The sequence below is a fragment of the Aegilops tauschii genome, chromosome 3, assembly GCF_002575655.3.
Source record: "Aegilops tauschii subsp. strangulata cultivar AL8/78 chromosome 3, Aet v6.0, whole genome shotgun sequence".
NCBI lineage: Eukaryota > Viridiplantae > Streptophyta > Magnoliopsida > Poales > Poaceae > Aegilops > Aegilops tauschii.
This window is the reverse complement of record NC_053037.3, coordinates 329,548,329-329,619,957: the sequence shown is the minus strand read 5'-3', so window position 1 is coordinate 329,619,957 and position 71,629 is coordinate 329,548,329. Positions and strand designations below refer to the sequence as shown.

Here is a 71,629-nt window from a genome sequence, read left to right as displayed (position 1 = left end):
CCCAAGTCTGGACCTAAGCCTGAGACTGAGTGCTTCTACTGCAAAGGGACTAGTCACTGGAAGCGGAACTGCCCCAAGTATTTGGCGGAAAAGAAAGATGGCAAGGTGAACAAAGGTATATGTGATATACATGTTATTGATGTGTACCTTACTAATGCTCGCAGTAGCACCTGGGTATTTGATACTGGTTCTGTTGCTAATATTTGCAACTTGAAATAGGGACTACGGATTAAGCGAAGATTGGCTAAGGATGAGGTGACGATGCGCGTGGGAAATGGTTCCAAAGTCGATGTGATCGCAGTCGGCACGCTACCTCTACATCTACCTTCGGGATTAGTTTTAGACCTGGATAATTGTTATTTGGTGCCAACGTTAAGCATGAACATTATATATGGATCTTGTTTGATGCGAGACGGTTATTTATTTAAGTCAGAGAATAATGGGTGTTCTATTTATATGAGTAATATCTTTTATGGTCATGCACCCTTGAAGAGTGGTCTATTTATATTGAATCTCGATAGTAGTGATACACATATTCATAATATTGAAGCCAAAAGATGCAGAGTTGATAATGATAGTGCAACTTATTTGTGGCACTGCTGTTTAGGTCATATTGGTGTAAAGTGCATGAAGAAACTCCATTCTGATGGACTTTTGGAATCACTTGATTATGAATCACTTGATACCTGCAAACCATGCCTCATGGGCAAGATGACTAAAACTCCGTTCTCCGGAACAATGGAGCGAGCAATAGATTTGTTGGAAATCATACATACTGATGTATGTGGTCCGATGAATGTTGAGGCTCGCGGTGGGTATCGTTATTTTCTCACCTTCACAGATGATTTGAGCAGATATGGGTATATCTACTTGATGAAACATAAGTCTGAAACATTTGAAAAGTTCAAAGAATTTTAGAGTGAAGTGGAAAATCATCGTAACAAGAAAATAAAGTTTCTACGATCTGATCGTGGAGGAGAATATTTGAGTTACGAGTTTGGTCTTCATTTGAAACAATGCGGAATAGTTTTGCAACTCACGCCACCCGGAACACCACAGCGTAATGGTGTATCCGAACGTCGTAATCGTACTTTACTAGATATGGTGCGATCTATGATGTCTATTACTAATTTACCGCTATCGTTTTGGGGTTATGCTTTAGAGACGGCTGCATTCATGTTAAATAGGGCGCCATCTAAATCCGTTGAGACGGCGCCTTATGAACTGTGGTTTGGCAAGAAACAAAAGTTGTCGTTGACGGTGTCCTAGACTAGGGGGTACTCACCACATCGTCTCCCAACTAGGTGGATCGGTCCGAGGACCCCCATGGCGGTTCACTCATGGGCCACTTCGGGCAGCCCATGCCGCATACAAGGAGTGTTCCACAAGACTTGGTGATCAAGACAAGGACTCCTCTCCACCCACGTATTCGGCTAGGACTATATAAGCCAAGGCCAGGCTAGTCGATAGATTGTTATGACATTACTCATGATACCCTTAGGTCTTAGACCACAACATATGATCTCGAGGTAGATCAACTCTTGTAACCCTATATTCATCAAGATCAATCAAGCAGGAAGTAGGGTATTACCTCGATAGAGAGGGCCCGAACCTGGGTAAACATCGTGTTCCCTGTCTCCTGTTACCATCGATCCATGACACATAGCTTGGGACCCCCTACCTGAGATCTGCCGGTTTTGACACCGACAAGGTGCTTTCATTGAGAGTTCCGCTGTGTGGTCGGCAAAAGGATCAATGGCTCGCCTGCAGATCAACTGCGACGTCGGCATCTTCGTCGCCGCCTCGACTGGTCACCTTGGCTTGACCGAAGGCTGTGCCCTACCTCCAATCATCATGTTCGGATGAGGGCCTTCATCAACATCAACTCCGATCTCTATCAAGATAATGGAGGAATCATCCATGGAGCTCGGGGGCTCAACGTCAACATTGCCCTCGGGCGTCCGTGTTGTTCTTCTGGACAGCAAACTTGTATCCGCTGCCACCACCTCCTCGAGCATCACTTTGACGATTCCTTTGGTGGAATTGTGCAGAATTGAGTCTACAACAACACTGTAAAATTTCGTCGCGTTTTCATGGAGCAATCTCCGCCGATCCCCGATATACCGGAGCCCTGTCGAATCTGGACGGGAATCTGGATGAGTTTGGAGCATGGTGTCCAGCATCTAGCTCGAACGTCCTTTGGAAGATCCAACCGTTGATCGTCTGTGGAATTCCTATACCTACCACCTCTCAAAATTTCAGCTCGATCCGACCGTCCAAACTCCGGGAACCTTCCGATTAGTGCATCACTTTCAGATCTGTTTTCTGCGCGAATACGAATCCGACCTGAGTTCATCTTTCTTCATGAACGGGATATTGGACATACTTTTTGGAAGAATCTCTTTGTAGGGTATTGTGTTTTGTTTTCGAACACATGCTCACAAATTTTGCTCCTTTTCGGAGGTACTTTTCACTGTCACGCTGGTGTCAAACCAGCCCGGTAACATTGCTCCATGTCAGCCGACCTGCACTAGACAGATCGTCGCTTCATCGAGCCGAGCCTAACCTTATCGGATCATCAGCTCGGCAAGCCGAATAAGAGTTCGGCATCGCGAAGGCTAAATCATGACCAACACCATCGCTCCACGGATTGCACGAGTCAGGCGCGCCGACATCGCCGCTCGGTCACTTCATCAATCCGGCATTGACCGCGTCACAAGTTATGACCAGTGTCGGCATGGCCGCACTGTTGCTTCTTCAAGCCAATGTCCATCTCGCCGAACTGCTTCAACACCTCGGCTGACATGGCAGCTGCATCATCTCCTTACCGACCCGCTCCGTCATCTCGGCTAGACCGGGGGCTTCGCCATCTCTTCATCAACCTACTCTGGAGACTTCGGCGTCACCAGCCGATCAGCTTCTTCACGTTAGCTGGACCGGGGGCTTTGCCTCGGCAAGCCAACCATTGTCAGCATCACCATGCCGTCACTTCATCGCCCATCATGCAATGGGTGTGCGGATCAAGTCCCAATTTTGGGAGTAACCTTTCTTCATATTGCTACAACAGATAAACCAGGTGCTATTAATCCTAGTAATTTTTCTTGCTTGGGTTTATTTTTCCTGAGGAATTATTACTCTGGTTTGTTCCATCATCTGTACACATGTCTGTCAAAGGGTGGACGCATTAACAACGGTCGCGTGGTGGTTCGGTGATCGACTTCGACTGCATCACGCGGTCACTTCCGCAAGCCGACGTCGTCGTCCCAATCGGCATAAATCGGCTCGTGTGATCACCTTTTTGGTCGAATTGCCATACCGACATGTTCGGTTGCCTCGGGGACTTTGGCATCGTTGAGAGAACTCTGCCTCATCGAGTGTTCGGCACACGGGACATATTTCTTTTATTACTCACTTTGCATAAATTATTAATTATGCAACCTTTTTTAATTTATTATTATTACTATCATCTCCGGTTTGCACTATTTTTTGTGCACAGGTAAATGATCCGGGTCGGGCAGTGTTGTCACCTCGGCGTACAGACATACCACGTCATCTCGGCTAGACTGGGGCCTTCGTCCTCACTTCATTAAACCACTCCGGGGGCTTCGGCGTCACTTTGCCGGCCTGCATTAGCCGTGCTATGTCACCACTTCGGAGTGCCGAGCTCTTCGCTCCGCCACCTTGGGACCGGCTTGGGGGATGGAACCTTGTCCCGCATCAAGCTCGGACCGCGTCATCAATGCCGAACACATTAACCAGCTAAGTCGCTTTCATGCTCAAAGACTTTCAGTTTTAAATTTTGTTCGCTTCGACCAAGCATTGTACTTTTTTGGCAAAAAGTTGTTTGTGAAAAACTTCCTTGTCAAAACTTTGTTTGTGACACACAAATTCAAATACCCCGTTTACTTGGGGGCTTTCCTTTATGAAGCCTTTCCTCTTGCATATGATTATACTTGTATGGCTTCGTTCCTTGTTCGTGTATTACGCCAAAATATGCACCATGTTGACTTAAGTGTTCCGCAAGCTGGGTTGCCTTGCTCCTGTGTTTACCCCTATGTTCTCGATTGTTTGGCTAGGGAGTAAAGGGAGCACCTCTGCGATTGTCATGATCGGGTCATCCGAGCTCGGACCTCAGACTGGGTGAAGCCGAAAGCTAGCGCTCTTATTGTTTTCAATCATGGTCGGCACACAACGGAACTCATGAGTACAAAAAATCTATTGCACAAGTCTCATAGTAACAATGAGCGACCGAAGAAAGGTATCGGTGGGGGTACTATTTTCTTCAAAGATGCTTCTTACAGTTCGTCAGTAATATAGCATAAGTTCCCTGAGCGCGCTTTGTCTGTTACAGCCTTATGGCCTGATTGCCTGGTTATCGGAAACACCGTCGATATTCTCGACAGGTGGAGTACATAACACTTTTCGGCCCTTGACCGAAGAGGGAGAAGCCGACGGTCGGTTAAGACGCGTTTAAAGTTCGGGTGAACACAGATATGATATAAGTACTTCGGTACATACAATCATTATACATAAAATCCTTTTACCCAAGTCACTTGGAGGCTCTTAAATTAGTATGAGCTGTTTTATAATAAGTGTTCTTCTTAGTCGTTGCAAAGTCTTTTTCTATCACTCCTTTTTTCGACGCGAGTGTGTGGTCAATAGCAGGGGAGCCTAATTTCTCTCTCAAAGCCGCTAGAGTTTAGTTTGCTAAACTGTCCTAACGAGAAGTACTCCGCCTTCGGGATAGGAGGTTGAAACCGTAGGCTGACCCACTTTAAGTCTTGAGATAGGATGTGTCATGTTAAAGCACGACAGAAGCACAATTTTTTTCTAAAGGCCAATTTTCGGATCGGCACCAAACACTTGATCTAGTTCGAACGCCAAGGTCTTTGGTCTTCCAAGCCTATGGCACTTTTAAACTATTTGTGTGTTTCCAGCATAAGTCTCGCAGTGCAACGTCGGACACCTTTAGAGATTCGGCAAAAACATTCTCGGATATTGCTATATATGCATCGGTTTTGAATTGTGTCTTCGGTCAATAGTTGGGTTGCCCGGCTCCTGTGCTTGCCTCCTATGTTCCGCTTTTTTCGGCTAGGTGCGCAAAGGGAGAACCACTGAGATTGCGCTTCTAGCTAGCATCGTTAAGTGCCTCAATGGAGAAAGCCGAAAACTGACCGTCACAATATGCGTAAACTGGTCAGCGATTCGATGACTGTATTAAACTATAAGATCGATAAAGGTCACCCTGTGTTAAATGATGGTCCGTTCATAACATTGGCTGAAGTGTTTACGGCTTGACCTCGACTATCGCTGAACACTAACCGGGGGCTAGTAATTGGCCTCCCAACTTTAAGCTCCTATGACTACGTGAAAGTTACAAAGCCTGCATATCTGATTGCCCTGTTTCCGCAAACACAACCGCCTTCGGGCACCGAGATGTCGGCTAAGGGTTGTTTTGTTATTGCGAAAACATCCTGCATAGCATCTACAAGGGGGTGGAAGCCGACGATGGGCCACTTTTAACTGATAAACGGTCGTAATGGAGTCAAAATAAACATATCATCGGCGTTTGTATTTAATATACGAGGGCCACCTTCCGCAATCATCGTTATAAAGCCATAAATATGCATCAATTTGACTTAAGAGTTTGGCCAAGCTGGGTTGCCTGGCTCCTGTGCTTACCCCTACGTTCCCGATTGTCCGGCTAGGCGGTAAAGGGAGCACCTCTGTGATTGTTACTACCGGGTCATCCGAGTTAGTACCTCAGACTAGGTGAAGCCGAAAGCTAGCGATCTTAAAGGATATAATTGGTCGGCAACGATGGAAGTGAAAATTTCGGTTCATTAATACCATAGAGTTTGGAAACTTTCTCCGAACTAAATCCTCAATATTTTCCTCCCACATTGATCGGAGGTGAGGTTTCATGATCATGGTCAGCATGACAACCCAAGGAAAGGAACCGATAGCGGGACTTTTTTCCTTATGTTTCTTACATTAAAAAAGTAATATAACATATCTCTCCGCGTACCTTTGTTTATAAAACCGTATGATCGGATTGCCTTGTTTGCCAACCTTTGCCCTTATAAAGGCTTAATAAAGTAGGACAAACACTCCCCAGCTACTGGTCGAGGAGGTCGAAGCCGATGGTCGGTCAACAAAGTTTTGGACAATGCATATCCGAGCATTAATGATGTCAGGTACTTGGATACATAGAATCATTACACATAATTTGTGATTTTACTCCGGATATCAATCCTTAATTCGGCCACCCATGCCCACATTAAGGCTCGAGGGCTACTGGGATTCACGCTCATTATTTATAAATATTAAAGGGGCACATCGATCCCCTGATCTGGTGTTGCCACCCGACCGGTGTCTCGGGGGCTGCTGCATTGGCAATCCAATGCAGAAAATTTAAGTGCAATATAGTTTTCGAGGAGATTATGATCCTCAGGTTGGTCGGCCGCACCCAACCTGAGTCTCGAGGACTTTGCATACTGCTTTTTGTGTCCTGAAGTATTCTGCCGAGCTAGGAGTTGATCCTCAAGCCGTTTTTGCGAATCAACTTGAGTCTCAGGGGCTACTGGGATCAGCGGTCTTATGTCATCCTTCATGTGCATCTCGGGCTTTCGACTGATACACACCTTGAGGGCTACTGGCTATATATCTCGGCAGAGAATAAATTGCACCAATCAAAAACATTGACAAAAAATCGGCCCGCAGTCGGGGTGGTGCACCACCGTGGAAGCAGTCCAGCATAAAGCTCGGGCGCCAGTGGCTGGCTCCATAGAGGGCATTTCCGTCATTAAGCTCGGCTAAACTCCTTCAACTTTTTTGAACCAAGGTGATCTATGACACCTCAGATATAGTCCGGCGTTGGAGCTTGGACATAGTCCGGCGTTGGAGCTTGGAGATAGTCCGGCGTTGGAGCTCGAATATAGTCCGACGCTAGAGCTCGGATGTAGTTCGGTGTTGGAGCTCGGCTGTAACAATACTCTTCGGATATAGTCCGGTGTTGGGGCTTGGATACATTCCGGCGTTGGAGCTCGGAAGCGGTCCAGCGTTGGAGCTCGGAAGCGGTCCAGCGTTGGTGCTCGGCTGCAAAAGATACCTCGAATACAGTCCGGCGTTGGAGCTCGGACGCAAGAGGACACTGCCGCCCGGGAACAACTTCAAACCTGAGGTTTTGTAGACAGTAACATTACCGTCAGCATCAGTCTTCTTCTTGAAGATCCATTTATTCTCGATGGCTTGCCGATCATCGGGCAAGTCAACCAAAGTCCACACTTTGTTCTCATACATGGATCCCATCTCAGATTTCATGGCCTCAAGTCATTTTGCGGAATCTGGGCTCATCATCGCTTCCTCATAGTTCATAGGTTCGTGATGGTCAAGTAACATGACCTCCAGAACAGGATTACCGTACCACTCTGGTGCGGATCTTACTCTGGTTAACCTACGAGGTTCGGTAGTAACTTGATCTGAAGTTACATGATCATCATCATTAGCTTCCTCACTAATTGGTGTAGGAGTCACAGGAACAGTGATATGTGATGAACTACTTTCCAATAAGGGAGCAGGTACAGTCACCTCATCAAGTTCTACTTTCCTCCCACTCACTTCTTTCGAGAGAAACTCCTTCTCTAGAAAGGATCCATTCTTAGCAACCAATGTATTGCCTTCGGATCTGTGATAGAAGGTGTACCCAACATTCTCCTTTGGGTGTCCTATGAAGACACATTTCTCCGATTTGGGTTCGAGCTTATCAGGTTGAAGCTTTTTCACATAAGCATCGCAGCCCCAAACTTTAAGAAACGACTGTCGGTGTCAAAACCGGCAGATCTCGGGTAGCACTACAAAAAAAAGACACATCCGTGACATTTTGGGCCGAACAAATTTTTTTTTGTCATACCAATGACACTTCTATGACGATAATTGTGACAAAACCCGGTATCATCATAGATGTGGTGGGCTCCTACTTCTATAACAAAAAATCATGACAGAAAATGGGCTTTTCGTCCTGGGCGGGCCGGAGACGCAGCTGCATGACATTCTTTGGGCCGTCCATGACAGAAAAAACTATGGTAGAAGCGAGGGCGAGGAAAATTTCGAGGAGTTCCCGGTTACGGTGGGAGGTCGGGGGCCGAGCGATGCGCGTTTCTCTCGTACACGTACGCGCGTGTGTGCGAGGCATTGGCTCTAACTGAACCCGAGCGAGGCGTTGGGCTCTAACTGAACCCGAGCGATTGCACTGCAGGCTACGCGTTACTGAACCCGAGCGATCGATCGATGGCTGTTAACTGAACCCGATCGAGCGATTCCTTCGCTACTGCTGCTAACTGAAGCCGATCGATGCTGCCTCTGGGATGAACAGCGAGCGTTGCAGGGGGGGTTCGGATGAATAGTGAGCGGTGGCGTTGCCTCTAGATGAACAGGACCCCGTGGTGTGGTGGAGGGCTGGATGAACAGTAGACGGTGGGGAGGTGCCCGTGGAGGGGTGGTTGAACAGGACCCCGTGGTGTGGAGGGCTGGATGAACAGTAGACGGTGGAGGGGTGCCCGCGGAGGGGTGGTTGAACAGTAGCCGGTGGAGTAGCGCGCGGTGGAGGCTGGATGAACAGGATTCCGTGGAGGCTGGAGGAGGTCGACGGTAGCCCGTGGAGGCTGGAGGAGGTCGACGGTGGAGATGAACAGTATCCCGTGGAGTCCCGTTTTGCGGTACGCCACACCCCTCCCGATGAACAGGACCCCCGTTTCGACCGTACGAGGTCCATTTCATTCGTTTTGCGGTACGCCACACCCCTCCCGATCAACAGGACCCCCGTTTCGATCGTAGGAGGTCCGTTTCGTCCGTTTTGCGGTACGCCACACCCCTCCCGATCAACAGGACCCCCGTTTCGACCGTAGGAGGTCCGTTTCCTCCGTTTTGCGGTACGCCACACCCCTCCCGATCAACAGGACCCCGTTCCGAACATAGGAGGCCCGTTTCCTCCGTTGTGCGGTACGCCATGCCTCGTTTCCATCGCCGGTTCCCTCCAAGCCCTCCCGATGAACACGACCACGCATTCCGTTCCGACCCAGCCGGTTGGCTCCCACGCGTACCGTTTCCTCCCGATGAACACGACGCATTCCGTTGCCTCCCCATGAACACGACGCATTCCGTTGCCTCCCCATGAACACGACGCATTCCGTTGCCTCCCCATGAACATGACGACGACGATGTTTCTCCGTTCCGACCCAGCCATGTACACAAGCCCTGGCCGTACGTATGCGCGAGTAGGCGTTCGAGACCCCGCCCGTATGTACACATACGTGGCCATATTTTCTTTTTGCACCCTGGCCGCTGTACGTATGTGTACATGCTACGTGCACGCCTCTACTACGACACGTACGCGCCTCTACTACGACACGTGCGCGCCTCTACATCCACCAGTATATATGTACGTACACGTTCACGACTAGAATGACAACGCTATGTACGCTTCGACCAGGTGGGTCCCGACTGTCAGGCACTTCCTTGCCTGCGAAGATGTAGCTGGTGGGTCCCAGCAGTCAGGGGGGCGAATCATTTTTTTTGCCCGGACGCACTTCCTTGCGTGCGAAGATGTAGCTGGTGGGTCCCAACAGTCAGGGAGAAACGTTTTTTTCGCAAAATACAGTGGCCCGTCCGGTGGGTCCCAGCTGTCAGGTGGAGGAATCATTATTTTCCACGTAATAAGGAGGCACTTCCTTGCTGCGGCCGTGGACCCAGCTGTCAGCCTCTCCACGTACAGTCCACGTCCGATGGAAGTCGTTCCTTGACCACGTTGACCACGTCGCGCCGAGAGCACCAGGGCGGTGGACGATGGCGAGGCCTAGGAAGGGGACGATGGGGAGCCGGGGAAGACGCGGCAGTGGAAGCCCGCGCAGAGAGGAGTACGAGGGTTCACTGGTTCGGCTGCGGTGTGAGGCTGCCGTCGCCGCAGGGCCTGGCCAGCGGTGGGAATAGTAGGGGGCGGTGAGGCCTCCGCGGCAGCACAGCCGGCCACGGGAGGCAGGAGCATGCGGCACGACCGGCGCTGCTTTGGGCGGCTGGAGCAACAAGACCAGAGGTTGAAGAAGCACTACGGCCGTTGGATGAACATCGTACGGTCACTGGAGCTAGAATCGTTCATATTGACTAAAGTTGACAAAGGCCCCCGTCCCAGTCAACTTAGTAGGCCCACAAGTCAGCCTCCCACCATGGTGGGTCCCAGCTAGCAGGGGGAGTATTCATTTTTTTTGTGCGTAATAAGGAGGCACTTCCTTGCGTGCGAAGATATAGCTGGTGGGTCCGAGCTGTCAGCGGCGGTAACGTTTTTTTCGCGAAATACAGAGGCCCTTTCGATGGGTCCCTGATGTCAGGTGGAGGAATCATTATTTTGCGCGTAATAAGGAGGCATTTCCTTGCGTGCGGCCGTGGACCGAGCTGTCGGCCTCTCCACGTACAGTCCACTTCAGATGCATGTCGGTCGTTGACCACGTTGACCAGGCCGCGCCGAGAGCACCAGGGTGGTGGACGATGGCGAGGCCTAGGAAGGGAACGACACGGAGGCAGGGAAGACTCAGCAGTTGTTTCCCACGCGGAGGGGAGTACGACTGTACGAGGGTTTACTGGTTCGTCTGCCGTCGCCGGAGAGTAACAGCAGGTGTGGGTGAGTAGAGGGATGGCTAGGCCAGCGATGGGAGTATGGTGGGGCGGTGAGGCCTGCGCGGCAGCAGAGCCGGCCGCGGGGAGGAGGGAGCAGGGAGTCCCGCCGGCGCTTGTTTGAGCGGCTGGAGCAGGAAGAGCAGAGATTGAAGAAGCACGACGGCCGTTTGATGGCCATCCAACAGTCACTGCTTGTGCGTCAACCCTTTTTTTAGGAAAGCCTCAAATCTGTGGAAAACAGCATACAACCCATCTACCATTATTTCTAATAATTTACAGCCCATTTGCTAATTATTAAGGTTTTTTTTGGAGCACATATTCTTTTTGTTAGCATTACAGCCCATATTGTGGCCACGGTTAAAAAATTATACGAAATTTTGCATATTTCGGTGCGGTCCAAACTGTTTTTAATCCCGAAATTTCGACTCACATTCAAACTGATTTTAAAAATAAATGTATATCAATATAAAATCCAACAAATTCTCCACGCATAAAAATTAATGTAATTTAAAATCTCGAAATGAAAAAAAAGATATTTGAAACTAATTGCCAGTTTGATGTGTTTTAAAAATGTACAGCCCATTTCTCATTACTGATGGGCCATTTTCTCGGCCAGCCGAATGAAAGCTCTCCTCGTCTTGAAAGATTTGCAGCCAACAGGCCTGACAAAGTGACTTACTTGGCAAATCACAAAAAAACTGGGCTGTGGTCGTGGACCCAGCTGTCAGCCTCTCCACGTACAGTACTCTTCCGATGGAAGTCGTTCCTTGACCACGTTGACCACGCCAAGCGGAGAGCACCACGGCGGTGGACAACGGCGAGGCCTAGGAAGGGGACGACGCGGAGCCGGGGAAGACACGGCAGTGGAAGCCACGCGGAGAGGAGTACGAGGGTTCACTGGTTCGGCTGCGGTGTGAGGCTGCCGTCGCCGCAGGGCCTGGCCAGCGGTGGGAATAGTAGGGGGCGGTGAGGCCTCCGCGGCAGCACGGCCGGCCACGGGAGGCAGGAGCATGCGGCACGACCGGCGCTGCTTTGGGCGGCTGGAGCAAGAAGACCAGAGGTTGAAGAAGCACTACGGCCGTTGGATGGACATCGTACGGTCACTGGAGCTAGAATCGTTCATATTGACTAAAGTTGACAAAGGCCCCCGTCCCAGTCAACTTAGTAGGCCCACAAGTCAGCCTCCCACCATGGTGGGTCCCAGCTAGTAGGGGGAGTATTCATTTTTTTGTGCGTAATAAGAGGCACTTCCTTGCGTGCGAAGATATAGCTGGTGGGTCCAAGCTGTCAGCGGCGGTAATGTTTTTTTGTGAAATACAGAGGCCCTTTCGGTGGGTCCCTGATGTCAGGTGGAGGAATCATTATTTTGCACGTAATTAGGAGGCATTTCCTTGCGTGCGGCCGTGGACCCAGCTGTCGGCCTCTCCACGTACAGTCCACTTCAGATGCATGTTGGTCGTTGACCACATTGACCAAGCCGCGCCGAGAGCACCAGGGCGGTGGACGACGGCGAGGCCTAGGAAGGGAGCGACACGGAGGCAGGGAAGACTCGGCAGTTGTTTCCCACGCGGAGGGGAGTACGACTGTACGAGGGTTTACTGGTTCGTCTGCCGTCGCCGGAGAATAACAGCAGGTGTGGGTGAGTAGAGGGATGGCTAGGCCAGCGACGGGAGTACGGTGGGGCGGTGAGGCATGCGCGGCAGCAGAGCCGGCCGCGGGGAGGAGGGAGCAGGCCTAGACGGGGCAGCCCAAAACCACGTCCAACACTTGCCAAAACTTCATCCCTCGTTTTCTCTGTGTTTCGCACACTCGACATTGTGTGCGCATTTTGACTGTGTATCATATGAAGATGTGCTATGCATGAATGTTGATCAGCATGATGTTAACTAGCTGGTAGTTCCATTTTTGACCATGAATAAAACTTCCAACATGATGTTAACCCTGTTTGAAAAGGCCGTGTTATATAAATGCTCTACCTCTGAAAGTTGCAGTTTCTTATCTGAAACTGAACTTGCAGTTTCTTATCTGAAACTGAAACTTGCAATTTCTTCTCTGAGAATCACATTGTCTGCACTTTTATACTCCTATGAAACTACATTTTTTTAAGTGCTAAAAATAGATCTCTAGAATTCATAAAATACTTCATATGCTCAATACTGCAAATCTGAAATTCAAAAGACATTCATATCTGAAAGTACTCTCAAAATACACAACACAAAACACAATTCACAACCTGCAAATACTGACAACCCTAAGCTCCTCCTGACAATTCACAACCTGCCCGACTATTGGGCTGGGGGGCAGCCCCCTCCTATTCCTCGGCGGCAGACAGCCGCCCCGTGAGACGATGTGAACGGCGAGGGAGACGATGGCGGGGAAGCGTCGTCGGGCCAACTGCTTTTCTCCTCTTGCAGTTGGGTTCGGTCGACGAAGACTCCACCGGCTCACTCTGGCAGGACACCCTCACAAATGGCACCCTGTAGATGCTCGATCCTTCAATCTCTGGTGGATGCTCCATCTGGGATCGATACTCCCACCACCGCTCCCTCACGATCGGATTCGGTGAATCTGTTTGCTCCATGGCCCAGAGGAGCAGCTCTATGTACTCCGGCGCGACTCCCTCCGGGAGTATCGCCGCCTTTTCGCTCTATTGCAGATATTTGGCCATGGATGTTGCCGTCGCCGTTAGTTGGTCCTTGTTGTCAAACCAAGACTGTATCTCCAACATCCTAGCTAGCTTCACAGGGTCGCCGTCTGCGATCCTCACGTATCGGTTGTACTCCTCCATCGATCTACTTCTCCACAGCACCTCACTCGCCGGCGGTGGGTTTTGAATGGAAGAGGAGAGGAGCAGCGCTGGTTTTGGATTAGAACGGGAGAGAAGCGACGCTGGTTTTGGACTGGAACAGGAGAGGAGGGGCGGTGGTTTTGAAATGGAAGAGGAGAGGAGTGGCGCTGCATTTAGATTGGAACAGGAGAGGAGCGGCGGTGGTTTAAGAGGAGAAGAGCGGAAGAGCGGCGCTGGTCTTGGAAGTATTTTTTTGTTTTGCGTATTTTGGGTCAAAGTTTGACCACGTACTGTATTTGACAAGCAAAATGTGAATGCATGTCACCAAAAATTGTATCGTTTGGTTCGTATCTGAATGTACTTTCAAATTATATTATTTTTGCAACGTATAACATATATTTTATGTGCGAAAATCATGGTCAAATATGACCCAGAATAAAAGGGAGACTAGTTAATGTGGGGTCGCTTTCTTAATTGAAGGGTAAATTGATTTTGATTTTGATCCAGTCACAGCGCGTCGGCCCTCTCGTCCAATCTTAAATCGCTGCCGCACGCTCCTCTCCCTCTTCTCCATTGCAAAACCACCTCCTCTCCTCTCCATCATCTCCATTCCAAAACCACCATCTCGCCTCTCCCTCTTCTGATCTTCTCCATTGCAAAACCACCTCCTCTCCTCTCCATCATCTCCATTCCAAAACCACCGTCTCGCCTCTCCCTCTTCTGATCTTCTCCATTGCAAAACCACCTCCTCTCCTCTCCATCATCTCCATTCCAAAACCACCGTCTCGCCTCTCCCTCTTCTCTATTGCAAGACCACCGTCTCTCCTCCCATCTTCCAAAGCTAGCACCGGACCACTTAGCAGGACATCTATGGAGAGGATGCAGCAGCGAATCAGGCAGATCGCCGCCGGCGACCAGGCAAAGTTAGCCAGGTTGAAGGAGATCCTTAGTTGGTTTGACAATGAGTGGGAGATTTCGAGGACAGTGCGGGCCATGTGGCAATGTATGCGAAAGAGCGAGACGGCGGCGATGAGGGCGGCGATGTACATGTACTCTTCGGCGGCAGTCACGCCGCAGTCCTCTGAGTTCATCGAGTATCTCCTCTGGGCGATGGAGCAGACAGATTCGCCCGAGGCGACAGTCAGGCGGAGGTGGTGGGCGTACAGGTCGAAGGTCGAGCACCCAGAGGATAACGAATCGATCGAGTATGGTGTGCCGTTCGTGAGGGTGCACAGTCAGCCGGAGCCACAGGAGTACTCGTTCTCCCACCGCAAGAGGAGGCCGGATGGCGCGACGTCGCTTCCCCGCCGTTCTCCACGGTTCCCTTGACGCTCGCCTCATTTCAACAGCGGCGATAGGGTTTAAGGTAAGCTTCGCACTAACCTAATCTTCCACCTGCTCATGCTTACAATCAGTGTGACAGCTAATGAAAATCATGCTTACAATCAGTCTCCGAGTACTACGCCAATCACCCTAAAATAGCTCTGGACCTTTGGGTCAAAGTTGTGACACAGTGTACAAATAAAGAAAAATAGATTGGTGCTTCTTTCAGAAAAGAGTACTCCCTAGAAAACTGCCAATATAAGCTACTAGTATTTGGTTAGATGATTTGCTGCCGAGAAAGATCCGTCCACAGAGAGCGCCACACATCCCACTGGTGGTGGTGGATGCCAATGCGTGCATGCAGCATGGTTGGTGTCGGTAATTTTTACTTGGCGCACCTCGCACTCTGCATATATGCCGGTTCCATACGTACATTTGTGCAGTTCCACCAAAATGCAGCTGAATAACCCTGTTTGCACAGATAATGAAAAAGCGTGATTACATTATAGTGGCACTAGTTGATGAAACACACATAAATAGAAGAAAATATTGCGATAGTATCATAGTATGCCATGCTGCGAGGGCGAGATGGGCCCTGCGACGCCTCATACGGTACGCCTCATACTGGACATCATACCAAGTCTCCCAGATACACCTTCTGCCAGTGATGAACATCAGTGTACAGCGGTAGTACAAGGAGGCGCCTTGAGACATTCAAATCTCTATTTTTGTACATATCAACTAAAATTAAGCACCCATGTTTGCAGAAACGCTTAAACATTAACAATGGGACTAGTTGATGAAACATACATTAACAAAGAGAAGCACTTTCTTTATCTACATTGGAAATGAAATGATAGAGATGACACTCGCTCTATTTTAACTGTATTGTTACTTCATTTTATCAGTGACACTAGGGTCGAGCAGGTGGCAAACGAGGTGTACCATGCGTCGCAAGGATGGAGGCCGGGGGTGCTTAGACTGGGATGCTGAAGCTGGCTCTTTCAGTCACCAACATGGATGATTCAATTCATGGGACCTTTTGGTGCAGTTCACCTAAAATGAAGCAATGTCCCGTGAGCTAGCAGCTTCTTCTTCAATTTTTTTTAAGAAAAGGGCTCCAGCCCCGGTTCCATTTCCATCAGAAAACGAAACCCACAGAGCTTCTTCTTCATTAGTTGCAATAAAATTGAGCAACATCAAGGTTGGTTGTGAAGCTCCTGGAATGCTCAACTATAATTTGGATATCATTTGTGCAGTTCAACTAAGATCGAGCGTGAAATGTATATCTCTGTTTGCACAAAAAAGGTGGAAAGGAGGGTGACTAACAAGTGATGAAACATGCATCAAATGAAAAGAAGCATGTTCCTTATCTGAATGGCAATCCTATAAGGACGGTAGCAATTTCTAAAGCACTGGCATTGCTAGATATTAGTGTGGGCATTAGGATTAACTATGACAACCGTTAAATACGACATTACTTTGGGCACGAGAGAGTAGGCAGACCAGGACAGTTGCATTTCTAACGAAAAGAACCAACTTATCTTAATGGGAAATTTTAGCAGGACATGTAAAGAAGTGCCATTGATTCATATTACTGGAGGCATTACATTGAAAACAACATTGGTTTAACGTGTCCTTACTTTTAACAGTGCGACTGCTACATTTTACCAGTGGCATTACATAAGAGTGGCTCGGGGCAACAAACATCAGAACAGGATATCTGGGTTGGTCCCATTTTTGTTCGGTATAGCCACCTTATATTGTGTGAGGCTAGCAAATCTAGTGCTGGACTTACTCTGTTGACTTGTCCCCCAGTCCCCACTTTCTTTCCTTTTTCAACCAATAGATCGGGTTTATATTGAGTTTGTACCGCGTTTCCCTTTATTTCCCTATTAGACCTAGAGACCAGTTGGATAGCCAGTCTCTGCTACTTTTCGCCCCCATTATTTCCTCTTTCGGCCAAGTCCTAGATTCAGGTAACAAATCCTCCCCCACCCCCCACCCCCTTTCTTCCTTGTTTGAACCAAGTAGTACTAGATTCGAGTGCATGAACTAGTTTTACCTCTTAAACGTAAAAAAATTAGGTGGTTTTCGAACAGCCGATCGATCCTATCTACGAGGGGGCCTGAGAAATAGTAAAAGATACAAATGCAGCGATGTCAGGAGCTCGGGAAGTAGAGCAAGGCCGGTTTCGAAGGAAGTTATACCTGATGGTCGCCGGGATGTCGCTAGGTGGGCGGCGGGAGGCCGGATCTGCCCACACTACGGCAGCGAGGAAGAAGGGGTCGGAGGCCCTCCCTCGCCAGCGGTGCTTGGGAGAGAACGGCAAGGCAGGCTGATCGGGACGCGCCAAGCAGTGGGTAAGAGCCGTCGCCGAGGACGACCGCATGAACGTTGCACCTTCTCACCTTCCCCGGCGGAGAGGATCCGGCTGGATCTGTGACCAGCGGTGAGCAAAGAGAGAGAGAGTGTGTGTGGCCACCGCTGTCGTGTTTAGATCTGGAGAGGCCGAGACAGTGTGAAGAGAGCAACACTAGCAAGCAAGCACGGAGGCTCCTGCCTATATAGTGGAGTAGTACTAGTTTTCTTTTGTCTACCGGAGCCGGCTTGACCTCGTCAATGACTGTCGAGAAGTCTTCATGCACGTGGCCCAGAGGCGCAGTTGTCGTCATTTTGATATGAAGCGCCGGATTATAACATATAACACGAAAAAATGCCACATGACAAGAAATCATAACCTCACTGCCCAAAGGAGACAACATGAATCCCGACGGACAAACTAGACGAGGAACAAAGCTCAAATTAAAGATAAACTCGTAGAAAAGGGGTCCGTCGATAGATGTCCTAATTAACATAGCCGGCTTGACCTAGATGGCAGCCGAGTAGTCACTGTTCGTGCATGTGCCCCCAATGACTAGCCTAACTCAGTTGTCGCTGTTTAACCCTCGCAGTGATCCGAAGCACATGACACCTGATTTTGCGAGATGACAAGAAACCTTTTTTTAGATTTCTCACCACAACTATAGCCATGTACAACACAGCCTGCACGATATGTAGACAATAGCCAATCCAGGCGTGTCTGCTAGAGTCTGGTCACATGCATGGACGAACTGATCTTCCGTGTCTTGCAGTGTTCGTTCAGGCACCAACGTAGTACAACACTTCTCTAGTACTATCGCTCGTCTCCCTCTTCTATTAAGGCACCCGACTTGCGGGGCCGGGGAGTGTGCCTATGGTCGGTTCTCAATTGCCGTCCCACATGTGTGTGCAAACGCAATATGACGCGCGTTCCATTCGGAGAGCAGCGTGCCAGACCGACCGACCGTCTGGGGTGCGACGCGAACGCAACCGGCGTGCTGTATACTCCGTACATGTGTACCGCCATTTTCTAGACGCTTTGCTCCATGGCGCGGGCGAAATCCATGGATACAAAATTAGTATACTATATACTATTTAAAAGTCGAGGGCGGGGCTTTTCCTGCGCGGTAGGCGGCGGGGCAGTTCCGCCTAGTCGGTTCAACAAAGACACGAGAAGACGAGGGAGACCCCTACCCTAGGGTGCCCTAGGTAGCTGCCGCACGCATCATTGTTTTCTCTTTTCTTTATGCTCTTGCGCCCTAGAGTGAAATGATGGTTGCTTCGTCCGTCCAGCTTAATGCGGGAAAGGTGGGGCTTTGTGATTTGACCCCTCATCGCTCATTTTCTACTACTGCGGCGCTACGACCGGGGTGCCTCCAATTCCAACCGCTGCTCCGAAATGTAATTTGGTGCATCGCACGTGGAACAAGATGGTGGATGAGCCACATGTCGGCCAAAGGGGTCCTGTTAAGTGTGTCGCCATTTCGTGTGCGGATTGACCCTGCTTGAGTTGCTACGCCAACACGACAGGAGCAGCCTACCACTTGGTTTTGCTCTTGGTGAATCCTGACTATATTGATCTAAAAAGATACGTGCCGAACTACCCTCTCCGTCTCGGTTTTTTTATTTTTAGGCGTCTCGGTTTATAGGGCCTGCACGTAGTTCTAGGTCATCCATTTGACTAACTAAATATGAGTTACTATGTCACAAAAAGTATATCATTGGATTCTTAAGAGGATGTAGTTGTATTTAAAAGTCGAGGGCGGGGCTTTTCCTGCGCGGTAGGTGGGGCAGTTCCGCCTAGTCTGTTCGACAGAGACGCAAGAAGACGAGGGAGTAGGCTGCTGCAAACGTAGGGCTGTGTGATTTGACAGCAAGTTACTGCTGGACAGGTGGGGCCCCGTGATTTGACTTGCCATTATCATTTTAACTACGGCGCTACGACCGGCATGTGTCTCCCGATTCCTGACCACCTCCATACAGGTGCCTCTCCCAATGCTCCACCATGTAGTAGAGGCTGGCTCTTGCATGAGAGCCCACTTCTCCACTTTTTCCTTGCCTCTCTTTCCTCCACATATGCAAAAATGCCATGTAAAGCGCACTATTGTACTTACTTTTACTTGCTCCTACAGGTGCTTAAGCTTGCCACATAGGCATAAAGTCTGATGTGGCAAGTTAATCAAGAAGAGAGAGACTAGTTTGGTGACCCAAGGAAGAAACGGTGCTAAGCGCGTGTACCTAGGTGAAAAGACAATTTTGAGTCTATAGCTAATTAAATGAAGCAAACTTAGCAACACCATTTCATTGGAAGAGGTTACTCCTTGGCAAATGCAATAGATACTAGTACTCCCTGTGTCCCATAATATAAGAACGTTTTTGGCACTACACTAGTGTCAAAAACGTTCTTATATTATGGGACGGAGGGAGTACGAAGAAAGAGATAGAGAGGAGTAAAAAAAATTACACTTATAGCCAACCTTGTTGTAGTATGAGTGACTAAGTGATGACTATGTATGACATGCCAACATCAGATAGCCTAACGCACCGTGTTAAATCTCCAAGGGCGCGACCGCGCGAGCGATGCGACGGTCGTGGTAGGCGCGACCATGATACGGGCTGCTGGCAGCCCTTGGATCTGAGATCAAACGGTCGCATGCTAAGTTGCTGAAAATTTGCAGAATAACCCTCCAGGATAGGATATTCACCCATAGGTCTAGAATCACGCCATGCAACCGTTCGATCTCAGATCCAAGGGCTCTCGGAAGCCCGTATCATGGGAGAATGGAAAGCCACTACCCTGCCGTTCGCACGCTGGCAGTTCGCTCCTACTCGACCCCGCACGTCCTTCAATACTACGGCGATTCGCTCCTAGTCGTCCCGTCCATTCACATTACGGCAGTTCCACTAATCCTAACCCTCCTCCCAAATCCATGGCGTCCCAAATCTCCACGATCGGCGGTGAGTACAAGGTTAGAACCATCACCGGCGATGAGTTCGACGTCATTTACACCCGTTCTTCCGCGACGGTGAAAGGATGCCTTTCTCGCTTCAGACACATGTTCAAAGACTCAGATGATGAGTGGGTCGCTGGGCTAGATGTTGAGTACACCACAGTCCTGGGACGAGAGAAGGATCTAAAGGACGAAGAGAGGAAGAAGCCCGCCGTGATCCAGGTTTGCGTGCATGACTTATGCTTGGTCTACCACATATGCCATGCCGACGTTGAGTGCCAGGATTTTAAGGACTTCCTCAAGAGCAACCTAGTCAAATTCATTACTGTAGACTTTGGTAATGACAAAGAAGTCCTGCGTCGGATAGGCCTCGTTGTAGGCAACACCTTCAACCTCCAGAAAAATCGGCTGGTGTCCTCTTGTCATCCTTCAATGCTGACCCTGGCAGGAGCCATGGTTCATCCTTCGTACGGTAAACTGGAGAAACCTCCATACACGTTTCATCGTCATGCATGGTAGCGGAATGTACTAGATATAGACCACATCCACTATGCTGCAATGGATGGCTACCTTTGCTTCAATATCTACAAGGGTTGGATGAAGAGCAACAGCCAAGTGTGCGGTTCAAGCAAAGAAGTATCGGCCAAGAGGAAGAGGGACAAGGACGAAGTCGAGGACGTGGACGAGGACTCCGAGTAAGGTGGCAGTGTCATTGCTCATGGTGGTTCTAATGCAGTGTCTACCGGAATAGTTGCAAAGTTTAATTTCAGGTGTGCTTAATTTAATTTGAGGGGTGTGTTGTGCTGAGCCCCCAGCAGAACTATGTTATGTTTCTTCTCGTTACTTTAACTCTTCAGTACGTACATACTAGTATTTCTTACATTTCATCTTTTAGTTGGTATAGTACTACCACTCGTTTCTTCACATTATATACGTACAATATATATGGCCAACATCATATAGCCAGCAGTTTAGTTGTCAAAGAATTTCAGGGTGCTTAGTTTTGTCAAAGAATTCCAGGATGCTTAGAGGGTGCTTGGATCCAAGGGACTTATTTTAGTCTGACTAAAAATAGTCTCTTTAAGAGGCTAAAGTTCCAAGCACCCCTGACTAAAGAGGGGCTAAAACTAGTCTTGAGACTAATTTTTTTTAGTCAGGGGTGCCCCTACTAAAATGTGGATTAGTCCTCTCTCTACTCATTTAACTCCTCTCCTTTAACACAGGCGAGTTCTGGATTGGAGGGTTTGGAGGATAATAAATGCTCATTAACTTGATTTTAGCCTTTTTAGTATTTGGATCCAAGCATGGGTGAGGCTAGCATCCCACTACTTTTAGTCATGGGACTAAAACGTATCCAAGCACCCTCTTAGTTTTATTTGAGGGATGGGTTGTGCTGGACACCATTATTGTGACTAGCCTTTTTAATAGTACTATATGCATAATTTGGCGACGAGCGCTCTCTATATGTTCCACCTTTTTTTAATTTCAAGTTTTGCTCCATGGCGCAATCCATCGATACTACTGCTGTACAAAAGTATACATTTTTTAAAAGGCTAGAGGGCGGGGCAGTCTAGCTTGGTCGGTTTCACGAGAGGCGAGGGCCTTTGTGATTTGACGGCTCATTACTGCTGGAAGGCGGGGCCTTGTGATTTGACTGCTCGTATAAATGTGCCGACGACCTGATCGAGGAGGAGCAAAGAACCGTGCGGTATACTCAAGTTTTCCACTGGAGTAGTACTGCGACGGAGGAGCGCGAAACATGGCAGCCCAGTGCCATATGGCAATAAAAATGATCTAATTTTCTAGTCATCTCATTGTTAGCATTGTTCTATTCATTCCCTAAAAAAAACATTGTTCTATTCATGCCCCGCAGAGAACGTGACACGTGCGGCGAAACACCCGAAGCAAAAGATGAAACACAGGAGCAAAAGAAGAAGGAAGATTATCACCCCAAATGATCTAATTCGCCGCGGAGTCGTAACTGCTTCTTCATCGCCTCCACGACCTCCATCTCCTTGCGCGTCTCCTCCGCCATCTTCTTCATTCTGTCCATGACGCGGGATTTCTCGACGCGAGCCTTCATCATCTGTTCCACGGTCGCATTACGTACCTTGACAGCAGCCGGGTGCTCGATGCGGAGCTTCGCCAACTCCTCCTTCTGTTCCATGACGAGGGCCTGCAGCATCTTCATCGAGGAACTACTATTCTCATGCAGCTTCTTCCAGCCGGCGTTCTTCTCCTTCAACAGGTCGATCTCGTGGCAGAGCTTCGCCTTGTCCTCCTGAAGTCGCAGGATTTCGCCGGTCGCCTTCTTCTCCGAGGCAATGCTCTTCTTCAGTAGCATCACCAAGCCGGCGGTCAAATCCCCCTGCTGATTGAGCTCAGCGGGCATGTCGTCGAGGCTCTCCTTCAGCAACTCCATCAAGCCTTGGATGAACTCCTTCTGCTTATTGAGCTGATCGGGCATGCCGTCGAGGGATAACGACTCCAGCTCCGCCGGCTCGGCATGTTCGCCTCCACGGCTAGGGCGCTCCTAGGAGCCATCGCCTACCCGTGAGAGATCTTTCGAGGTCTCTGCGTGGCGGCGAGCCCTCTCTTTTTTTCCGCAGCCTTGGTTGCCGCTCCCTTGTTACGAGTAGTTCTCGACCTAGAGCTCTGCTCACCGGCCATGGAAACGACAGACGAAGAAGAAGCACTTATGAGGAGGAAAGGTAGAGTAATTTTCGGTTAGGTAGTTCCCCTTTTTATAACCTAAGTACTAGCACTAGTACTAATACCTGCATAGTGGGAACATGTTCAGGTTTGGTATGTACTAGTAGGTGTGAGCAGGCTTTCAAATATGATGGGAACAAGGTAAAGATTAATTGATGGTTTTGGTTTCGAGGCCCGAAACGGCTCCCGATGAGTTTAGCGGAACATAAATTTCAAGTACTACACTGCTCAAATGCGTAAATATTATGTTACTGTCAAAAATTGGCACAAAATACGAAGGAGACCAATGGAAGTACTACTAGCAACCCACGATTTAACTACTCGCATGCGCGCAGTGGAGTAATAATGTCTTTCTTCCGCCCTCACGTCCACTCAATTTGCTTGCGCTGTATTAATTGACCATCAATGAAGTGAACGACTTTACACGCGTCAAATTATCACATGGGGTGGATCTTGGTACAAAATTGCGTCCGCCCGTGTACCCGCTTGTGCGTGCAAGGGAATGAGTGCGTGCGTGGCGTGCGTGCACATCTTCGCTTCGTGCATGTACCGTCAGTAAGGCTCAGGGAGGACGAGTACATTCTTCTGGAACCAGCAGCACGTCACTGTGATCAATCCACGCAAGGAGGTTGCGACAACGCCTCCACATGTGCCACGTGGCTTCATGAACTGTAAGAGAGACACTGTGTAGCGTGCCATTGGTATTCTAATTTACGTGTTTTGCACATACTCGAAGTACTAGTAAGGTACACGTGCATTGCACACATCAGATTTTGCAACCAAATTATGAATAAATACCACACTATAGCATGTAAGCTCTGAGTCATATATGCCTGATGTAGCCCTTCGTTTAATTCTTATAGTTCATCTCATTCAAAATCAATTAGTTTTTATAAAAAAGCTAAGAACGCGGGAATAGGAAAAACATGGGATTATAGTGGAATGTCGTCTTGAATCCTACAGGATTGTACGAGTGTTTGATTGTGCATAGAAAAAATACAGAATTCTTTCAAAGAGGTTTGAGTGGATGGTATGTTTCCTATGAAATCTAGTGCAAATGAATCATATGGAAAAATTCCTATGGTTTACAATCCTACGAATCAAACAACCAAGATAGGAAAAAGTCCTAATGATTAGAATCCTCCAAAATTCCTTTGAGAATCCTTTGAATCAAAGAAGCCCTTAATATATTTTATGATTCATGGAATTGTGCGTTGTAAAGCATAAAGTAAAAACAAATAATGGCAATTCAACTAGAAAAAAAGTTTGGGCAGTTATGATACGGAAGATTCCAGAACAAAAGAGAACCACTGTTGTTTTGAGGTTTGTGCATTATGCTTAAGTTCAACCATGGAGTCTGCTAGATTGTACATGTGGCAAAATCCGGTGGGGGCTAGAAGATGGTGCGAGGGGCCGAGTGGAGGGAGACTATGAAGGAATGCACAAGTGCGAGATCGATATTTAGAGAGAGGGGGCGAACACGTGCACTGTTGCGCGCAGTGGCGGAGCCATGAAAAATAAATGAGCTAGGGGGCCAAGCATTGCTAATCCTTTACGAGGAGGGTCAATTCATGAACTTAAACCATTTTTAGCAGCAATTGTCTAATGATCACATTCATATTAGCCTCGATATATAGTGATGTTAGGGGGGAGGGGGCAGGGCCCTTACTGCCCCCTATCTTCGCCATTGTGCACGCGTCTGAGAGATGAAGCAGAAGGCATGGATGATGAGAGGGGGCGTTGGATATATAATTAATGTGGGTGTATTAGCTATATATGTTAATCCTATATAGAGAGGTATAGATTGATCGATGTGGAAGGGTGAGACCTCACTGGATATATCGATTGATCGGTTTGTGTGGAAAACTATGAAAGACCTAGCTATATACACACATACATAGAGGAACATCGATCGTTGCGCATGCACGCGTGAGAGATAAAGAATGCCCGATATGATGGAGAGGGGGATGTGTGTGGGTGTGTGCCTTCATGGGAGACCGACCTGGAGAAAAAGATTGTATGCGTGCGATGGATAATGCCGACTGGTAGTGTGTGTGCATGCATGCACGAGAGAAAGTTAGTGGTACAATTATAAAGAGAAGACTACTGTGTGGGTGTAAAATAATAGGTGAGGTCATAATCAATGTAAAGTTGAATTCAAATATTTGAATAAGAGATCCTGATGTTTGAAACCCATGCATGCATGAATATAACGGAGATCTGCGCGGTGTGGTTTGGAAATGAGCATGTTGTAATGTATACACATTGAACAAGGTCAGACTGATTTGAATTTGAGATACCGATGGCAGACATCATTTGGCCACGTCGCATCCGTGCATGGACACACTATTCTAATTGGAGATGATGGGCGGCTTTCGCATCACATATCTATATCTATACCCCTATATATATATTTTATATTTTATATTTTTTTATATTGTGTGCGGGTAACTTTAACTTTGAAAGATGGTCGTTGGATGAGGCGAATCCGATGGTCCAAAGATGGCAATTTGAGCACTACTGGCCGTTGGATATCATCTAGATTCCACCAGATTTCGCCACATGTATAATCTAGAAGACTCCATGGTTGAACTTAAGCATAATGCACAAACATCAAAACACAAGCACTTCCTATTTGTTCTATAATCTTCCGTGTCAGAATTGCCCAAATGTTTTTCCACATGATTTGCCATTATTTGTTTTTACTTTATGTCTTACGACGCACAATTCCATGAATCTTAAAATAGATTAGCTTTCTTATAAAAACTAGATGATTTTGAATGAAATGAACTATAAGAATTAAACGAACATCTACATCATGCATATATGACTCAAAGCTTGCATGCTATAATGTGGTATTTATTCATAATTTGGTTGCCAAATCTCATGCGTGCAATGCACGTGTACCTTACTCTAGTCTAAATGGTGTTTATGTGTGTGTTGTGCGTGTTGAGGTGCAAATTGTCTTTTTTTTGGGTACACGTTAAGCTTGTTCTTCCGAAATTTCAAGCCGCGCCTTGTTATGCCGAAAATTCAAGCTAGCGTCTCTGTCTATTGTGCTGCGAAACTCCCGCCTCTTCAACCCGCGCCTTGTTAGCCCGAAATATTTAAGATATATCTTTGTCTCGTTGTGCTCCGACAACTCCCTCCATCTCAACCCGCGCCTTGCTATTCCGAAATTACAACGCGCGCGAAAACTCCCACCTCCTGTGAAACCCCGACACGTGAAATGCCCGTGGTACCCCTGAACCGAAAGAACCGCCTCAAATCGGTGGGGGTACTTTCGTAACTTACCCCATATTTCGGACAAGCGCGTCTCTAAGCCATGGTTCCCCACAGCCATCCCATCCGCCCACCCATTCGTACACCGAGGCCGCGAAAACCCGCGACGAAACCCCACACCCTGCTCCGCACCACCCAGCCGGAGCCTCTTCCCCGACGACGTCGTCCACAGCAACACCTCGACGTCCCTCATCCACCGTACCGGATGAGGATCCATCATCGATCTCATCGTCCCGCCGGTTCAGCCACCCCGTCCTCCACCTCCAAGGAGCTGCCCCGACGTTCCCCTCGTCTTTCGCGCCACCTCCATTCCCACACCGCCATCTTCACCTGCACCACCGGAAGAGCATCATCATCACCGTTTCCTCGGATGAAGCTGTGGCCTAATCGGCGCCACCAAAGAGGTTGTACACTAATCGCTGCATTTTCTTCTTGATTCGATCTCACGGTGCTCCCGGCGCTCGGTCCCGAGCCGACACGGCGCGGCTCCATCCACAGCGGCGTCGCCGGCCACTTCCTCCACGGCGTCGCTCCCTCGGCGGCGACGTCCACATCAGTAGGAGCTGCTGCTGCTTTAGCTCTCGCTCGCGCTACTGCTCTGCTCTTGCTCTCGGTCCCCTGCTTGGTCTGCTCTTGCTATTGCTCTTGCTCGCGCTGCTGCTCTTGCTCTTGCTTGCGATGCTGCTCCGATTTAGCTGCACTTCAGTCGACTGAATCGACTTTTGGGTCAGTCGATTTTCAGGGGGTGGGGGGCTCGCCGGGGTGAAGGAAGAACCAGCCGCAGCGGGGAGGGGGGCTCGCCGGAGAGGTACCCCACTATCTATCTTAGGGTTCAAGATGGGGGCGGTAGTCGCCGGCGGTGGCGGGGCGTTGGCGGGGCGGTGGCGTGGGGATCGCCGGAGAAAAAGCTCGGCACGGGGGGGCCTAGAGGGATGGCCGGGGCGGCGGCGGACCGGCGGTGGGGAGTGTTTTCGGGGCGGGCGGGGCGGTGGCATGGGGATCGCCAGAGAAAAAGCTCGGCACGGGGGGGCCTAGAGGGATGGCCGGGGCGGCGGCGGACCGGCGGCGGGGGGCTGCTGTTTGGCCAGTGGTGGCTGGCGGCTCAGGGGGGTGGAGGTTGAAGATGAACCACATGCCCTTGATTTCGTATCCAACGGCTACAAAATCGACTGACCAGAGATGAAAAAGTCAGTCAACCGACGTGTAGCCTCACCTTGCTAGTGTGTTCAGTTTCGACAGCAAAATTTAGTTTCGACAGCAAAATTCAGTTTCGACAGTTAAGTTCAGTTTCGACAGTTAAGTTCAGTTTTGACAGTTAAATTCAGTTTTGACAGTTAAGTTCAGAGATGAGCGGCTGATGTATTTTACATCTAGCACTTTGTGGTTATGTATTTTACGTCATGTATTGGAGATGCTGTTAGAATTCCACTCAGGTTAACGTTGTTCGTTGTCTCTCTTGTCCTGCTTCAGCCTCGGCGTCGTACAACTCACCGGAGCTGCTCCAACGACGAAACCCTCCATCACAGCGGAGCAGTACCTCGGGCTCCATCTCCAGACACCTAAGATCTTCTTCCCCTCCTCCGACAGCAAAGTCAGCCGGAGCATCCTCACTAGCCAACCCAATCACGCTGAGATCGACATGGCTTCGCCAAAGAGGTTGTACACTTGTTGCATCTCTTTTTTACTCTACATGTTATATATATTGTCCACTGAGCACTCGTAGTAACGGGAAATACGATTATTTTATCCTACTATATGACAAGCAGTGAGGTACCAGGCAACTTAGCTATTCGTGATGGACTCTCTTGAACGCCATCATTATTTATCTCTGCGCGTTTGAGCTGTGCATTTGTCGATGGGCCTGGGAGTTGAGCTAGTATGGCAGTGGCCTGGGTCCAAAGTAATAGAAGTAGCACAAAAACATTTTTTTTAGTGTAGGATTTTCCTTGCTCAAGCCTGCCTACTAGAATCGCCAGTGCTTGAAAGGAAAAGTGAATGAAAAACATCGGAATTGGAAAGTTTCCTATGGTACTACTTTTCATGAATTTGGTGCAAAGGAATGGAGCAAAGGAAAACTGTAGGATTTGTTCCTTTAGTGTCTCCTTGAAAGAAAAACCGTAGGAATTCTAATTTCCACTTCTCCTCCTTTTCATATTCCTATTCATCAAGCACAAGACTAAGAGATAGTAGCATAATAGCATTATAACCGTACATTTTCTTGTGGTTTGACTTAATCTCACCATGCTTTTTTGCATCCTGTGATCTTCCAATTGTTGTGAATCAAACACCCAGATTGGCAGAAATCCTGTGTTTTTAAATTCTCTGTTTTGCATGTGCATTCCTATCCTATTCCTGTCTATTTCCTATCCCTGCATTGTTAGAATCCTCAAATTCAAACAAGCCCTTACTCAATTACTTCTGTTACAGATATGTGTCAAAGAAAACCTTGTGTGGTTTGTACTGCTCCTGCGGCGCTGTGTTCCACCCCAGCTCAGCTGCTCCAACGACGGAAGGGTTCACCACAGCAGGGATCCGCTCTCCAGACTGTCTTTCGCCGCCTCAGATCTTCTTCCCCGCCGCCGGCAGCCATGACAACTGCATTACCATCATCAACTGAACAGATGACCTTGAGGACTACACGGGTCCGCAAGAGAGGTCGCACTCTTCCGTGTCTGCTTATGTTATGCGTCGCTTAATATGATGACATGCTACATTATCGTCGTGTTCACCTATTAGACTCCGAGTCAGGTCCAAACTAATGCTGAAACTTGAGTTTTTAAATGGTTGTGGGGTACATATTGGGGCAGCAATCAGTACTATCTATCTACTATCTGGTTAATCTCTAGTGTCTACTATGAGTTTCATGTTGGGTGCAAACAAACATTAAAGGAGCCATTATCTGTATTTTTTAACTAAAGCTATTATCTGCCTGCTATCATTGGTTTTGGGTCTATCCACAGTTTGCTACCATCACTCTGGATTTGTGCATGCACTCCTTACATAATCTCACTATGTTTTATTCCTATGCATGCTAGTTATTGTACACAATGGAACTTATCATGTAGAGCAAAAGAGACGAGCCTTGCGTGGCAACAAAATTTCATGCAGACGTCGTTCCATGGTGGGCGCAAAGATAGCCCCCCCTCCACCCATTTCGGATCGTAATCAAGAGGAAGATAACTGTTCTGAGGGGGATTCAGAAGGAGAAGACCACTCCTATTTACCCCATGAGGTCTTCGCTCTAACTTGGCATGCTGATGTTGGTAATATCATGCATATGGTGCCTTGCATTGCTTACTGTATACATTAAAGATGTCATCTTCTTAGTTTAGACATGCTTTGTGTCAATGCCATCTGTTTAGTTTCTTTATCGTATATGTGAATCATGCAATGCCATCTTGTCTAGACATGCACCATATATGTGAATTTTGCAATGCCACCCTGGTTAGCCAGTCATCTTATATGTGAATTATATCATGCCATCATTTTTTTATTACGTGTTAAACTTGTCAACAATTTTAGTACATTCAATTACTCTTCCTATGCATCAGCCATTCGGCACAGTCATGGAAAAATCTGGAGTGGAAACAAGGTCTTCAGAGCAGACAATGCTATCTGACGAAGCGCATGTCTTGCTGGTTACCGATAGCTCCTCAGAGGAGGATTCAGAGACAGATGACCAGTCATATCCCCCCCCCCCCGAGGTGCATGCCCTAACTTGGCAGGGTTATGTTGCTCATATCGTGCGTATGGTATCTTGCATTGCTATGTCATTTGCTTAGTTTAGACATGCTTTGTGTGAATGCCACCTGTTTAGTGTCTAATTACCATATATGTGAATTATGCAATGCCATCTTGTTGCAAGACATTATATATGTGAATTATGCAATGTTATCTTGTTGCAAGGCATTATGTATGTGAATTATGCAATGCCATGCTGTTTAGGCAAGCGTCATATATGTGAATTATATCATGCCGTCCTTTTTTTGTATTTCTCATTGCTTTTGTCGACAATGTTTGTATATTCAACCGCTCTTCCTGTGCATCAGCCATTTGAATTGGTGACGGAGAAATCTGGAGTGAAAACAAGGTCTTCAGAGCAGACAATGCTACCTGCTGAAGCAGATATCTTGCTGGTTACAGATAGCTCTTCAGAGGAGGATTCAGAGGCAGATGACCAGTCCTATTATCCCCCTGAGGTGTATGCTCAAACTTGGCAAGGTTATATTACTCATATAATGCATATGTTGTATTGCAATGCTTAGTTTTTACATCATATACACAATATTGAATGCCATCTCCTTAGTTGACACATCATATATGAGATTGCCCTCTGCTCACTTCCTTAGTATATAAATCATATATTTGAATTATGCCATGCCATGATGTTTACATAGACAGCATGTATCTGAATTATGGCATGCCAACCCATTTTCTAAAGACATAATATAGTTATATCATCTCATCCTGTTTACATAGTCATCATATTTTAAATTATGTCATTCTATCCGTGAATTATATCAAGCCATCATGTTTCCATCGACGGCATGTTTGTGATTTATGGCATGCCAACCACTTTAATAGACACATCGTATAGTTATATCATGTCATCCTGTTTACATAGTCATCATATTTTGAAGTATGTCATTCTATCCTGTTTAGTTAGCCATCATACATGTGAAATTGTGTCATGCTATCCTATTTAATTAGCCATCATATATGTGAAATTATGTCCTGCTATTCTGTTTGCTTAGACAACATAAATGTGAATTATTTCATGCCCTGTTTTCTTCCCTACTATCCATTGCACCTGTCTATCTTACAATGTCTGTACATTCAATTACTTTTCTTGTTTATCAGCCATTTCAATTGGAGGGAGTGATGGCAGTATCTGTGGGAGTAAAAACACGGTCTTCAGAAAAGATCGTGCTACCTGTCGATGCAGATAGAACCATGGTTGTACTTGCCCAAGAACCAGCCCCACCACACATAACCCACACTCATGCAGATTGTACCCCTACCCAGTTGGACAAAGAACCAGCTACACCCCTTCTAACCCCAACCCCAGCAAATAAACACCCAGTTCCCGTTGACACAACACCGTCTCCACCACAGAGCACCCAATCACGAGTAGTTAGTAAGGCAACTACAGTGCCCAAATCACGAGGACCACCACTCCGAACCCGAAGTCAACACTTAAAGCAGAAGAAGAATTGTTCTCAGGTCAGGTTCCGTAGCTATGGTTCATACTACTTTGCTCTTGCATCACTGTATTTACTGATACCAACTAATTTCAAATTTGAAGGATGCAACTGAAACTCCAATGGCGCAACAGGTATGTTTTAAACCTGTTTCTTCAACGTGTTTGGCTGTTTGCTGTTGTAACTTGCTCTATGTTGATTTCAGTTTCAATTGAATAAACAGTTATGTTCTCATGCCATGCACATTACAAGTGTTGTTATTGCTGTGTAGTTTCCCACACTTATATTCTGTCTATGCTGCTTTGTCTTAAATAGATATGATTCGAACTGTATCTATCTTGATTTGGCAACATAAACTAGAATGATATAGACCATACAGTGACCATACTACATAGATATATGTTTGTTTCATGCTGTTATCCTGTCCACCTTACTACTGAACTGGTTTACCAAAATGAGTTTCATATACTACATTGTAAACCTGAGATGTGTTTGTTTGTTTCTCTTTTAGAACGCGGATAAAATATTGGAGAAGAGTACCCTGTTATGCAATGGTAAAGGAAGTAATGCAGATAAGGTTCAAGATAGTGAGACATCCCTGTTGGTCTCCAAGAAAGCTGATAAAAACTATATTGAAGACACTGAGACAACCCCAAAGTCCTGTCTTGATGTAGTGTTCGAGTTACTGGCTACCACTGCTGGCACCAGCTCTTCGAACTCGTTGCCTGAATCAGTTCGGCTTCTTGAGTCTCAACTTCAAGTTGAAAGACATCGATTAGATGTTATGCGACAGGAAGCCGAAGGACTGAGGAAGTCCCTGCAGAATTCAGATGCATACTTTCTGGTGCAACAGCAAGCGCTGGAGGACTTAAGCGCCAAACAAGAGAAAGTTAATAAGCTTGCTAAGCATCTTGCCAGCATTATGGGTACCCAGCATATTGTTTCTTGAGCTCTTCTGAAGTGGTTTCAGTTCTGGACTTGTTTTGCTGCGGCGTTTATATGCTGCTGTGTTCCCTATATTGGCACTGGTGGCGAACTTTGATGCCCAGTGGATGTAATATGTGTAATAGCCATGATAGCCTAGTGTAAGTTGCTTGCTTATTTATTTCCTTGTTGTCTTGTTTATTTGTTTGCTTGTAGTCAGTGCAGTTCTTTTTCTGCGGTTTGCTAGTGGCCGCAATAACCTATTTTTTAAAACTAGGCCACAATAACCATGGGCTAATATTTACTGTAGTGACACTGGGCCTCCTACGGGCCGTAGAAAACAGTGGGCTTTCTACGGGCCGTAGAAACAGCGGGCCTTCTACGGGCCGTAGAAACAGTGGGCCTTCTACGGGTCGTAGAAACAATGGGCCTTCTACGGGCTGTATCATCAATGGGCCTTATACGGGCCGCATGATCGATTGGACAAACATGGGCCAAACAGACCGCATTCTGGCCGTAAACGGGCTAGAGTTGGAATCGTCCGTTCATGGGCCGACCATAACGGGCCATCGTTAATAGGCCGTATTTGATGACGCTATGAAAACGGCCCAACATATTAACGGACCACAAACGGGCCGACTGTAACCACGGGCTGAATTTGGCCCACAAGCAGAAAATGACAGTAACGGGCCTAAGTAAACGAATGCTGGAAAATAGCCCAAGAATAAATGGGCTCTGAGAAGGCCGAAAGATAACATGGGCTGGAAACGGCCCAACGGAATAACGGGCCGTTAATGGGTATAAAGTGATACACTGTTCTTTACGGGCCAGTTTCACCACGGGCCGTTAATGGGTGTAAAGTGATACACTGTTCATTACGGGCCAGTTTCACCACGGGTCGTTAATAGGCCAAGAGTTACATAGGGCCTCATATGGGCCGAAAGACGTCATGGGCCATACATGGGCCAGAAGTGAATACGGGCTGGAATCATATTGGATGGCCCAGATGACGCTACTGGGCCTAATTCGAATAGGGCGTAACGAGCCTTGGGTTAGTGGGCTGTAAATGGGCTATATGTGAACAGGCCGTTAACAGGCTTTCCATGGACCGGCCTGCCACCTTTTGACCAAGTCAAACGGGCCGGCCTTTTCACAGGAATGGGCCTCTGTTGGGCCGTGCCACATGTCGACGTATCATAGGCGCCTTCTGTCCAATGAGTGGATGACATCTGTCCCAGCGATGAGCCGACACGTGTTTCCTCCAGCCAATGATGATTTTACATGTGGAAAATCCCCATTGGTCGGGGCTATTAACGGGTTATCGGATCCAAAACCCGACCCGATAGCTTAACGGTGTTCCGTTACGGTGGATGCCACGTGTCGGTCACCCTTGACGAAAGCACTTCTGTGACGCGCGATTTATCGTCATGGAAGTGGACACTTCCGTGATGATAATTTTGGTAATGTCATGGAACACTTCTACGACAGCACAGGTATGACTATCTTGATTCTGTCATAAATTTGTCATGGATGTACATGCATGACAAAAAACGCGACCTACTGTGACAAACACGTATCATCACGGAAGTGTATTTTTGTGTAGTGTAGGGGGTCCCAAGCTATGTGTCATGGATTGATGGGTAACAGGAGACAGGGGACACAATGTTTACCCAGGTTTGGGCCCTCTCTATCGAGGTAATACCCTACTTCCTGCTTGATTGATCTTGATGAATATAGGGTTACAAGAGTTGATCTACCTCGAGATCATATGTTGTGGTCTAAGACCTAAGGGTATGATGAGTAATGTCATAATAATCTACCGACTAGCCTGGCCTTGGCTTATATAATGCACCAGAGGCCTCGGATAACAAGAGTCCTAGCCGAATACGTGGGTGGAGAGGAGTCCTTGTCTTGATCACCAAGTCTTGTGGAATACTCCTTGCATGCGGCATGGGCTGCCCGAAGTGGCCCATGAGTGAACCGCCATGGGGGTCCTCGGCCCGATCCACCTAGTCGGGAGACGATGTGGTGAGTACCCCCTAGTCCAGGACACCGTCAGTAGCCCCCTGAACCGGTCTTCAAGTTGGGGACGCTCCTCGATCCTTCTGAACTGTTCTTCATCTTCGGTCGTCGGTCTTGAAAACAGGTTCAACAAATCTTCTCATCTTCGATCTTGGGGATCGCCGAAGTAAATCCGAAGAGTTTACACGTCGGGTATCCGAGGAGCCCCTTTAAGTTATCGGCCTTTATCAATGCCTTGCAAATGGATGTAAACACTGCATTCTTGAATTGATTTCTGGAAGAAGAGTTGTATATGATGCAACCTGAAGGTTTTATCGATCCAAAGGGTGCTAACAAAGTGTGCAAGCTCCAGCGATCCATCTATGGACTGGTGCAAGCATCTCGGAGTTGGAATAAACGTTTTGATAGTGTGATCAAAGCATATGGTTTTATACAGACTTTTGGAGAAGCATGTATTTACAAGAAAGTGAGTGGGAGCTCTGTAGCATTTCTAATATTATATGTGGATGACATATTGTTGATTGGAAATGATATAGAATTTCTGGATAGCATAAAAGGATACTTGAATAAGAGTTTTTCAATGAAAGACCTCAGTGAAGCTGCTTATATATTGGGCATCAAGATCTATAGAGATAGATCAAGACGCTTAATTGGACTTTCACAAAGCACATACCTTGATAAAGTTTTGAAGAAGTTCAAAATGGATCAAGCAAAGAAAGGGTTCTTGCCTGTGTTACAAGGTGTGAAGTTGAGTCAGACTCAATGCCCGACCACTGCTGAAGATAGAGAGAAAATGAAATATGTTCCCTATGCTTCAGCCATAGGATCTATCATGTATGCAATGTTGTGTACCAGACCTGATGTGTGCCTTGCTATTAGTTTAGCAGGGAGGTACCAAAGTAATCCAGGAGTGGATAACTGGACAGCGGTCTAGAACATCCTGAAATACCTGAAAAGGACAAAGGATATGTTTCTCGTTTATGGAGGTGACAAAGAGCTCGTCGTAAATGGTTACCTCGATGCAAGCTTTGACACTGATCCGGATGACTCTAAGTCACAAACCGGATACGTATTTATATTGAACAGTGGAGCTGTCAGTTGGTGCAGTTCTAAGCAAAGTGTCGTGGCGGGATCTATGTGTGAAGCGGAGTACATAGCTGCTTCGGAAGCAGCAAATGAAGGAGTCTGGATGAAGGAGTTTCATATCCGATCTAGGTGTCATACCTAGTGCATCGGGTCAAATGAAAATCTTTTGTGACAATACTGGTGCAATTGCCTTAGCAAAGGAATCCAGATTTCACAAAAGAACCAAGCACATCAAGAGACGCTTCAATTCCATCCGCGACCAAGTCAAGGAGGGAGACATAGAGATTTGCAAGATACATACGGATCTGAATATTGCAGACCCGTTGACTAAGCCTCTCTCACGAGCAAAACATGAGCAGCACCAAGACTCCATGGGTGTTAGAATCATTACTGTGTAATCTAGATTATTGACTCTAGTGCAAGTGGGAGACTGAAGGAAATATGCCCTAGAGGCAATAATAAAGTTGTTATTTATATTTTCTTATATCATGATAAATGTTTAGTATTCATGCTAGAATTGTATTAACTGGAAACTTAGTACATGTCTGAATACATAGACAAACAGAGTGTCACTAGTATGCCTCTACTTGACTAGCTCGTTGAATCAAAGATGGTTAAGTTTCCTAGCCATAGACATGAGTTGTCATTTGATTAACGGACCCATTCCGTTAGCTTAGCATTTGATCGTTTAGTATATTGCTATTGCTTTCTTCATGACTTATATATGTTCCTATGACTATGAGATTATGCAACCCCCGAATACCGGAGGAACACTTTGTGTGCTACCAAACGTCACAATGTCACTGGGTGATTACAAAGGTGCTCTACAGGTGTCTCCGATGGTACTTGTTGAGTTGGCATAGATCGAGATTAGGATTTGTCACTCCGATTGTCGGAGAGGTATCTTTGGGCCCTCTCGGTAATGCACATCACTATAAGCCTTGCAAGCAATGCAACTAATGAGTTAGTTGCGGGATGATGTATTACGGAACAAGTAAAGAGACTTGCCGGTAACGAGACTGAACTAGGTATTGAGATACCGACGATCGAATCTCGGGCAAGTAACATACCGATGACAAAGGGAACAACGTATGTTGTTATGTGGTTTGACCGATAAAGATCTTCGTAGGATATGTAGGAGCCAATATGAGCATCCAGGTTCCGCTATTGGTTATCGACCGGAGACGAGTCTCGGTCATGTCTACATAGTTCTCGAGCCCGTAGGGTCCGCACGCTTAACGTTCGGTGACGATCGGTAATATGAGTTTATGTGTTTTGATGTACCGAAGGTAGTTCGGAGTCCCGGATATGATCACGGACATGACGAGGAGTCTCGAAATGGTCGATACATAAAGATCGATATATTGGATGACTATGTTTGGAGATCGGAAGGGTTCCGGGCAAGTTCACAGAAATACCGGAGTATCGGGGGGGTTACCGGAACCCCCCGGGGAGTGTAATGGGCCTATTGGGCCTTAGTGGAGAAGAGGAGGGCGGCCAGGGCAGGCCGCATGCCCGCTCCCCCTCTAGTCCGAATTGGACAAGGAGGGGGCGGCGCCCCCCTTTCCTTCCCCCTCTCTCCTCCTTCCCTCTCTCCTAGTCCTACTCTTGGAAGGGTTGGAGTGCTACTCCCGGTGGGAGTAGGACTCCCCTTGGGGCGCGCCTAGGAGGGCCGTCCCCTCCCCCTCCTCCACTCCTTTATATACGGAGGAGGGGGGCACCCCATAGACACACAAGTTGATCAGTTGATCTTTTAGCCGTGTGCGGTGCCCCCCTCCATCATAATCCACCTCGGTCATATTGTAGCGGTGCTTAGGCGAAGCCCTGCGTCGGTAGCATCATCATCACCGTCATCACGCCGTCGTGCTGACAGAACTCTCCCTTGAAGCTCTGCTGGATCGTGAGTTCGTGGGACGTCACCGAGTTGAACGTGTGCTGAACTCGGAGGTGCCGTGCGTTCGGTACTTGGATCGATCGGATCGTGAAGGCGTACGACTACATCAACCGCGTTGTGCTAACGCTTCCGCTTTCGGTCTACGAGGGTACGTGGACAACACTCTCCCCTCTCGTTGCTATGCATCACCATGATCTTGCGTGTGCGTAGGATTTTTTTTTTGAAATTACTACGTTCCCCAACAGTTTTTCCCTTGAATAGGAAAGGGTGATGCAGCAAAGTAGAGTAAGTATTTCCCTCAGCTTTTGAGAACCAAGGTATCAATCCAGTAGGAGACAACGCGCAAGCCACCGAATACCTGCACAAACAAACACCAGGTTGTACCCAACGCGATAAAGGGTGGTCAATCCCTTCATGGTTATTTGCAACGTGAGATCTGATAAAGATGGATAAATGGTAAAGTAATATTTTTGGTATTTTTGGTTTATGGAACAGAAAGTAAAAGATTGCAAAGAAATTAAATAGGAAACTGAAATTGTAGATTGGAAACTTATATGATGGAAAATAGACCCGGGGGGCATAGGTTTCACTAGAGACTTCTCTCAAGATAGAAATTATTACGGCGGGTGAACAAATTACTGCCAAGCAATTGATAGAAAAGAGCAAAGTTATGACGATGTCTAAGGCAATGATCATGAATATAGGCATCATGTCCGTATCAAGTAGACCGAAACGATTCTGCATCTACTACTATTACTCCACACATCGTCCGACTCCTGCCTGCATCTAGAGTATTAAGTTCATAAGAACAGAGTAACGCATTAAGTAAGATGACATGATGTAGCGGGATAAACTCAAGCAATATGATGAAAACCCCATCTTGTTATCCTCGATGGCAACAATACAATACGTGTCGTTTCCCCTTCTGTCACTAGGATCGAGCACAGCAAGATTGAACCCAAAGCTAAGCACTTCTCCCATTGCAAGAAAAACCAATCTAGTTGGCCAAACCAAATCGATAGTTCGAAGAGACTTGCAAAGATATTAAATCATGCATATAAGAATTCAGAGAAGATTCAAATAATATTCATAGATAAGCTGATCATAATCCACAATTCATCGGATCTCGGCAAACACACCGCAAAAGAGTATTACATTGAATAGATCTCCAAGAACATCAAGGAGAACTTTGTATTGAAAATCAAAGAGAGAGAGAGAGAGAGAGAGAGAGAGAGAGAGAAAGCCATCTAGCTACTAGCTATGGACCCGTAGGTCTGTGGTAAACTAGTCACGCTTCATTAGAGAGGCAATGGTGTTGATGTAGAAGCCATCTGTGATCAAATCCCCCTCCGGCAGGACGCCGGAAAAGGCCCCTAGATGGGATCTCACGGGTACAGAAGGTTGCGGCGGTGGAAAAGTGGTTTCGTGGCTCCCCTGGAAGTTTTTGGGATATTTGAGAATATATAGGAGGAAGATCTAGGTCAGGGGTCACCGAGGGGCCCACAAGGTTGGGGGCGCGCCCTCCACCCTTGTGGCCGCCTAGTGACTCTTCTGACTTGCACTCCAAGTCTTCTGGGCGTCTTCTGGTCCAAGAAAAATCATCGTGAAAGTTTTATTCCGTTTGGACTCCGTTGGTATTCCTTTTCTTCTAAACAAGGAAAAACAAGAACTGACACTGGGCTCTAGGTTAATAGGTTAATCCCAAAAATCATATAAAATAGCATATTAATGCATATAAAATATCCAAAACAGATAATATAATAGCATGGAACAATAGAAAATTATAGATATGTTGGAGACGTATCACATACACATCAAGTTTTTCGCTAACGGCGAGCCCAGCCCTGGCGCGTGGAGACATTGAGGGGAAGGCGGTGTGCTTGGTGTTGGCGGCGCATGGAGAGAAGGCGGCATGCCTGGGCCAACAACACCTGGAGGGATGGTGCCATCGCGGAGGAGCGACAGTAGGGGAGGACCGGAGGAGGTGGGGACTGGGGTGCGGAGTGTAGAGAGGCCGGCGTCAGAGTGCAGAGAGGACGGCGGCGGACATGTCTTGATGCAGCGTGCATCCTGCTGTCCCTCGTCACTTCCCTCATGCTCCATCCAGAACAACCGCAAAGAGAGACGAAAGGGGAGGGGGCAGACGTGCTGCGGCTAGTTTTTTTTATGATAGGTGTTGGGGATATAACCCCTAGATATGACCCGCCCAGGAGGGGCCGGGTCATGCCCTTGATAGTTCATTATGAAGAACTCCATGGAAGCCCAAGGCGTGAAGATGGCGACTCGCGGAGGCAAGCCTGGATAAGGCCCAGAACAAGGGCCCGTGAGCCTCCATGTGATAACTTGTACCGTAAGATAATGATTAGTTACAAACCGAGCCGGTTACGATGTATGAGCCGACCGGGACTCTGTAAGCCGCCTTGCCTCAACCTGTGTATATAAAGGTGAGACCCGGCAGCGGGATAGGTCAAGAAACAACTCATCGAGAACTAGGTCAAGCGTATTCGCTCCCTGATAATCGAAACCCAAGCAATACAACCCAAAGCAGGAGTAGGCTTTTACCTCGTTGAGAGGGGCCGAACCTCGGTAAAACTCTATGTGTCCTTTGTCCTGTTTAACCCCTTCAAGCTAACCTAGTTGCGATGGCTCCACACCTAAGTCATTTTACTAGGACATCTGCTATGTTAAGTCCACGACAATAGGCGTGTGTCTAGGGTTTGGCGATCGTTGGAGATGAGGAGGCTGGGGGTTCCATCGATAGGGGGTGGATCGAGAGAAGCTTTTTTTGGGCATCGCAGATTATGGAAAGAGCATGATTCATCGGTTCATGTTTGAGCATCGGAGGTGTGACATGGAAAGAGCGAAAAGATTGATTACGATGCGATTTGATTGTTCTTGTTTATGAAAGCTTTTTTGGACTCGATGGAAGGATGGAAGGGTTGGTATGCGATATGTTTTGTATGGAAGGTTTTATATGGATGGTTCGATATGATTTGATTGGTGTCTTATATGAAAGGGTCAGTTTTTCTAGGCATGGGACGTGTGGATCTGGTGATGAATAAAAACCGATGGTGGTTTTCGGAGGAAGAAAATCCGTGGGAGGGAGATCGCGGGGTATGGCCATATCGATCGAAGGGACAGACCAAACGAAGCGAAACTAAACTACAAGGAATTGCTCCATTAAAAATAGAGATTCGCTAAAAAAATAATTTAATACTACCTGAGGCTAATTAGATACGGAATTGAACGAAATTTGAGGAGAAAAAGGGGGAACCGGTGCTGCAAAACAGGAAAAGGCAACGGACAGGTCGGAAAAAGAAAACAAAAGGAAAGAAGTGGGAGAAGGAGGAGGGAAGGAAGCAAAGCAAATATACTAAACCGATCGAGAGGGCAACACGTAACGTCCGATCCGATACTTAACACGGGAGCCCATCCTTCCATCGACCCGCGCCTCCTTTTGCCACGGCCCGCGCGCACCGGTCACACATGGCTGAGACCCCCCGTGCCCCGCCGCCACTGAGGCCTCCGCCGCCCGTTCCGCTGCCCGACACGCCGCCTCGGCCGGATTCGTCGCCTTCCACGCCCGGCGAGGACTACCACACGCCGACGCCCTCGCTGGACGAGGCGCGCGAAGAAACGCCACCGTGGCCGCAAGAAACCAACGGCAACGGGAGAGCGGCCAGCAAGAGCCCGGCCCTCTCGCCCGTGCGCCTCCCCTCGCCGCACCGCCTGCTGCCGCCCAACTCCCCCACCGGCAACGGCGACGACGGTGCCTCCGCCGGGCATGCGCCGGTGCCGGGCCGCCGCCCGCAGCTCCGCCTTGCGCCCGGCCTCGTCCGGACGCCGTCGGAAGGGTCCGTCGCCAAGTCTCCCTCGCCATCGCCCTCTTCGTCGCTGACGCCGCCATCGCCTCTAACCCTGGGTCCCACAATCACAACCAACAACAAGAGCGCCCAGAGCACGCCGAAGCGCACGGAGGCATGGAAGCCGCCGGCCACGGGGATCGCGGTGCAGTTCGACCCTGTCGAGGAAGCCGTCACGTCGCCGCTGCAACTCGGCAAGCCCCGAATCGACCGCCATCGCGCCACTACGATGGCGGCAGCAGAGAACGGAGGCGGGCCCAACACGGTGCCTCGCGACGTGGCGGCGGTGGCCGCGGTCGGGGAGAGGAGGCCACTGTCGGTGGCGCTGCGGCTGGCCACGGCGGTGCTCAGCTTGGCGTCCTTCGCGGTGATGGCCAGCGCCCGGACGTCCGGCTGGGACGGCGATCACTTCGATCGCTACGATCAGTACAGGTCAGTGATCACCTGCTTACAGTACATGATTCTTTCCCCCCTGCATTTAGTTCGGATATGTCCGGCCGGGTTTTGACGGTTAGAATGACTTCTTTGCTCTTCTTTTTAATTAACGAAGCAGTTACCTTGGAGTAAGTATCTGGCCCCTTTAATTTCTGGTTAATTTGTTCGATACATCACCACGATAAAACAGTAGCATCCTACATTCCTCTATTCGAATTCAGAATTCACCTTGGATTGTATTTGTTGATGAAAAAAAAACAGAACGTGCCAATTACTCTTGGCATCCCTGGTATAGGTTCAGAACAACACCCAAATAAGCGAGGCGGGGCAATTGCTCAGCAAGCACTCCAGCACCACCGCAGTCCCTGAACCTGAATTCATGATGGCCACTACTAGGCACCGGTGCGCCGGCCCAACTTTGGGCCGGTCGTACCAGCAGCGTCCGATTAAACAACCCATAGCCGTACGATTCTCTCCTTTTCTTTCACCAGGCGTCTTCTTTCTTAAAAAAAAAAACTTCCAACGCGCTGCCATGGATGAGCGATGCGCCCAGCCTGAAAGTACCGCCCCGGTGCGCTCGCCTGTAGCCGCCCTCCCCGCCGGTCGTCGTCGTCACCGCCGGCCGCAGTTGTTTCCGCCGGCCGCCGTCATGGTGGAAGCAAAAAGAAAAGCTGGATCCAGCTAAAACAGAACATGGTGGAAGCAAAATTTGAAGTTGTTTCCAGTAAAAAATTATGGTGGTAGCAAAATAATTTGCTGGATCCAAACTTCTGATGATGCATGTGCTAGCAGTCAGGGTGGCTGGCTGCATCATCTCTGCGTCTCCAGCTCGCCGGGTTCGAGTGCAAGCAGCAAAAAATCTGGAAGCAACAAAAATCTTTCAGCAAAAAACTTCACCCCAGGTCGAAGTCCGGTGGTCGGTTGAAGCAAAATCAAAAAATGCTTCTAGCAAAAACAAACTTAGGTGCCAACAAAAACGACATGAGCATTTGAGAGCTCTGCAACCGATGAAGCAAAAAATTATCTTGGTTCCAGCAAAAAAATACACCGGTTCCAGCAAAAACAAAAAATTGGTTCAGCAAAAAATGCATCAGCAAAAAATTGCCACCCTCTCTTGCAGCTCCCCCAGCAGCCGGTTGCAGCTCCGGCGTGCACGATTGCAGCTCCCGATGTTCGAACGGCGTTGGATACAACACTCCTTGCTGCTCGATGTAGCTTCCCCGGCGAGGCACCGACCTTGTAGCACATACACCAGCTGGTTGCAGCAGACAGGGGCACCAGTTCCAGCAAAAAACGAAGATGTTCATAAAAAACGAATGAGGATGTAGCAAAAAACAAAGGGGTTGTAGCAAAACAAAATGGTGGATCCAGCCAAAAAAATATCGGTTCCAGCAAAGCCCCTCGGTTCCAGCACAAACTCGCCGCCGTCGGGTGCAGCTTGGCCATGGCGACCGAAGCACCTGGCTGCGACGGCTATGGAGAGGGCGCGTGTCCAGCTGCCGACGGAGGCAGACAAGGCGACGAGCATCACAGCCGTGGAGAGGTAGGAGCCGTACGAGCACCATGGAAGGAGCTGCTCGCCGGGGGATGGTCATGCCATGACTGAGGAGATTGGGATTGGGAAGAGAGACTTGAGGGGAACGAATGGCTGTAGTGTGTTCTGAAGAGATAAGATGAAGAGGTAGGCGGTGGAAAACTAAAGCGAGCTACGCGGCGAAGCTTCGGCCGGCGCGCCGTCTTCAAACGTTTTCCATTCATGATCGTGGCTTTTGCCAGCAGAGTTCTTGGCTTCCTCATCTTCTTGGGAGGAAAAGTAACCTCCCAATTGCATGGCATGTCAGGTACGCCCTGGCGGTGAACGTGATCGTCTGCGCCTACTCAATCGCGCAATCGCTGGGTGAGATCCGCCGTCTGGTCGCGGCGAGGTTTATTTACAGGAGCATGTCAAGCTACTACTTCAGCCTGTTCCTTGATCAGGCAAGCGAAACGTTCACACCCAACAATCGAGTTGCTCTGCCATTTCTTGCCTCATCATCGTCTTCCTGGCTCTGCTGCAGGTCCTGGCGTATCTCCTCATGTCCGCGTCGTCGGCTGCCGCGTCGCGCAACGATCTGTGGGTGTCGAGGTTCAGTCAGGACGCCTTCAACAGGAAGATCACCAGCTCGGTGTGGCTGTCCTTCCTTGCCTTCATAGCGCTCGCCGCAAGCTCGCTCATCTCCACGGCTAATCTCTTCAGCATGGTCTAATTATGATAGATACGGTTCATCCCTTTCCCTCTCCCTTTGGGGATGTGGACTGTGGAGTAACTGCCGGCGTTCTTCATGTAAATTTTGCATTTATATTGTCACAAATCATACGATCGACTGATACCGTACGTTGTTCTCGGTCCTGACCTCTGACTCGTCAGAAAATCCCTTGTAAAGAGGTTCATGTAGTGCTCGAATTAAGTTTTTCAATGTCAAGTAGAATAGTCATAGTGCTACTCCACTTGTACTACTCGAGTACTGCCTTGTAAACTAATATAAGAGCGTTTAGACTCTTATATTAGTTTACAGAAGGAGTACTTGTCAGTAGTCACTGTGCACTCAATGGTGACAGAGGCTTACAACTTGAATGTACACATTTTTCTTTTTCATTCAAAACCGCCATCTTACATGTAAAATCTCAGTGCCATACAAATACATGGACATGATCTTTTTTCAGTTGTCAAGTTGAACATGGTTCACTCTGCTGAGCCAAATGGAGTGCAGAATCATGTGGAAGAGATCATACCTGAGGGGCCTGGCGTGCCACAAGAAGTGCCTTTGGAGCCGCTTGACACAGTCGTGCATGGCCACGTACCTCCGGAGCGAGATCCCCTGGAGTATCTTCTTGAGGTCCGGTATGTCCTTCTCCGCGACCACCACTGAGAAGGCGCTCCAGTCGAGCACGTCGCTGAAGGGGAGCACGAAGTTGTCGGCGATGATCACCGGCACGCACTCGTAGTACAGGGCCTCCACGATCCTGGGGCTGTTCACCTCGTACCCCATGGGGCACAGGCAGAACCTGCTGTTCTTCATGTGGTCGATGTAGGTCATCGTCCTGGAGACCCTACCGGGGAGGAGAGCGTACACCCTCATGTCCTCGTCCTGCCCCTTGCCCCAATGCTGGAGGAGGACCGGCCTGACCCTGCCGTGCACGTTGCCCGCGAAGAAGGCGAGGATGTGCCGCCGGGAGATGGGGAGCCCGCCGACGTACCGGAGGGGCCGCTTGGGCGTCCTGATGGTCGTCTCCGGGAGAGACACGTCCTTCCCGGGCGTGAAGATCCCCTCCGAGCTGTCGGCGTTGCACAGCGCCTTGATGCTGTTCCTGGACAGGTCGCGGTGCGCCGTGGTCGTGTAAGGTCCCTGCAACCAAATTCAGAACCACTCCAGTAAAATCGTACTGCGATACGAAAATGTTAGAGTCATCCAGATGATTTGATTACCCAATCGTGGCAGGCGACGAGGAAATGGTCGGCGCCTCTGGTGCGGTTCCAGAAGGGGTACTTGGCGGCGAGGCCCTTGACGAAATCTCTGAGGTAGACGGCCAGTGGGCGCAGGTTATGCGAGTCCGGCACGTAGAGCGAGAGCCTGAGGTTCTGCGAGCTGTAGGGCAGGTAGAAGAGGTGCGCCTTGGCGGCGTCGGCGACGACGAACGGCCTGCTCTTCTTGAGGAGCTTCATGAACCAGCCCTCGGACGCGTAGATGCCGCTGAGGGGAGGGGTGTGGAAGATGGGCCGCCGACCGTCCTGGTAAATGTAAACTTTGAGTATCCGTTCCATCAGTTGGTAGCTCCTGGATGATGATCACATTTTTGCTACAATTAAATTATGATGCGTTTAGTCACTCACTGAATTACGTAGTAAGAAAATGTAGAGATTTATGTTGAGCATGTCTGTGCTAGTAGTACCTCTTGAACTGGGAGACGTTCTTGAAGAGGGGCGCGTACAGGTCGGGGTCGGCGGCGGCGACCGGCTCGGCGGCCATTATCTCCTTCTTGGCGTACCTCAGCGCCTCCTCCGGCGCCATCCTCCAATACGACGGCTGATCACCACGACACAGAACGAAAATAGACAACACCGTTACTTTCAATCCCCAACCTGCATGCGGGCACCGTACGTACCTCTCGTTTTCGAGGCGTCGCCGCGGACGTAGCTGGTTTTGGAGGCGGCGGGGACGGCGGTGGAGGTGACACCGTAGCTAATGTTGGATGTGGCGGCGGCGTCGAGCTCGCGGCGGACAATTCTCCCGTGTGCCTTGTGGTGGACACGCTGGGGGACAATGGCAGCGAGAAGGTGAGGAACGCGGTGGCCGCGGCGGCGGCGAGGGCCGCGGCGCGACAGCAGGAGGCGGATATCATCGTGCCGCCATGGCGGGGACGCCGACCTCGCGACGAGGCCGGAGATTGTGCCGCGGTGGCGGCGAGGTGCGATGGCGGCATTGGGGGATTGTAACGGAGGGCATGGAGGGAAGTCAGGGAAGGCCCCGCAGCAGGAAATGGGAGGCCGAGAAACAAATCTTATAGGGGCGAGACACCTCTAATTTAGCCGCGAAATCTGCATGCCAATTACACACGCGCGCATGGAGTTAATTAGCGTAAACCTTTTAGTATTTTTAATAAATATCCTATCCTTGAAGGGAGTAGCAAAATTTACATGTGCTCCCCGAGGGGAGAGAGGAAAAATAGAGGTTTTGCCTCATGGAGAGACTCCTCACGTTGGATCCCGAAAGGGCGACATCAAACACTTGGCTCCTGCCAGTCTCCAGTTGTCCATCTGGGGTCTAACTGTGCCCACGATGCACGTCATCGGGGATATCTTGGCGTCGAAAATTATCTTGTTCCGTTCTAGCCACAGAGTCCACACGATCAGGACCATTTAGCGATCTAATCCCCTTGGAGTTGAGCGCTGTAGTCGCAGAGACAATGTCGTCCCAGAAGGCCAGAGAGGAGTCTCTGGGGCTCCAAGATGCAGGGTTTAGCGTGCTGCAACCATGCCAGCGTGAGGCCCACCGTATTCCACCGGAGTGCATACAGATGGCCAGTTTACTTTGCACTTCCCACCTGTCAGCTGTGGCCCTCCTGTGCCCAAAGGAATCGCCTGCAAACTTTGTCCACGTCCCTGTAGAACCCCGCCGGCGCCTGAATTGCTGCGAGAGCGAAATTGGGGATCGTGCATAGGACAGAACGCACCACTGCTCTACGCCCTGCTTGGTTCATCAGTCTGCCCTTCCAGCCAGCAAGCTTCGCTCTGATGCGATCAAACACGAACTTCTTTCTTCAGGCGGCCCAAGGTGATCGGGAAGCCCACTAATTTGCCAAAACCTCCTTAAGAACTGCTTGTAAATTGATGTTCTGACAGCAGATGGGTGCAACAGATGATTTGGCTGAGTTCATTTGCAACAGATGATTTGGCTGAGCTCATTTGCAGACCAGACGCCCCACCAAACAATTATAGCGTCATCAGCGTATAAACTGACACAGAATGTTAAAGCAATTTATCGAGAGGGGAAAAAGAGAATGGTAGCCTCCTTATATACAAACCAAACAGGCCATATCTCACCCCATCAAAACACACACACACACGCCATATCTCACATTAAGATTGTATATGTAGGGACAGGTACTAGAAAAAACATGGGTCATTATCTCCTTGGCGCCATCCTCCAAATCCAATACCTTCCGTCCGTACTGCATACTACATCTTCTAGCTTTTGGGATGATTCTATCCCTGGTTTTATACTTTTATTTCTCAATTACTTGTACATGACATGGCTATTGTTTGAGGAATAAAACATATTGCTGTCAAAAAAAAAATCTATCTTGGCGGTACCCAAAGGACTTGCATGGAATGCAAACCCAGCAACAGCGATGCATGCAACTAGCCTTTTTCGACGAAATATTTGCGACTGGCTAGCTAGCTAACCATTTCTGCACTACTTGACTTCAGGCATTCCACGTTTCGAAGCTTCCGTGGACAAAGTCATAGCGGGCACCAATCAAATTCAGTGTGCCCTTGTTCAGTCTGTCCTTGACGAACGGGTACGACTTCAAATTTCTAAGGGAAATATTGACGGCCTCCTGCACACACACCATGCAGAAATGCAAGATGAGCGTTTATCTGTCTACCATGGAACGTTAGTTAACTAACTAGTAGTACTAAAGATGAAAGGTGCCCCAAGGATAGTTCGTAAGTAGAGGGAAACCAGTGGTGCACAATTAGCCCACTATTCTGCTCAAAAGGAAATTAAAATGTTTTAAGCAATCGTACCTTTTCCAGCACGGTGCATTGGTCGTCAAAAGGCAACAACCTGTTTTCTCTCTGGACCTTCTTCTTGGCCTCCATACCGATCTTCACCCAGTCCTCAATGAAGTGGCTAAGTAACCAAACAAACAGTGAGCTCAATAAAAATTAGTGAGAGCACAAACTAATACTGAAGCCATGTTTTAGCCCACTCCTCTTAAGACTCGTTTGAGTAGGATAGGATCGGGTCCATCCTTCATCCTTGCCCATACAGTAATTCCTTATTTGTATCCCTTGTGTATATGTTTCTTTTTCTGTACATAATAAGTATGGAGACATTTACTTACTAGGCGTTAGGCCCTTCGTCCTTCAGTGAGAGTAGTTCCCTAATTCCACCACAGCGGCTGTGACCAATCACAACAATGCACTCAACCTGCCAAATGGATGTCCATCAAGTCCTTTCTGATGGAGAATATACCAATTTCCATAATTGGTAGTAAGCGCAAGTTTATGTCAGTTTATTGCTTGCCGAGACTATCCAGGGTATCCCTTTCGACACTTTAAGTGAGTGCAATATAACTAACGGAGTTCTACAGACCATACCAACTCCAAACGATATACTATGATCTGAAGCAATACTTTTCCATATTAGAATCATTTGACACATGATTAAATTTATAAACTGTCCTGATGATACTTATGGCTGGGTAGAATGGCTATAGCCACACATTGATTCGAGAGTTGCTATGAGAGAACATATATTGTTTATGCCTTAATTAGAGAGATAGTATTTTTTTCCCTAAGGAGAGTTTTCTTCTCTGGGCACATCATTCTCACAGTTTCAACTTTCTAGACTGGACCCGGCAGAACACAAATGTTAAACAACATTTGCAATTGACAAGATATATGCCCGTGAAAGAGAGCCTATTTTGCTTAAAGAGAAGAGCACACATATACCCATGGAGAGGGGCAAAATTCTTCTTTATTTTATTGGATCACATCTAGGGCAAATTAGAGATGCTACATGAAACAGAAACTATCTCCTTTTTAAAATGGAAGGCACAAGGCATGCCGAAGTCATTACCAGATTGACTAATTATCTAATTATCAATTTACCAACCAACCTTGCCACACTGGCATAAATAAATTAACTGCAAAATTGTATGAGACGGTTGTATTCCTGAATAGAAGTACACTTTCGTGTGTCAAGGATATTAAAAACCAGAAGGAAGAAGCAACCTTGAGGACAACCACGGCAAACTCGATGGCTGACCCGACGCTGCAGTGCCTTGTCTGCAACCAATATGCAAGTGCAGCTCAGTATACATCTCAAATAGACAAGCTAGAGTTACTAAATAGTCAATAATATAGAATGAAACATTGTACATAATAAAGAACCTTTTGATAGGCAGGAACCATTCCAGCAATATTTCGAACAGTGAAGGCCTCTCCTGGATTCAGTCCGAGGGTTATTGTTGGAGACACACGCGAGTCAGCACATGCAAACACCATGTACTGCAAGTAAGAATGAATTAAGAGTATTGTCAGCAGCAAGCACAAATGTATATCAGAAGCACATCAGCTGCAGCAAGTGTAATAGTTGCTCAATTGCCCAGAGGCGGTAAGTTGTTGCCATCAGGCACCCCTTCATGTAATTTAACCTTCAACCGAAACATAGGTACCGGCAAGTGAATCATGAAGGTCAGCCATACCCTGGGCCCAAACAGCAATCTTGCAAATGAGAAATCGCTACAGTATTTCTAGCAACTAAATAATTGTCCTTCGTAGCCGATGTTTCTTATCATCCTGGTTTATGTTATTCCTCCATCCGAAAATACTTGTCATCAAAATGGATAAAAAGGATGTATCTAGAACTAAAATACGTCTAGATACATCCCCTTTTATTTATTTTGGTGACAAGTATTTCCGGACGGAGGGAGTATATGTTTAGCTCCATGTACACTGCCGCATTCTGCAAGGCTAGCCCAGGCAGGTAATTACTGGGATATTAACATATCTCACGAATACATCCTTGGTTAAGGTTCCAAATTTACTGACAAACTTCACAAGTTGCAGAGCTAACGGAATGCTCGGTGGAGACAACATGTAGAGTACACTCAGTGGCAACTTTGAACAACAAAGTTGTTTTTCATAATTCATGTATGTATCAACCAGATGGCACATACCTTGGGGGACTGGTCCTTCCTAAGTGATTCAAAAAGCTTCGGGTTCTTGCTGCGATGGACCAATTGCCACCACAGAATAACAAATTCAATTCAGCACAAATCCATGTTGAATAAAGACACATAATTCTTTGGGCTTCAAGACATACTTGTTCACATTCGTTCTGAAACGCTCGAAGCCGGTCTTCAGGCGCACGACAGCGTTCATACCCTGCAAAAATATGACCAGCCAACGCACGACGATCAGAAGTGACCGGCAACCACGGCCGTACGCTTGATGCATCAAGCAGATCCAAGGAGCAAAAGAGAGAGAGTTCGACCTTGTGAGCATGGGTGGTCACCGGGGGCCTTTGATGGTAGGGAGGGGTGTGATTGGGCTTCCGCTTGATGAGCGGCTCTGCGATTGGGTGCATTGGGTTCTCCCTTGGGGGTTTGGAGGGGAAACAGCAGCAGCACCCACCCATCTTGGATCGTCTCCGCGTGGTTTACTATAGGAGAAGGAGGGGAGGGGACTGAAGAACACCAAGGAATTGAGGAGATCCGCCGTCAGCTCGCTGCCTAAACCAGCCGCCGCCCGCCGGGAACGGAAGAGTTCGACAGATTTGGGAACGATGGAATTAAAACCCTTGCTCGTGGGATGACATGGATTCTATCTCTTCGTTTTTAGTACCAGATGCCTACCCCGATTCTTGTTTTAATCTGATGGAGATTAACATCCATCAGATTTGAACGGGTTCGGATAAATTTCAAGACTCTAAAATAAATGAATCTAGACTCTAAAATATGTCTATATACATCCGTATGTGGTAGTCCATTTGAAATCTTAAAAAAAATACTTAAAAATGAGAGAATACAAAAGAAAGTATCGAGAATGTTTTTGATGATCCAATTGAAAACTCTAAAGAGTGAGAGGATCACGACTCCCTGGTTTTCTAAAGGTCAGTGTTGGGCGCCAGCGCGCCGGCCCAACAGTTCGGCCGGTCGCGTCCCATCCGTCGGATCCAGCGAGCTCCAACCGTCCGATCTACGTGTTGACTTCCCTATCTCCTTCTTCCTCTTCGTGCGCAGCGCAGGGGCTGCCCCTGTCGCTTGGATCTCATTCCGGCCGCCGGCCGCCACCCCCTCACCTGGAACTCCTCCCTCCACCGCCCCGCGCTGCTGCATGCCGCACTCGGCGCCAGTCGTCGCCCTTGTCCGGCGTCGCCTCCTGCGTTTCTCGCGTCCATGCATGCAACACCCTGTGTCTATGGTTGCAGCTCCGGTGGGAACGCTCGCAGCTCCAATGCACGACAGCCGTGCTCCGGTGGCGATGGTTCGTCGGACACATTGCCCCGGCGGCGGGCTCACTAAAAAATGCATCTCTCCTCGGGGTGCCACTAGCAGCAAAAATGCCACACGGTCGTAGCAAAAGAAACTGCCGGTTCCAGCAAAAAAATATAGCATATCCGACTCGCCCACCCCCGGCACCGCTCATGGCTTTCCCTCTCGCCGGTCGTCGGTTGAAGCTTTTCACACACATGATTCAAGCATTTCTCTCAACGGTTGCAACTTTTCTAATTTGCATAGTGTCAGGTTGTAGCTTTTATCTCTCAATGGTTGGAGCTTTTTCTAACTACGGTCGAAGCCTTTCTACCAATAGTTGCAGCTATTTTCTTTTTAGCAGCGCTTGGTCAAGGCTTTCTATGTCGTTTCGGTTGAACCTTTTCTCATCGAAGGTTGTAGCATTTTATGTCAATGGTTGTAGCTTTCCCGCGATGGCGCTAACCGCTTGTAGCTTTCTCTACATCCGGTTGAATCTTTCCATCTAGAGGGTTGAAGCTTTTTTGTAAACGGTTACATCATGAGGGGGTGCGGTGGTTCTGCAAAAGCCTCCAGTGCCGTCCGGCTCGTCGGCGGTGAGGCACAAGCACGAGGCACGTGGGAGTTGCAACCGACAGGGATGGAATTGGTCAATGGCCTTGCTGCATCCGATGGCGAGCGGGGCTGCAACCGTGGCGGGGTGAATGCTGAAGGAAATATGCCCTGGAGGCAATAATAAAGTTGTTATTTTATATTTCCTTATATCAGGATAAATTTTTATTATTCATGCTAGAATTGTATTAACCGGAAACTTGATACATGTGTGGATACATAGACAAAACACCGTGTCCCTAGTAAGCCTCTACTAGACTGGCTCATTAATCAAAGATGGTTAAGTTTCCTAACCATAGACATGTGTTGTCATTCGATGAACGAGATCACATCATTAGGAGAATGATGTGACGGACAAGACCCATCCGTTAGCATAGCATATTGATCATTCAGTTTTATTGCTATTGCTTTCTTCATGTCAAATACATATTCCTTCGACTATGAGATTATGCAACTCCCGGATACCGGAGGAATGCCTTGTGTGCTATCAAACGTCACAACGTAACTGAGTGATTATAAAGATGCTCTACAGGTATCTCCTAAGGTGTTTGTTGGGTTGGCATAGATCGAGATTAGGATTTGTCACTCCGAGTATCGGAAATGTATCTCTGGGCCCTCTCGGTAATACACATCATAAGCTTGCAAGCAAATGACTAAGGAATTAGTCACGAGGTGATGTACTATGGAACGAGTAAAAAGACTTGACAGTAACGAGATTGAACTAGGTATGAAGATACCGACGATCGAATCTCGGGCAAGTAACATACTGATGGACAAAGGGAATTACGTATGTTGTCATAAGGTTCGACCGATAAAGATCTTCGTAGAATATGTAGGAGCCAATATGGGCATCCAGGTTCCGCTATTGGTTATTGACCGGAGAGGTGTCTCGGTCATGTCTACATAGTTCTCGAACCCGTAGGGTCCGCACGCTTAACATTCGATGACGATTTTATATTATATGAGTTATGTGATTTGGTGACCGAATATTGTTCGGAGTCCCGGATGAGTTCACGGACATGACGAGGAGTCTTGAAATGGTCGAGAGGTAAAGATTCATATATAGGACAATGATATTCGGACACCGGAAGTGTTCTGGGGGTACCGGGTACATATCGGGTCACCGGAAGGGGTTCCGGGCATCCCCCTGGCAACTACATGGGCCTAGTGGGCCAACTAGGGGACATACCAGCCCCTAAGGGGCTGGTGCTCCCCATGTAGGCCGTAATAGGAAGGGAAGGAAAGAGGAGAAGGGAGAAAGGAAGGGGAGGGATTCGGCCTCCCCCTACCTTCCTCCTCCCTCCTCCTTCCTTCCCCCTCCGGTGGATATGGAAAGGGGGGAGGCCGAATTGGGAGGCGCCAAAGTAGGATTCCTCCTACTTCGGGCGCCCCCTTGGCTACCTCTCCTCTCCTCCAACCTATATATATGAGGGGGGGCACCACTAGAACACAGATAAACAGTTGTTAGCCGTGTGCGGCGCCCCCCTCCATAGTTTACGCCTCCGGTCATATTCATGTAGTGCTTAGGCTAAGCCATGCGCGGATCACTTCACCATCACCGTCATCACACCGTCATGCTGACGAAACTCTCCCTCGACACTATGCTGGATCAAGAGTTCGAGGGACGTCATCGAGCTGAACGTGTGCAGAACTCGGAGGTGCCGTACGTTCAGTGCTTGATCGGTCGGAACGAGAAGAAGTTCGACTACATCAACCGCGTTGTCAAACGCTTTCGCTTTCGGTCTACGAGGGTACGTATAGACACTCTCCCCCTCGTTGCTATGCATCTCCTAGATAGATCGTGCGTGAGCATAGGAATTTTTTTGAAATTGCATGCTAGTTTCCCAACAGTGGCATCCGAGCCAGGTCTATGCACAGATGATATGCACGAGTAGAACACAAAGAGTTGTGGGCGGTGATCGTCATACTGCTTATCACCAATGTCTTATTTTGATTCAGTGGTATTGTTGGATGAAGCCGCCCGGACCAACCTTACATCACCACGTTCATGAGACCGGTTCTACTGACAGACATGCAACTAGTTTTGCATAAAGGTGGCAGGCGGGTGTCTGTTTCTCCTACTTTAGTTGAGCCGAATTTGACTGCGGCCGGTCCTTGTTGAAGGTTAAAACAGCAAACTTGATAAATCACAGTGGTGGTTTTGATGCGTAGGTAAGAATGGTTCTTGCTAGAAGCCCGTAGCAGCCACGTAAGACTTGCAACAACAAAGTAGAGGACGTCTAACTTGTTTTTGCAGGGCATGTTGTGATGTGATATGGTCAAGACATGATGTGATATACATTATTGTATGAGATGATCATGTTTTGTAAAAGTTATCGACAACTGGCAGGAGTCTTATGGTTGTCGCTTTATTGTATAAAATGCAAACGCCATGTAATTGCTTTACTTTATCAATATGCGTTAGCGATAGTTGTAGAAGCAATAGTTGGCAAGACGACCACGACGCTTCGATGGAGATCAAGGTGTCAAGCCGGTGACGATGGAGATCATGACGGTGCTTTGGAGATGGAGATCAAAGGCACACGATGATGATGGCCATATCATGTCACATATTTTGATTGCATGTGATGTTTATCTTTTATGCATCTTATTTTGCTTAGTACGTCTGTAGCATTATAAAATGATCCCTTACTAAAATTTCAAGGTATAAGTGTTCTCCCTGAGTATGCACCGTTGCGACAGTTCGTCGTGCTGAGACACCACGTGATGATCGGGTGTGATAAGCTCTACGTTCACATACAACGGGTGCAACACAGTTTTGCATATGTGGAATACTCAGGTTAAACTTGACGAGCCTAGCATGTACAGACATGGCCTCGGAACACTGGAGACCGAATGGTCGATCATGACTCATATAGTAGATATGATCAACATAGAGATGTTCACCATTGAAAACTAATCCATCTCACGTGAATGGATCACGTGATCATTTAGATGACTCGAGGGATGTCTATCTAAGTGGGAGTTCTTAAGTATGATGATTAATTGAACTTAATTTATCATGAACTTAGTCCTAATAGTTTTTGCATATCTATGTTGTAGATCAATGGTCCGTGCTACCATTCCCTTGAATTTTAATGCGTTCCTAGAGAAAGTTAAGTTGAAATATGATGGTAGCAACTACATGGATTGGGTCCGTAACTTGAGGATTATCCTCATTGCTGCACAGAAGAATTATGTCCTTGATGCACCGCTAGGTGTGCCATGAAGGAAATATTCCCTAGAGGCAATAATAAAGTTGTTATTTTATATTTCCTTATATCATGAAAAATGTTTATTATTCATGGTAGAATTGTATTAACCGGAAACTTGATACATGTGTGGATACATAGACAAAATACAGTGTCCCTAGTAAGCCTCTACTAGACTAGCTCGTTAATCAAAGATGGTAAGTTTCCTAACCATAGACACGTGTTGTCATTTGATGAACGGGATCACATCATTAGGAGAATGATGTGATGGACAAGACCCATCCATTAGCTTCGCATAATGATCGTTAAGTTTTATTGCTATTGCTTTCTTCATGACTTGTACATATTCCTTTGACTATGAGATTATGCAACTCCCGGATACCAGATGAATACCTTGTGTGCTATCAAACATCACAACATAACCGGGTGATTATAAAGATGCTCTACAAGTATCTCCCAAGGTGTTTGTCGGGTTGGCATAGATCGAGATTAGGATTTGTCACTCCGAGTATCGGAGAGGTATCTTTGGGCCCTCTCGGTAATGCACATCATGATAAGCCTTGCAAGCAATGTGACTAATGAGTGAGTTGCGGGATGATACATTACGGAACGAGTAAAGAGACTTGCCGGTAACGAGATTGAACTAGGTATGAAGATACTGACGATCGAATCTCGTGCAAGTAACATACCGATGACAAAGGGAATAACGTATGTTGTCATTACGGTACGAGCGATAAAGATCTTCGTAGAATATGTGGGAACCAATATGAGCATCCAGGTTCCGCTATTGGTTATTGATCGGAGAAGAGTCTCGGTCATGTCTACATAGTTCTCGAACCGTAGGGTTCGCACGCTTAACGTTCGATGACGATTTTGTATTATATGAGTTATGTGATTTGGTGACCGAATATTGTTTGGAGTCCCGGATGAGATCACGGAAATGACGAGGAGTCTCGAAATGGTCGAGAGGTAAAGATTCATATATAGGACGATAGTATTCGGACACCAGAAGTGTTCCGGGGTACCGTGTACGTAACGGGTCACCGGAAGGGGTTCCGGGCACCCCCCGGCAAAGATATGGGCCTTATTGGGCCAAGGGCGGGACAGACCAGCCCCTAGTGGGCTGGTACGCCCCCATATAGGCCGAATATGAGGAGAAGGAAGGAGGGGAAGGGAGAAAGGAAAGGGGAGGATTCGGCCTCCCCCTTTTCCTTCTCTCCCCCCTCACTTTCCTTCCCCATCTGACACTTATGGAAGGGGGGGAGGCCGACTTGTGGGAGGTGCCCAAGTAGGATTACTCCTACTTGGGGCGACCCTTGCTGCCCCTCTCCCTCTCCCACCTATATATATATGTGGGGGGGCACCGCTAGATCACACAACATTGATTCCTAGCCGTGTGCGGCGCCCCCCTCCATAGTTTACGCCTCCGGTCATATTGTTGTAGTGCTTAGGCGAAGCCCTGCACGGATCACTTCACCATCACCGTCACCACGCCGTCGTGCTGAAAAAACTCTCCCTCGACACTTTGCTGGATCAAGAGTTCGAGGGACGTCACCGAGCTGAACGTGTGCAGAACTCGGAGGTGCCGTACGTTCGGTGCTTGATCGGTCGGAACGAGAAGAAGTTCTACCACATCAACCGCGTTTTTAAACGCTTCCGCTTTCGGTCTATGAGGGTACGTGGACACAATACCCCCTTCTCGTTGCTATGCATCTCCTAGATAGATCTTGCGTGAGCGTAGGATTTTTTTCGAAATTGCATGCTACGTTCCCCAACAGTGGTATCAGAGCCAGGTGTATGCGTAGATGATATGCATGAGTAGAACACACAGAGTTGTGGGCGGTGATCATCATACTGCTTACCAACAATGTCTTATTTTGATTCGGCGGTATTGTTGGATGAAGCGGCCCGGACCAACCTTACATGACCACATTCATGAGACCGGTTCCACTGCAAGACATGCAACTAGTTTTGCATAAAGGTGGTCGGCGGGTGTCTGTTTCTCCAACTTTAGTTGAATCGAATTTGATTGCGGCCGGTCCTTGTTGAAGGTTAAAACAGGAAACTTGATAAATCACCGTTGTGGTTTTGATGCGTAGGTAAGAACGGTTCTTACTAGAAGCCCGTAGCAGCCACGTAAAACTTGCAACAACAAAGTAGAGGACGTCTAACTTGTTTTTGCAGGGCATGTTGTGATGTGATATTGTCAAGACATGATGTGATATACGTTATTGTATGAGATGATCATGTTTTGTAAAAGTTATCAGCAACTGGCAGGAGCCTTGTGGTTGTTGCTTTGTTGTATGAAATGCAATCGCCATGTAATTGCTTTACTTTATCACTATGAGTTAGCGATAGTTGTAGAAGCAATAGTTGGCGAGACGACAACGGCGCTACGATGGAGATCAAGGTGTTAAGCCGGTGACAATGGAAATCATGACGGTGCATTGGAGATGGAGATCAAAGGCACAAGATGATGATGGCCATATCATGTCACATATTTTGATTGCATGTGATCCCTCACTAAATTTCAAGGTATAAGTGTTCTCCCTGAGTATGCACCGTTGCGACAGTTCGTCGTGCCGAGACACCACGTGATGATCGGGTGTGATAAGCTCTATGTTCACATACAACGGGTGCAAGACAGTTTTGCATGTGCGGAATACTCGGGTTAAACTTGACGAGCCTAGCATGTAAAAACATGGCCTCAGACACTGGAGACCGAAAGGTCGAACATGAATCATATAGTAGATATGATCAACATAGAGATGTTCACCATTGAAAACTACTCCATCTCACGTGATGATCGGACATGGTTTAGTTGATATGGATCACGAGATCATTTAGATGACTCGAGGGATGTCTATCTAAGTGGGAGTTCTTAAGTAATATGATTAATTGAACTTAATTTACCATGAACTTAGTCTTGATAGTATTTGCAAATTATGTTGTAGATCAATAGCTTGCGTTGTAGCTCCCCTATATTTTTTGATATGTTCCTATAGAAAACTAAGTTGAAAGATGATAGTACCAATGATGCGGATTGGGTCCGTGATCTGAGGATTATCCTCATTGCTGCACAGAATAATTATGTCCTTGATGCACCGCTAGGTGACAAGCCTATTGCAGGAGCAGATGCAGACGTTATGAACGTTTTTCAAGCTTGATATGATGACTACTTGATAGTTTAGTGTGCCATGCTTTAACGCTTAGAACCAGGACTTTAAAGACGTTTTGAACGCCACGGAGTATATGAGATATTCCAAGAACTGAAATTGGTATTTCAGACTCATGCCCGTGTCGGGAGGTATGAGACCTCTGACAAGTACTTTGCCTACAAGATGGAGGAGAATATCTCAGCTAGTGAGCATGTGCTTAGAACGTCTGGGCACTACAATCACTTGAATCAAGTGGGAGTTAATCTTCCAGATAAGATAGTGATTGACAGATTATCTAGTCACTGTCACCAAGCTACTAGAATTTCGTGATGAACTATAATATACAAGGGATGACGAAAATGATTCCTGAGCTCTTCATGATGCTGAAATCGGCGAAGGTAGAAATCAAGAAAGAGCATCAAGTGTTGATGGTTAAAAAGACCACTAGTTTCAAGAAAAAGGGCAAGGGAAAGAAAGGAAACTTCAAGAAGAATGGCAAGCAAATTGCCACGCCCGTAAAGAAGCCCAAAGCTAGACCCAAACCTGAAACTGAGTGCTTCTACTTCAAAGTAAATGGTCACTAGAAGCGGAACTGCCCCAAAAACTTGGCGGATAAGAAGGATGGCAAAGTGAACAAAGGTATATTTGATATACATGTTATTGATGTGCACTTTACTAGTGTTCATAGTAGCCCCTGAGTATTTGATACCGGTTCAGTTGCTATGATTAGTAACTCAAAACAGGAGTTACAAAATGAACAGAGACTAGTTAAGGGCAATGTGATGATGTGTGTTGGAAGTGATTCCAAGGTTGATAAGATCACCATCGCACATTCTCTCTACCTTCGGGATTAGTGTTGAACCTAAATAAATGTTATTTGGTATTTGCGTTGAGCATAAATATGATGTGATCATGTTTATTGCAATATGGTTATTCATTTAAGTCAGAGAATAATTGTTGTTCTATTTAGATGAATAAAACCTTCTATGGTCATACACCCAATGTGAATGGTTTATTGAATATCGATCGTAATGGTACACATATTCATAATATTGATGCCAAAAGATGCAAAGTTGATAATGATAGTGCAACATATTTGTGGCACTGCCGTTTAGGTCATACTGGTGTAAAGCGCATGAAGAAACTCCAGGCGGATGGACTTTTGGAATCACTTGATTATGAATCATTTGATGCTTGCAAACCATGCCTCATGGGCAAGATGACTAAGAATCCGTTCTCCGAAACAATGGAGCGAGCCACTGACTTTTTGGAAATAATACATACCGATGTATGCAGTCCGATGAGTGTTGAAGCTTGCGGTGGGTATCATTATTTTCTAACCTTCACAGATGATTTGAGCAGATATGGGTATATCTACTTAATGAAACATAAGTCTGAAACATTTGAAAATTTCAAAGAATTTCAGAGTGGAGTGGAGAATCATCGTAACAAGAAAATAAAGTTTCTACGATCTGATCGCCGAGGCGAATATTTGAGTTACGAGTTTGGCCTTCATTTAAAATAATGTGGAATATTTTCACAACTCACGCCACCTGGAACACCACATCGTAATGGTGTCCGAACGTCGTAACCGTACTTTATTGGATATGGTGCGATCTATGATTGAAGGAAATATGCCCTAGAGGCAATAATAAAGTTATTATTTATTTCCTTATTTCATGATAAATGTTTATTATTCATGCTAGAATTGTATTAACCAGAAACTTGATACATGTGTGAATACATAGACAAACAGAGTGTCACTAGTATGCCTCTACTTGACTAGCTCGTTGAATCAAAGATGGTTAAGTTTCCTAGCCATAGACATGAGTTGTCATTTGATTAACGAGATCACATCATTAGAGAATGATGTGATTGACTTGACCCATTCCGTTAGCTTAGCACTTGATCGTTTAGTATGTTGCTATTGCTTTCTTCATGACTTATACATGTTCCTATGACAATGAGATTATGCAACTCCCGTTTACCGGAGGAACACTTTGTGTGCTACCAAACATCACAACGTAACTGGGTGATTATAAAGGTGCTCTACAGGTGTCTCCAAAGGTACTTGTTGAGTTGGCGTATTTCGAGATTAGGATTTGTCACTCCGATTGTCGGAGAGGTATCTCTGGGCCCACTTGGTAATGCACATCACTATAAGCCTTGCAAGCATTGTAACTAATGAGTTAGTTGCGGGATGATGTATTATAGAACGAGTAAAGAGACTTGCCGGTAACGAGATTGAACTAGGTATTGAGATACCGACGATCGAACCTCGGGCAAGTAACATACCGATGACAAAGAGAACAACGTATGTTTTTATGCGGTTTGACCGATAAAGATCTTCGTAGAATATGTGGGAGCCAATATGAGCATCCAGGTTCCACTATTGGTTATTGACCGGAGACGTGTCTCGTTCATGTCTACATAGTTCTCGAACCCGTAGGGTCCGCACACTTAAAGTTCGGTGACAATCGGTATTATGAGTTTTTGTGTTTTGACGTACCGAAGGTAGTTCGGAGTCCCGGATATGATCACGGACATGATGAGGAGTCTCAAAATGGCCGAGACGTTAAGATCGATATATTGGATTTCTATATTCGGACACCGAAAGTGTTCTGGGTGATTTCGGAGAAAACCGGAGTGCCGGAGGGGTTACCGGAACCCCCCGGGGAAGTATTGGGCCTTAGTGGGCCTAAGGGGAGAGAGAGGGCAGCAATCCAGGAGGTGGCGCGCCCCCTCCCATGAGGAGTCCGAATTGGACTAGGGGAGGGGGGCGCGGCCCCTCTTTCCCTCTCCCTCTCCCTCTCTTTCCTTCCCCCTTCCCTCTTCCTAGTTGGACTAGGAAATGATGAATCCTCTTCCTAGTAGGAAGAGGATTCCTCCACTCCTTGGGGCGCACCAAGGCTGGCTGGCCTCCCTCCTTGCTCCTTTATATACAGGGCGGGGGGCACCCAACGACACACAAGTTGATTGTTCCAAGCCATGTGCGGTGCCCCCTCCACCATAATCCACCTCGATCATATCGTAGCGGTGCTTAGGCGAAGCCCTGCGTCGGTAGCATCATCATCACCGTCATCACGCTGTCGTGCTGACGAAACTCTCCGGCGAAGCTCTGCTAGATCGGAGCTCGCGGGACGTCATCGAGTTGAACGTGTGCTGAACTCGGAGGTGCCGTGCGTTCGGTACTTGGATCGGTCGGATCGTGAAGACGTACGACTACATCAACCGCGTTGTGCTAACGCTTCCGCTTTCGGTCTACGAGGGTACGTGGACACACTCTCCCCTCTTGTTGCTATGCATCACCATGATCCTGCGTGTGCGTAGGATTTTTTTTGAAATTACTACGTTACCCAACAGTGGCATCCGAGCCAGGTTTTATGCTTAGATGTTATATGCACGAGTAGAAAACAAATGAGTTGTGGGCGATACAAGTCATACTGCTTACCAGCATGTCATACTTTGGTTCGGCGGTATTGTTGGATGAAGCGGCGCAGACCGACATTATGCGTACGCTTACGCGAGACTGGTTCTACCGACGTGTTTTGCACACAGGTGGCTGGCGGGTGTCAGTTTCTCCGACTTTAGTTGAACCGAGTGTAGCTACGCCCGGTCCTTGAGAAGGTTAAAACAACACTAACTTGACGAACTGTCATTGTGGTTTTGATGCGTAGGTAAGAACGGTTCTTGCTCAGCCCATAGCAGCCACGTAAAACTTGCAACAACAAAGTAGAGGACGTCTAACTTGTTTTTGCAGGGCATGTTGTGATGTCATATGGTCAAGACATGATGCTATATTTTATTGTATGAGATGGTCATGTTTTGTAACCGAGCTATCGGCAACTGGCAGGAGCCATATTGTTGTCGCTTTATTGTGTGCAATGCAATCGCCCTGTAATGCTTTACTTTATCACTAAGCGGTAGCGATAGTCGTAGAAGCAATAGTTGGCGAGACGACAACGATGCTAAGATGGAGATCAAGGTGTCACGCCGGTGACGATGGTGATCATGACGGTGCTTCGGAGATGGAGATCACAAGCACAAGATGATGATGGCCATATCATATCACTTATATTGATTGCATGTGATGTTTATCTTTTACGCATCTTATTTTGCTTAGATCGACGGTAGCATTATAAGATGATCTCTCACTAAATTTCAAGGTATAAGTGTTCTCCCTGAGTATGCACCATTGCGAAAGTTCTTCGTGCTGAGACACCACGTGATGATCGGATGTGATAAGCTCTACGTTCAAATACAACGGGTGCAAGACAGTTTTGCACACGCGGAATACTCAAGTTAAACTTAACGAGCCTAGCATATGCAGATATGGCCTCGGAACACTGAGACCGAAAGGTCGAGCGTGAATCATTTAGAAGATATGATCAACATAGTGATGTTCACCATTGAAAACTACTCCATCTCACGTGATGATTGGACATGGTTTAGTTGATATGGATCACGTGATCACTTAGATGATTAGAGGGATGTCTATCTAAGTGGGAGTTCTTAAGTAATATGATTAATTGAACTTTAATTTATCATGAACTTAGTCCTGGTAGTATTAGCATATCTATGTTGTAGATCAATAGCTCGCGTTTAGCTCCCCTATTTTATTTTGATATGTTCCTAGAGAAAAATAAGTTGAAAGATGTTAGTAGCAATGATGCGGACTACCTCCGTGATCTGAGGGTTATCCTCATTGCTGCACAGAAGTATTATGTCCTTGATGCACTGCTAGGTGACGGACCTATTGCAGGAGCAGATACAGACGTTATGAACGTTTGACAAAGCTCGGTATGATGACTACTTGATAGTTTAGTGCACCATGCTTTACGGCTTAGAATCGGGACATCAAAAATGTTTTGAACACCACGGAGCATATAAGATGTTCCAAGAGCTAAATTGGTATTTCAGACTCATGCCCGAGTCAAGAGGTATGAGACCTTTGACAAGTACTTTGCCTACAAGATGGAGGAGAATAGCTCAACTAGTGAGCACGTGCTCAGATTGTCTGAGTACTACAATAACTTGAATCAAGTGGGAGTTAATCTTCCAGATAAGATAGTGATTGACAGAGTTCTCTAGTCACCATCACCAAGTTACTAGAACTTTGTGATGAACTATGATATGCAAGGGATAACGGAAACGATTCCGAAGCTCTTCGTGATGCTGAAATCGACGAAGGTAGAAATCAAGAAAAAGCATCAAGTGTTGATGGTTGACAAGACCACTAGTTTCAAGAAAAGGGCAAAGGGAAGAAGGGGAACTTCAAGAAGAAGGGCAAGCAAGTTGCTGCTCAAGTGAAGAAGCCCAAGTCTGGATCTAAGCCTGAGACTAAGTGCTTCTACTGCAAAAGGACTGGTCACTGGAAGTGGAACTGCCCTAAATAATTGGCGAATAAGAAGGATGGCAAAGTGATCAAAGGTATATTTGATATACATGATATTGATGTGTACTTTACTAGTGTTTATAGCAACCCCTCAGTATTTGGTACTGGTTCAGTTGCTAAGAGTAGTAACTCGAAACATGAGTTGCAAAATAAACAGAAACTAGTTAAGGGCGAGGTGACGATGTGTGTTGGAAGTAGTTCCAAGATTGATATGATCATCATTGTACACTCCCTATACTTTCGGGATTAGTGTTGAACCTAAATAAGTGTTATTTGGTGTTTGCGTTGAGCATGAATATGATTTGATCATGTTTATTACTATACAGTTATTCATTTAAGTTAGAGAATAATTGTTGTTCTGTTTACATGAATAAAACCTTCAATGATCATACACCCAAGGTGAATGGTTTATTGAGTCTCGATCGTAGTGATACACATATTCATAATATTGAAGTCAAAAGATGCAAAGTTAATAATGACAGTGCAACTTATTTGTGGCACTGCCATTTAGGTCATATTGGTGTAAAGCGCATGAAGAAAATCCATGCTGATGGGCTTTTGGAATCACTTGATTATGAATCAGTTGATGCTTGCGAACCATGCCTCATGGGCAAGATGAGTAAGACTCCATTCTCCGGAACAATGGAGCGAGCAACAGACTTGTGGGAAATAATACATACTAGTGTATGCAGTCCGATGAGTGTTCAGGCTCGCGGCAGGTATCGTTATTTTCTGAACTTCACAGATGATTTGAGCAGATATGGGTATATCTACTTGATGAAACATAAGTCTGAAACATTTGAAAAGTTCAAAGAATTTCAGAGTGAAGTGGAAAATCATCGTGACAAGAAAATAAAGTTTCTACGATCTGATCGCGGAGACGAATATTTGAGTTACGAGTTTGGCCTTTAGTTAAAACAATGTGAAATAGTTTCACTACTCACGCCACCTGGAACACCACAGTGTAATGGTGTGTCCAAACGTCATAACGTACTTTATTAGATATGGTGCGATCTATGATGTCTCTTACCGATTTACCACTATCGTTTTGGGATTATGCATCAGAGACAGCTGCATTCACGTTAAATAGGGCACCATCTAAATCCGTTGAGATGACACCTTATGAACTGTGGTTTGGCAAGAAACCCAAGTGTTCGTTTCTTAAAGTTTGGGGTTGTGATGCTTATGGGAAAAAGTTTCATCCTGATAAGCTCAAACCCAAATCGGAGAAATGTGTCTTCATAGGATACCCAAAGGAGACAGTTGGGTACACCTTCTATCACAGATCCGAAGGCAAGACATTCGTTGCTAAGAATGGATCCTTTCTAGAGAAGGAGTTTCTCTTGAAAGAAGTGAGTGGGAGGAAAGTAGAACTTGATGATGTAACTGTACCTGCTCCCTTATTGGAAAGTAGTTCATCACAGAAATCTGTTCCTGTGACTCCTACACCAATCAGTGAGGAAGTTAATGATGATGATCATGAAACTTCAGATCAAGTTTCTACCGAACCTCGTAGGTCAACCAGAGTAAGATCCGCACCAGAGTGGTACGGTAATCCTGTTCTGGAAGTCATGTTACTAGACCATGACGAACCTGCGAACTATGAGGAAGCGATGATGAGCCCAGATTCCGCGAAATGGTTTGAGGCCATGAAATCTAAGATAGGATCCATGTATGAGAACAAAGTGTGGACTTTGGTCGACTTGCCCGATGATCGGCAAGCCATAGAAAATAAATGGATCTTCAAGAGGAAGACGGACGCTGATAGTAGTGTTACTATCTACAAAGCTAGACTTGTCGAAAATGGTTTTGACACAGTTCAAGGTGTTGACTACGATGAGATTTTCTCACTCGTAGCGATGCTTAAATCTGTCCGAATCATGTTAGCAAATTGCCACATTTTATGAAATCTGGCAAATGGATGTCAAAACTACATTCCTTAATGGATTTCTTAAAGAAGAGTTGTATATGATGCAACCAGAAGGTTTCGTCAATCCTAAAGGTGCTAACAAAATGTGCAAGCTCTAGCGATCCATCTATGGACTGGTGCAAACATCTCGGAGTTGGAATATACGCTTTGATGAGTTGATCAAAGCATATAGTTTTATACAGACTTGTGGTGAAGCCTGTATTTACAAGAAAGTGAGTGGGAGCACTACAACATTTTTGATAAACATATGTGAATGACATATTGTTGATCGGAAATAATGTAGAATTTTCTGGAAAGCATAAAGGAGTATTTGAAAGGAGTTTTTTCAAAGAAAGACCTCGGTGAAGCTGCTTACATATTGAGCATCAAGATCTATAGAGATAGATCAAGACGCTTGATAAGTTTTTTTCAATGAGTACATACCTTGACAAGATTTTGAGGTAGTTCAAAATGGAACAGTCAAAGAAAGAGTTCTTGCCTGTGTTACAAGGTGTGAAATTGAGTAAGACTCAAAACCCGACCACGGCAGAAGATAGAAAGAGAATGGAAATCATTCCCTATGCCTCAGCCATAGGTTCTATAAAGCATGCCATGCTGTGTACCAGATCTATTGTATACCCTACACTGAGTTTGACAAGGGAGTACAATAGTGATCTAGGAGTAGATCACTGAACAGCGGTCAAAATTATCCTTAGTGGAATAAGGATATGTTTCTCAATTATGGAGGTGACAAAAGGTTCGTCATAAAGGGTTACGTCGATACAAGTTTTGACACTGATCCAGATGACTCTAAGTCTCAATCTGGATACATATTGAAAGTAGGAGCAATTAGCTAAAGTAGCTCCGTGCAGAGCATTGTAGACATTGAAATTTGCAAAATACATACGGATCTGAATGTGACAGACCCGTTTACTAAGCTTCTCTCACAAGAAAAACATGATCACACCATAGTACTCTTTGGGTGTTAATCACATAGCGATGTGAACTAGATTATTGACTCTAGTAAACCCTTAGGGTGTTGGTCACATGACGATGTCAACTATGGGTGTTAATCACATGGTGATGTGAATTATTGGTGTTAAATCACATGGCGATGTGAACTAGATTATTGACTCTAGTGCAAGTGGGAGACTGAAGGAAATATGCCCTAGAGGTAATAATAAAGTTATTATTTATTTCCTTATTTCATGATAAATGTTTATTATTCATGCTAGAATTGTATTAACCGGAAACTTGATACATGTGTGAATACATAGAAAAACAGAGTGTCACTAGTATGCCTCTACTTGACTAGCTCATTGAATCAAAGATGGTTAAGTTTCCTAGCCATAGACATGAGTTGTCATTTGATTAACGAGATCACATCATTAGAGAATGATGTGATTGACTTGACCCATTTCGTTAGCTTAGCACTTGATCGTTTAGTATGTTGCTATTGCTTTCTTCATGACTTATACATGTTCCTATGACTATGAGATTATGCAACTCCCTTTTACCGGAGGAACACTTTGTGTGCTACCAAACGTCACAACGTAACTGGGTGATTATAAAGGTGCTCTACAGGTGTCTCCAAAGGTACTTGTTGAGTTGGCGTATTTCGAGATTAGGATTTGTCACTCCGATTGTCAGAGAGGTATCTCTGGGCCCACTCGGTAATGCACATCACTATAAGCCTTGCAAGCATTGTAACGAATGAGTTATTTGCGGGATGATGTATTACAAAATGAGTAAAGAGACTTGCCGGTAACGAGATTGAACTAGGTATTGAGATACCGACGATCGAACCTCGGGCAAGTAACATACCGATGACAAAGAGAACAACGTATGTTGTTATGCGGTTTGACCGATAAAGATCTTCTTAGAATATGTGGGAGCCAATATGAGCATCCAGGTTCCTCTATTGGTTATTGACCGGAGACGTGTCTTGGTCATGTCTACATAGTTCTCGAACCCGTAGGGTCCGCACGCTTAAAGTTCGGTGACGATTGGTATTATGAGTTTTTGTGTTTTGACGTACCGAAGGTAGTTTGGAGTCCCAGATATGATCACGGACATGACGAGGAGTCTCGAAATGGTCGAGACGTAAAGATCGATATATTGGACGACTATATTCGGACACCGGAAGTGTTCCGGGTGATTTTGGAGAAAACCAGAGTGCCGGAGGGGTTACCGGAACCCCCCGGGGAAGTATTGGGCCTTAGTGGGCCTGAGGTGAGAGAGGGCAGCAGCCCAGGAGGTGGCGCGCCCCCTCCCATGAGGATTCCGAATTGGACTAGGGGAGGGGGGCGCGGCCCCTCTTTCCCTCTCCCTCTCCCTCTCTTTCCTTCCCCCTTCCCTCTTCCTAGTTAGACTAGGAAAGGATGAATCCTCTTCCTAGTAGGAAGAGGATTCCTCCTCTCCTTGGGGCGCACCAAGGCTGGCCGGCCTCCCCCTTGCTCCTTTATATACGGGGCAGGGGGGCACCCAAAGACACACAAGTTGATTGTTCCAAGCCATGTGCGGTGCCCCCCTCCACCATAATCCACCTCGATCATATCGTAGCGGTGCTTAGGCGAAGCCCTGCGTCGGTAGCATCATCATCACCGTCATCACGCCGTCGTGCTGACGCAACTCCCCGGCGAAGCTCTGCTAGATCGGAGCTCGCGGGTCATCATCGAGTTGAACGTGTGCTGAACTCGGAGGTGTCGTGCGTTCGGTACTTGGATCGGTCGGATCGTGAAGACGTACGACTACATCAACCGCGTTGTGCGAACGCTTCCGCTTTCGGTCTACGAGGGTACGTGGACACACTCTCCCCTCTTGTTGCTATGCATCACCATGATCCTGCGTGTGCGTAGGATTTTTTTTGAAATTACTACGTTACCCAACAATGATGTCTCTTATGGATTTACAACTATCGTTTTGGGGTTATGCATTAGAGACAGCTGCATTCACATTAAATAGGGCACCGTCTAAATCCGTTGAGACGACACCGTATGAACTGTGGTTTGGCAAGAAACCTAAGCTGTCGTTTCTTAAAGTTTGGGGTTGCGATGCTTATGTGAAAAAGCTTCAGCCTAATAAGCTCAAACCCAAATCGGAGAAGTGCGTCTTCTTAGGATACCCAAAAGAAACTGTTGGGTACACCAGCTATCACAGATCTGAAGGCAAGATCTTTATTGCTAAGAATGGATCCTTTCTAGAGAAGGAGTTTCTCTCGAAAGAAGTGAGTGGGAGGAAAGTGAAACTTGATGAGGTAACTGTACCTTCTCTCAAATTGGAAAGTAGTTCATCACAGAAAACTGTTTCCGTGATGCCTACACCAACTAGAGAGGAAGCTAATGATAATGATCATGAAACTTCAGATCAAGTTACTACTGAACCAAGTAGGTCAACCAGAGCATGTTCCGCACCAGAGTGGTATGGTAATCCTGTTCTCGAAGTCATGTTACTAGACCATGATGAACCTATGAACTATGAGGAAGCGATGATGAGCCCAGATTCCACAAAATGGCTTGAGGCCATGAAATCTGAGATAGGATCCATGTATGAGAACAAAGTGTGGACTTTGGTGGACTTGCCCGATGATCGGCAAGCCATTGAGAATAAATGAATCTTCAAGAGGAAGACGGACGCTGATGGTAGTGTTACTATCTACAAAGCTCGAATTGTCGCAAAAGGTTTTTGACAAGTTCAAGGTGTTGACTATGATGAGATTTTCTCACTCGTATCTGTAACATCCCAAATTTTCAATTTGGAATGTTATACATTAGATCATCATTGCATATCATATTTTATTGCACTTTGGCTTGATCCTAGAAATTCTACGCAACTCAAGGACCCACGGCGAGAGTTGGGGATTTCGTTATTTTCATATTTGAGTTTTCTCAAATTTTGAAAAGAGGATCATTTGGTTTTGATTATTTTTCCTTCCTAATATTTCTAAAATAAAAATATATGAGAGGAGATAAAATGACTTCTCCAAAATAGATGAAATATTAGAGGAAAAATATTAAAATCAAATAAATGTTTTATTTGGATTTTATTGCAATTTTTATTTGCATTAGAAAAATTGCACGTTTTCAAATTTGCATTTTAGGGCCAAGAAAATGTTCATCTTGTTCTAAATATTTTATTTAGACGGAGAAAATTTGTTTTGGAATTTTTAGAGATTTATTTATTTTTCTAGGATTTATTTTTGGTGGCACGTTATTTGAAAAAAAAACTGTTCGCGCGCCCGACTGGGCCGAAGGCCCAGCCGAGCCGGGCCAAGCCCGCGCCGCCGCCGTCTCCCGCACTGGCTCGGGACCGGAGTCCCGAGTGAAGCCGTCGCCGCCCGGGAGGAACACGCCTCCCGAGACGGCCCCTCCCCCAAGCCAGCCGCCCCCTCCTCTTAAATACCGCCGTCCCGCCGCCACCGACCCCCACCAACCCGTCCCGCCCGCTGCCCGCAGCAGCAGCAGCCCGCCGCCTAGCGCCGCCGCCGCCGTTCGCCGCCGTCGCCGCCTAGCACCGCCACCCTCCGCCGCCGCCGCCGACGCCACCCAGCCCCGCCGGAGCCCCGAGCCCTGCCGGATCCGACGAGGTAGCCGCCGCCGCCGGTTTTTTTAGAAAACCCTAGATTTCGATTTTTAGATTAGATCGGTTTTAGTGTTTTTCGGTTTATTTATTTAGCGGACGTTCGTCCGTATGTTCGTTTTAACGAACAGTATTCACCGATTAGCCGCAGACAGCGAACGCTCGTTCGTTAGCCTGTTCGTCAGTTTTTCTTTTCCGCGGATTTTCCGCGATTATTTTCGATCGCGATTTCTGGTCCGATTTTCGTTTTAGTATAACTTTTTGCTCGTTTATCGGAATCAGGAGATTCAAGTGCCTAGAGTTTCGTCTCAAAACCCTCTTTCCGTTTAACCAACTTAAACAAGTTTTTGCTACTGTAAAAATTTGACTTAGGTCCAGTTTAGTAACGAAGTTTGTTTCTTTCACCGTTTGAGTTTTGTTGCTTTGTTTGATTTGATTCTTTTTGCAATCCGGGGTTCTGAAGTTGAACTTTCTGGTTAGATCTTTTATTTGAGTTTTACCCGTGCCTTTTGCTTGATTGCTTATTGTATGCTTGTTTGTTTCCGATAGAGTACCCGGAGTGTGAAGCGTGCTACTACGAGTCTCTAGGTTTCGCGGATCATCAACAAGGCAAGTAACACTCTGATCATACTTCTTTACTACCCAGTTTTATTGCATTAGATCAAACCTCAAACAATTGCATGGTTAGGATCTGAATTAATTTGTGGGTTGGGAAGTAGATGAGGTAGTACCTATTCACCTGTTATTATCAAACCCTGGGAGTTACTTCTACGTTATGCTTATATTGCTATGCTATGCTCGTAGACGTGGATTGGGTTTGAGTGTATCCATGACAGATGTGAGATTGTTAATTAATGGTTCAACTTAAGGTGGCAACTTTAATACACATCTGGGTGGATTAAGGCACCTGGGGAATTCCAGTGATTGCCTGTATTTTTGGAAATCTCGGGGTACCGTGTGATTCTCCTATGGACCGCCACCCAGGCTCAAAGGAATCATAAGATTATTCATGCTAGAAACTTCCGTGTGCAGCCACAAGCTATTATGGGCTCTAGCATAGTTGATTAAGTTGTGTGAACTCTTACAGTGGTAGACTAGCAGATGTAGGGGATGTAGGTGTACCGGTCTACCCATCGTAAGGTGCTAACGCTTCTGAAAGACCGTGTCTCGGTCATCCGTTTCTCAAACACCATGTAGTGCGAGAAATCCAACGGAGGAGATCGAGTCTTGTGGGGAAAAGTGCACAAACCTCTGCAGAGTGTACAAACTAATCATGGTTAGCCGTGTCCCCGGTTATGGACATCTTGAGTATCTGGTTTCCGGATTATCATGTTGATCTCATCACTACTTAATTTAAATTTGATGGGTTGTTAATGATTACTTTTAATTGGGATTGAGACGGGGTTTACCTTCTCAATGTTTAACAACTACCATGATAGTTAAATAAAACTTATTCCTTTGCAGTAGGGGAAAATTGGCTTTACACAAAACATATTAACCCTACAGCCTCC

General features: G+C 46.9%; 4 protein-coding genes across 4 annotated transcripts; 2 read left to right on the top strand and 2 right to left on the bottom strand.

Moving 5' to 3' along the window:
• Positions 1–40,612: 40,612 nt before the first annotated feature.
• Positions 40,613–43,956, top strand: LOC109751804 (CASP-like protein 4U1). Its single transcript, XM_020310692.4, has 3 exons — positions 40,613–41,507; positions 43,352–43,487; positions 43,568–43,956. Exons 1-3 carry the CDS (start codon positions 40,699–40,701, stop codon positions 43,754–43,756), a joined length of 1,134 nt encoding a protein of 377 aa, XP_020166281.1. The 5' UTR covers positions 40,613–40,698; the 3' UTR covers positions 43,757–43,956.
• Positions 43,957–44,123: 167 nt separating this feature from the next.
• On the bottom strand, positions 44,124–45,567 carry LOC109751803 (probable glycosyltransferase At5g03795). The gene is made up of 2 exons (XM_073495831.1): positions 45,441–45,567; positions 44,124–45,347 (listed from the first exon to the last, which is right to left on the bottom strand). The coding sequence occupies exon 2, from the start codon at positions 45,310–45,312 to the stop codon at positions 44,956–44,958; it is 357 nt and encodes a 118-aa protein (XP_073351932.1). The 5' UTR covers positions 45,313–45,347; positions 45,441–45,567; the 3' UTR covers positions 44,124–44,955.
• On the top strand, positions 44,228–44,980 carry LOC141020875 (uncharacterized). Its single transcript, XM_073495832.1, has 2 exons — positions 44,228–44,332; positions 44,364–44,980. Exons 1-2 carry the CDS (start codon positions 44,228–44,230, stop codon positions 44,493–44,495), a joined length of 237 nt encoding a protein of 78 aa, XP_073351933.1. The 3' UTR covers positions 44,496–44,980.
• A 1,449-nt stretch (positions 45,568–47,016) lies between the features above and the next one.
• On the bottom strand, positions 47,017–50,601 carry LOC109751807 (carbonic anhydrase, chloroplastic). Its single transcript, XM_020310695.4, has 8 exons — positions 50,276–50,601; positions 50,105–50,166; positions 49,959–50,007; positions 49,171–49,287; positions 49,012–49,065; positions 48,120–48,205; positions 47,800–47,905; positions 47,017–47,609 (listed from the first exon to the last, which is right to left on the bottom strand). Exons 1-8 carry the CDS (start codon positions 50,417–50,419, stop codon positions 47,475–47,477), a joined length of 753 nt encoding a protein of 250 aa, XP_020166284.1. The 5' UTR covers positions 50,420–50,601; the 3' UTR covers positions 47,017–47,474.
• Between the last annotated feature and the right edge of the window lie 21,028 nt (positions 50,602–71,629).

Excerpts from the sequence above, each read along its gene's own strand:
- LOC109751804 (XM_020310692.4), top strand. The coding sequence starts at position 40,699 with ATGGCTGAGACCCCCCGTGCCCCGCCGCCACTGAGGCCTCCGCCGCCC. Across the intron at positions 41,508-43,351 it reads GATCGCTACGATCAGTACAG|GTACGCCCTGGCGGTGAACG; the intron begins GTCAGTGATCAC and ends ATGGCATGTCAG. Across the intron at positions 43,488-43,567 it reads TCAGCCTGTTCCTTGATCAG|GTCCTGGCGTATCTCCTCAT; the intron begins GCAAGCGAAACG and ends GCTCTGCTGCAG.
- LOC141020875 (XM_073495832.1), top strand. The coding sequence starts at position 44,228 with ATGGTTCACTCTGCTGAGCCAAATGGAGTGCAGAATCATGTGGAAGAG. Across the intron at positions 44,333-44,363 it reads CTTTGGAGCCGCTTGACACA|ATCCCCTGGAGTATCTTCTT; the intron begins GTCGTGCATGGC and ends CTCCGGAGCGAG.
- LOC109751803 (XM_073495831.1), bottom strand. The coding sequence starts at position 45,312 with ATGGAACGGATACTCAAAGTTTACATTTACCAGGACGGTCGGCGGCCC.
- LOC109751807 (XM_020310695.4), bottom strand. The coding sequence starts at position 50,419 with ATGGGTGGGTGCTGCTGCTGTTTCCCCTCCAAACCCCCAAGGGAGAAC. Across the intron at positions 50,167-50,275 it reads TGACCACCCATGCTCACAAG|GGTATGAACGCTGTCGTGCG; the intron begins GTCGAACTCTCT and ends ATATTTTTGCAG. Across the intron at positions 49,288-49,958 it reads GGAAGGACCAGTCCCCCAAG|TACATGGTGTTTGCATGTGC; the intron begins GTATGTGCCATC and ends TCTTACTTGCAG.